This window comes from Scomber japonicus, chromosome 10, assembly GCF_027409825.1.
Source record: "Scomber japonicus isolate fScoJap1 chromosome 10, fScoJap1.pri, whole genome shotgun sequence".
NCBI lineage: Eukaryota > Metazoa > Chordata > Actinopteri > Scombriformes > Scombridae > Scomber > Scomber japonicus.
Window position 1 is genome coordinate 23,351,273 of NC_070587.1, and position 72,089 is coordinate 23,423,361.

The following is a 72,089-nucleotide window of genomic DNA, read 5'->3' on the forward strand; positions in this document are numbered from 1 at the left end:
AAGTAAATAAACATATGTCCTTGTTTTCTTCATCTCACTTAGAAGTAGTGACAAACTAAATACATGGTAAATGTTTGTAAAGGAAACACTTTGTTAGAGAAGCATTGAGAGTAGCTTTTGCTTGGCTGTACAGAGGACGATTGGACGTGTGTTATTGGAGTCACGTTAAAAGTTTAACCTTGTCCCCTCTCAGCTAACTACATGGACAACTGGAAGTGCACGGGCATCCTGAAAGGAGACGGCAGCCCACTCACCGGCACGTCCGGTCAGCCCACGGCCATGAGCATGGTGGTGGGCTCCTCCGTTCAGACCTCCCAGAACGCCCTGAACGGGATGTCCGCTGGAAGGTAGGTGGTGCGGTGCAAGTCTGACGCCACTCACCCACAGCCCGACCCGTGCCAGTCAGAACTGACAACTCATTTATTATGCCTCACACTGACTGGGACTGCAGCCGCTCTCACTGACAAGCTCCTGGGTCCAAACTGATCTCATCCCAATGTGCTGCACTCATGCAAAGAGCTTGGCTTCTGGCTTCCAGCAATTACATGTTGTTTGCCTCAAAGCCTGCGGAGTCGGATGTGTTACGTTGTTTTTTTTGTTTTTTTTGTTAAACAAATGATTTCCTCTTGATTTGTACTGATGCTTGTAATATGTCAGTGTTAAGGTTAACTATTTTCTTTGGTTCATCAAGCGAAATAAACTGTATACATTATTATGTGGCTATTATTGCAAATGCTACAACTATATTTTTGGGATAAGAAGCAGAATCATTTTAACATTATTTTGTTAATATTGATAAATTTAATAGCTGCTGTCTTCAAACATCTCAACAATCTTTGGGACTATTTTCCATTTCAAGATGAGCAGTCATTCTCTCCTCATTTAACTTGTCAATTTGAATGTATCTCTAAGCAGTTATCGCCAAACTCTTTGCTGAGCAGAAGGACCGCTTGAATAAACCTCATTAACCAACTATAGTAACATCGGAAAATAGTGTGAATGTACAGCATGGGTATGAATACAGCCATTGACGTGTGCTACTTTAAAGAGAGGCTATGTAACATAACTTTAGAAAGTTGAGATAACGCATTCCTTTTTTTCTTTTCTTTATTTAAAAAAAAATGAAATACACCCCTGCTCAATTCAGTACACTCAGGGCTTTTGTTGCTCCAGCCTCACTTAGTCTGGTATGACTAGAAGCATATGGAGGCTTATGTTTAGATAGGCAAACTTCTCTACTATTATACAATGTTTTAGCATTCATCATTATCCTGTAATTAGTGGCCACTTTTCAGCCAAAGCAACATACACTCACTTTAAAATTTGGATTATAAATGAACAGATTTGACCATTTGATGTTATATTAAGCAGGGATTAAAAGTGCCAGTAAGAAATGATGTTCAATCCAACACTTTTTTTTTTCTTTTTTCGGTATGTGGCTGTATTTATGTTCAACTCAATAACCTGTAAACCTCTTGCAGTAATATAATAACCAATGCCTGTCTTTACCCTCCTTGTGGTTTTTTGACTTAACTCTGGAGTCACTTCTAACCTGAGTAACATGAGAACTGTTGCACTGTGTGTTAATAAATAACAATAATTAATTTCACAACCAAATTAAATGTTTATCATGCAGTTTGTAAAAAAAAAAAGACTTTGCATTCAATTTTTCTTGCATTACCTGTTGACAGAACAGAGTGTGGTCATGGGGGTGTGTTGCAGTAATGTGGTATTGTACTGCTTGTTGCATGCAGGATTGGCAAGAGAGCTCCCTTTGTCCCTCCCCTGCGGCAGCTGACCACTCCAAAGATATACCAGCATCCTGCGTATTACTAATGTCTCCTGTGCATCAGCTACTGTTTGCCCTTGTCTTAATGCATCGTGCAGTATGTGAGATGAAAACTTGGGTATTATTGGTTGAGGGCTCCATTTTGTCTTGATTCTACAAAGTGTTTTTTTTTTTCTTTTAACAAAAATCACTACCCTGTCTGCCATTTTCATCTCCATCTTTTATTCCTAAAGCCTTCATGCATCCTTTCCCTTGCTCTGCTTTTAATTTCTCATTTTCTACTTCCTTTTATGTGTTTCCCTTCTGTATTCCAATGTTGTCTTTCCACCCCCACCCTCGCCCCCCCCCACCCTTCCATCCATGTGTATTTGTGCGTCTTCGTCTTCCTCCCATCTCTTGTTGCTTCAGGTATTTCTTTCCGCCTCTGGATCCTCCCAGAGAAGGGACCAGGTATGGTCACCTGCTGCCTCCCTCCTCCCTCATAGAGCACTGTGATGCTGAGCCCGTTCAGTCTCAGCAACTGGCTCTTCCCTACAGATACTCCTCTAGAGCACTTGTGCCCTTACCTGAGGCTGAAGGGCAGTAGTTGTTTGTTGGGTGTTTTAACTGAAATTATCAGGGGTAGGGGGGACGGGGTAGGGGGGACGGGGTAGGGGGGCGGGGATGGGTCACACAGCTGCCATTCATTTCTAATAAAGACCTGTATTTTTTTTCTCTGTTTTGTTCATTTTTTTTGTCTGTGCGTAAATTATAAAATGTTTTGGATGCTGTCATGAAGACAGAATTGTAAAATGTGTATTATATAGATCTTTTTAGATGCTCAATTTATTAAAAAAAAAAAAAAAAGGATTTTGATAACCATTTTCTAAGAACAAAATTTCCCATATTTAGATTTGTGTACAAGTGTTTTTTATTGTCAAGGAATGTACAATTTAAAAAAGCACATCCCATGTAGTGTTTGTTTTGGGGTTATATTATATAGTCAATGTTGGCTGGTAAACCAGAAAAAATGGAGATACAATGTTTTATGAATCATCAGCATCTGGGAAGGGAAATGTTTGTACTTACTCAGCTTTTATTGAGGAACAAAACTGCACATGATGGAAGTCAGAATAAACACCACAGGGTATTAAAAGAATGTTATCTTTGACTTTTTTTTCTGTACATGCACAACCCTAGGATGGCATTCATTCATGAGTGACTGACAACCATGGAAATGATTCATCATCATGCAGTTCTTTGGCTACAAATGGATCCACTGTATTTCTCTATTTGGTTGGAAAAGTACTTTATTTTTTACACTTCATGAATGATATTATAAGCTTGCATCATTCTCTAGAAACTCACCTGGAGGGAGCCTGTTTTATGAATCTGAAAAACCTGGTACAGCTCTGTTCATGAGTCCATGTTGGAAACATTCCCCCTGCTGAAGTGTCATCTACCAATTCTGCAGCTCTTGGTATCTCTCTCATCTCTGGAGGCAGATACAGTATAAGATATTTCCCTGTGGATTATGAGTGAATATGAGGCAGTTTTGCTTACAACATATGAGGAATAAATGGTGTGTTTTGATAGTGAGGATAAAATTTCATTTCATGGCTCATTCAAATAGATGACTGTCAAAAACTGGAATGCATGGGATGGCAGCTTTCAGCAGGCAGCTGTCTGCTAACCCAGGCTTTCTTGCAGCTGCTTGGCAGAACACATGATACAATAAACCCCCCACTTGGTTTGAAGTATCATCCTGCACCCCTCAGTTTTATGTGAGATGTATATCCAATTTACTTAAACCTGGAAGCTTGTTTAAAATAACTGTATTCTGAATGCTTCATTCTATAAGCACCCATACTTCATATTTAATGCTCAAGTAAACAAATTATGTTGTTGTCTTTCTTTTCTTTTTTTCCCATCGGATTCATTACAGCTGACTCTATAAAACACACCCTTCTCTCTTTCATCCAGGACAGACACTCCATTGATACATCAATGGACTATTTTTTCAAGCTGTCCCAACCGTGTCTAAGCTCAACAAGTGACACGAATTTCACCCTATCACGTTTAAAAATGTCCTCCCTCTCAGTTTAATTGTCCAATCAAAGTGCTCTCAACTTTGTGAAGTCCCGCCCTGGTGAAATGACGCTGTGGCGGGCTTCCTGTAGCGTCTGGGCGCTGTTTGGTGCTCCGAGGTGTTGCAGTGTTTGTTTGGTATGTTTGGTTTAAAGCAATAATGTGATTTTCAGATGCAGGAAAAGTTCATTTTGTAGCTTGTGTAGAACTTGAAACGTCTCTGCACCAGTATATAAAGCCGAAACTCGAGTCGAGGAGGAGCCGTTGTGTGTCGGCCCGCTTCTGTTGAATGTGAGTGAGTTGGGCTCCAACTAACGTTTGCGTTATGATTTGATTCTCCACTTGGAAGAAATGTCTTGAAAGAAGTGGGTTAAACTGAGGAAGCTTGTTTAAAAATTAGTTAGCCACTTCTCTGTGCGGTCTGTAACTCATTCCTCCAACTTGAAGTTTGAAAATTGTGGAGGAACTGAAATTTAGAGCTTGCTGACAATCCCACTTTTCTGTCTTGTTTTTAGCGTCTAAGTTAGCTTGAGTTAAAAGTGAGCTAACCCGGCGTGTTTAGGCAGTTAGCCGCTAATTGCTTTTAATTAGTTTGGTAGACAAGCCAAATGTTACACCTGCGGAACAACATGCACGGATATGTTTACTCATACTTTAAAATAGTTACCTTTTTAAAAAAAAAAAATTGGTGTTCGTTTCTCTGTTGAAGAGTAACACACACAAGTCATGCTCTAAGTTACCACTGTTGCACTGTATTCTTCCAAGTGATCTGATGCGTAGTTCCCATATTTCTATTTCTACTCCCCAGGCATTACAGATGGTCTTCACCTGAGCTGACTGTAAGCCACATTTGGCTGTCAACCCTGCACAATTCAAGGAAATGGCAGACAGTTTCTACAAGTTGGAAGATGAAGCCTTCCCCAGTTTCCTCTGCAAGTCTCTGGACAGCACCAGTGGCCGTGCCACACTTGGGAATGTGACATTGGGTTCAGGCCCAGGACTGCCAGTGGCTGCCTCTACAGTGGCTAAAATTAGACCTGAGTCTGACAACAGGTGGGGAGCTGGTTGGGACAGATGTGACTTGTTGTAGAAACACTCTCATGCGCCATCCTCTGAATCATCACAAAGGCTATTTAACTAGTGTGAGAGCTAATGTGGAAACTATTCCAATTCCTCTTTCGCAGTGTTTGTGTTATTAAGACATGCCTGCCAAATTTAGAACTGTATATGGATACACGTCTTAAAGAGAAGTCGTGGTCTTTTAAATTTCTTTTTAAAAATAAAAAGAGTAACAGGAACAAGCCTGGGGGATGCTCATGATGAGTCAATATTCAGCTGCTAAATTTGATTCTGGAGAATGATGCAGAGTTGCCTAGTCTGTTAACAACCAGTTGTTTTGTGAAAGCCATATCATGTGCTCATGTGTTACAGAGGGGATCCAGTTGAGGCTTCGTATCTGGAAGGCAGAGAGCTGCATCAGAGAAACTCACAGTCATCTTTTGGAGAACAACCCAAGTTTTCACTCGGCTTCAAAGATGACTTGTGAGTACATTCATACACACAGTCTACTGTACTAGTGGTTTAATGTTGGTCAGTGTTGTCTCTAAAATCTGAAACATGTTCTAGTTCCTGGAATTGGAATGAAATGGCTGATTGTTCTTTGTAACGGCTGTACTTAAATGTATCTGTATGACTTAAAGAGGACGCACAAGATATACAGACTCTTGTCACCTAAAGCTCCAAGCTAAAAAAATACCATCTGATTGTATCTATAATTAGCCAACACATTTGAATATTCATTATTTTGCTTCCAGGTTGTTGTTTTTTTAACTGACATATTCATTTCATAGACAGGCATATCTAACATTAGTTATTTACTGTTACCTTTTCCCATGTTTTTTATTATGTGGCCTTTTTCTTATTTACATCAGGGACAATGCGGATGACTTCATTGCAGCCCATCGTCTATCAGACATGCTGGTGAAAATTAATCTGGATGACTGTGCATCCAGAAACCAAGGCCCCCTGGATGGTTTTCCTCCCACACACGCAGGCTCAGTCCTTGGTCGACCCACAGAATTTGGAACAGGTAAAACAAAACAAAAAAAGCTCCTTGTTCCACACTATTAGGTGAATATCGCTGTCCACAGAAAACCCTGTATGTCCAAACTAGCTGATTTAGCCAGATAAATTAAGGATGGTTCCTTTGTGGGTTGAAAAAAAAGACCCTACTTATCAAGCTAAACCAACCATTAACAAACTCTCTTGAGTCACAAAGCTGAAAACAGGGCTGTTTTTCTTACGTCATGAATGGCTGGCATTTTGGGGACACATGGTTTTCTTTGAACAGCGATGTTCACCTAATAGTGTGGAACACTTGATGATTATGCTTTCTGAAGTGGATACAAATACAGTTCCTATCTTGATATTACTGTAAAACCTTTTGGATAATGCTAATGTTTCTTTCCCTTTTTCCTCCTACAGATCTGTCAACAGGGCTCCTCACATTTGGACATAGAGAAAGTGTAGATGCCAAAGTAGGTACCAGTTTTGGAAGCTTTTTCAGTTGGCAGTTGTATTTTAATTATTGTACATATGTATTTGTTTACATTAGTCTTTACCATTTACATTGTTGTTTCATCAGTGCATTACAGGAGTTCTAATATTTACCTAAAATGTATACTGTATAGTTCTATTGATGGTCTTTGTACAGTACCTGCATGATTATTTTTCTTTCTAAAAGTTTTTATGGGCAACAAAATTGTTATTGGATCCCCTCCTTTACATTCTCCTCTCATGTGTAATCCACACAGGCCCAGCTGCTGCCGACTACAGCTGAGGAAGACTATGTACAGAGCGAGGGAGTGGACAGTGACCATTTCACTGGCAGTAACTCCAGCTTTTTGGCAAATGAGAAGCTCATGTCTGTAGACAGCATGAACAGTGACATTACAGGTATGAGCTTCATCCCCCATCTCCTGAATTATATCCCTGCATCCCTCAGTCCTCACTGTTACACGTTGGATACATGATTGATATTTGGATCAAACAGAATCTGAGGGCTGAGGTGCTGGTAATGATGCTTGGTTTAAACATGAATGTGTCTGATCACCAGATGATGACATTGATTTGAACAACCTTCCTGATGATGAGCTGGAGATTTACTTCAATAAACTGGTTCCTCCTGCCATGCAGAGGGGCAGAGTGGAGGGCCAGGAGATCCCTGCAACAGTAAGACTTTTCTTCCTTTTGCCATAAAATGAGTAGATGAGTGCTTTTAATGGCTTGTCCTCTTCCTCTTTTGCTGCAAAAGCAAACAATTTGAATTTAAGAAACACTATCATTATATCTTCACTCAGTCTTGTTGTCTCAGTGTCCTTGTTAACTATATTGCATCTTTTATAGGGACTGGCTGGTGCATCTGCATCTGATGACCTATCAAACCCCAGTTCTACAGAGCCTGAACAGTACAGACACCAGTTCCTTGATAACTATGACCAGGTGTGTAAATACGCCCGCTACCTGTTTTGTGCCCATGTGATGGTTGGAAGTGTAAAAATGAACTCTTACAGTTGAGTTTCATAAATATGAGAGAGGAGGGAGTTTGTAATGTCTAACACTGTCTTGTGTGCTGTTACGTCAGGAGGACTTCCGGATGCCTGATGTACGTCTGGCTGCTACAGGTATGGACTCCTGTCCCGCCAGTGATGAGGACACTGAGGATGAGCTGGAGTCTGCCAGAAGGAACAGCAATACCACCAGAACACGGATGCTGCCGAGCACCTCCAGACAGCTGGTCAGGAATAGTACACAGCATATTAGTAATAGATTTTATAAAGCCTCAAAAGTCCTGCGTTGGTTGGGCTCCATGTCTAACTTCTAGATGCTATAAATACATCCTTTACATACATGTCTTTCTTTTATGAATTCAACATATTCATTAAAATGTCCTGTAAAACATATTTTTGTTTTTGTGTCTATGTGTGTATTACATGTTGTTCTAGGTTGGAGAGAGTAATCGTCCCAGTTTCAGGCCGGGATTAGAGGGAGGCAGTTCTGATGATGAGTCATTCAGCGGCCGGGGAGGTCCATCTCTGTCCGGGATCGAACACAGACGATCTGCTGAGGGACAAGTCATCAACCCTCCTGTCACAGGTTTAATATGCAGCTTAAAATCCTCCTGATTCATTCATTTGATTTGAGTAAAACATGGATTTTTATATTTAAAAATAAAATCCTTTGTTTGGATTTATCTAAAATGTTTGGTTTTATAAATCTGTCGACAATTATACATTTTTACATAGTTTATCAGTTCCAGTAATGTTTGGTGTCAATAATGTAAAGTCAGTTGCTTTTCTAGTCTTTTTTTAAAACTTTATTGTTTTGTTTTGTGAATATATGCTCCCAAAATTGCAGTTATTGCAGTGACATGTATTTATACACAAGACATTCTCCCTTTTTATTGTTGCTGCTGGTCACTGAGTTACTTTCCCCAGACAAATGTGTGTGCCAACCAATTCAAAATCCAGTGATCCAGTTGCACAACTCCTCAAGCCTTGAGGGGACTGAAAGTGTGTGTGTGTGTGTGTGTGTGTGTGTGTGTGTGTGTGTGTGTGTGTGTGTGTGTGTGTGTGTGTGTGTGTGTGTGTGTGTGTGTGTGTGTGTGTGTGTGTGTGTGTGTGTGTGTGATTTCATAACACCAGGGGATGGAGGAGGAGGGGATGGGAGCAGTGGGAGTGAGGAAAGCGGAAACGATGGGGGAGTTTCAACCATCCCTCTGCCAACGGCTAACATCCAGACCACCTACGATGCCCTGCGTGGGCTGGGGATTGTGGGTAGCAGTGCTGTTGGTGGGGATGAGGACGGCGATCAGAACAATCTGACAGGACATGGAAGGATCAGCCTTTCCAGACATACTGAGGTAAGAATGAGTTCTGAGTCTTTAGTCAGCAATTTAGCACCAAATCTTTATTTCTAAATTGTGGTTAATTCTTTGAACAAGAAATATTTGCCTTACTACTTACATTAGTGTTTCCCTTTTTAAAAAAACAAAAACCTCTTTTATTTATATACAGTCTGTGTTTCACCAGTCCTTTAAAGGCCCTGGGCATTCATGGTAAACTCATCCATCCATATTATGCTGCTTATATGCTCACTCAGATCATTGTGTTTATTGTGCGTGAAATCCTCTTGTGATGACTATGTTGGCAACTGACTCTCCTGTTAGCTTTGTTGCACATGTGGAGGTAGGTTAGTTCTGCTTTATTGAATTATGCTATAGCCATTCTGGGGGGCTACAGAGGCGCCACACAGACTGTAAGAACTGTGATCAGTCAGTTTTGTCACATGTCTGCTTGTGTTTTCCTCTTCAAGCTTCTGATTGTAGATAGAGAAGACAATCTGCTCCTCCTCAGAAACGCACATTGAGCCAAGTACAACTGCAACGATTAGTTGATTAATTGATTAGTTGCCAACTCTTAAAATAATAGCCAACTGTTTTGATAATTGATTGTTTTGAGTTTGTTTCAAGAAAAAAAAAAAAATCTGATTCCATAATGAAAGTAATTGTTAGTTGCAGCCTCTCTTCTCTGCAAACCTTCTGCTCACCACGGTCAGCACTCAGCTAGACAGCTGCACAAAATAGTCTCATATTCAGTATACAACAAGTGGGGCAGTTTTAGAGAGTTCTGTGAACACCACTGAACTGCATACAATACATGCTGGAGCCATCAAAAGGTAAAATCCAACAATTTACTATAAATTAAAAGCTACACTGTAGATACCTAATTCACGTCTGTCATTAAAACCTCAAGCATAAATCCAGCTTATGGGTGGGACAAATGACACTTTTATCATTATTGTATTGCTGTACAGATTGTAATGCCCCCTGAAGCACATTTATGATGTTGGACTGTTTATGAAAAGAAAGACTAACTAAACTGATGATACCCTGAACCCAGTGACCTCATGTAAATCCAGCATAGAGACTTCAAACTTCAGCCTGAACAGATGTCTAATTAGCCATAACTGAAATCATCAGTGTGGGTGCTTGGGGCTGTTAAACTCATTAAGATCATTAGATACACCTGTGCTTCAAAATATCAAATCCCTAATGTTTATTTTTGCTATTGTTTACATTTTACACAAACTTGTTCTCTTCTTTTCACAAAGTGTTTTATGTTACTGGCAACATTTCACTGTAATATACATCACTGTGCAAAAGTTAGCATGCTTTCAAAAATAATGCTATAAATAGTTTTTATTTGTCAGATAAGTTAATTTGAAGTGAACAGCAGAAATCTAAATGAGAGCAGTATTAGTTGTGAGCAGCTTTGTCTTTCTGCACTTCATTGTTCCTGTATCTTGGAGAAGCTTCCACAGTTGTTCTTGTGTGGATTTAGACTCAATCAGCTGTTTCTGTCTCTTCATGTAATCCCACACTGACGGCATGATGTTGAGATCAGGGCTCTGTGGGGGCCAAACCATCTGCTGCAGGACTCTCTGTTGTTCTTGTTGATGAAAATAGTTCTTTATTACTTTGGCTTGATGTTTAGGCTCATTGTCATGTTGCAGAATACATTTGGGATAAGCAGACGCACCCCTGATGGTATTACATCATAGATAAACATCTAAAGTGCCTAAAACTTTATACACATACACTCTTTCTTAGCATCTCAGAGTGTGAATCTTGCCAGAACTCTGTATGAATGTAGTGTCATCTTTTTTTTTTTAACACTTTTGTTTTTGCGATCATCGTTAATTCGTATTCATTTAAGGGGCTTGATTTACATTATTCTTTACTATCATGCACCGCTTTAAAATTTACAATCTCCCTTTCTCTCAGTACAAGATAATGATCTCTGTGTGCTAATCATTGATAGTATAGAGCAGCTTCATGAGTGTCTGTGTTGTTTTGCAGATGGGTGACCGTGTGGGTCCTGTTGGAACAGGGGAGGCCAGCTTCTCTATGGGGGCCTCTGGGGGAACTCAGAGGCTTTCTCCAGTCAACTGGAGCATGGTCCTGGACCGGCAGGAGGCATTGGTGAGCACAGATGCAGATACTGACAAGTGTTGTACTCACCCACTGATAGGCATTTTAACCAGGCTGTACATGGGGTACATGTGCTGCATGTAACACTGTTAAGGGCATTGCTTTGTCTTTCACAGTAGAATTTAATTTGCAGAGGAGCAGTTAAGTTTAGTATGAAACACTCATTCTTGCAAAATCTGAATACTCAACAATGTAGATTTGGGTAGAAAATCACACTCATGAAACACATAAACATAAAATATAAATCTTAGCTGAAAAGCTTTACCACTCCTTTTCCTATGTCCATGTTATTGTGTCCATACTTCAACATATCTATTTTAAACCTTGTTGTGGGTCAGCATGTCACATGTCAGTTGAGTAGCCTGAGTAACTGCAGCTGACCTAGAAACAGTGAGATGTGTGCCACTCCACACTGGAAATGTATTGTGATAAATTAAAAGCAGCAAATGCTAAAATATGCTATTTGAATGGCAGGATGCCATGGAGAGCACAGAGTCTGGGCCCGCTGTTGACAGACTGCTGGACTCTGTCTACCTGAGAGGTGGAGCTGGACCCAGGAGACCACAAGACCTAACTGTCTCCCACCTTCAAGGCACCCAATCGAGCTTCCACCTCTCTCAGGTACAATGTGCTACAGCGGAATATGTGATTTGCAGTGACCCAAGTATCTGTTATAATCATCTACATTATGTTAGACATTTGTACTTAAATCTCAACTTTGTTTATGTGCCAGGTGCTGCTCCCAGAAAGCAGTGACCAGGATTATGATGATGATGATGATGGTGGTGTAGATGTGCCTGATGGTGCCAGGCCTTCCTTGGGCTTAAGAGGAGGACCCTGTGGTGATACTACTCCTCCTGAAGCCTCTGACAGCACCAGTGAGGATGACCACAATCTCCTCTCCACCTCCCTGGAACCCAAATATTTCTCCCAGAGCTTCCACGAGCAAGAGGATTCAGATGATGGGTGGAACCACTGTCCAGACAACGTGGAGCTGGAGTTTCAAAAAGGTTTGACATTTAGAGTTGATAATAAATACTCAGTCTTGATACATATTGGTGTCATGTCTAGCTGAACAGCACTGCTTTTCTCCAGCTAATGCCACTGACGGTGTGGTGTACCAGAATGAAGAAGGGCAGTGGGTGACAGACTTGGCATATTTTTCCTCTTTTGAGAAAGAGGTTGATGGGAAGACAACAGAGAATGTTGTCCAGTTTCAGACTGAGGACTTTGTTCCTGCCGGTATGTACTGACTACACAACTCTTCTTCTAATACTATGAAACTGTACTTGTGAAACTTGTTTTTACTAAATACTGTTAATGGACAGATACTTTTACCTCATTTTGCAGGTGATGCTTTGGTAAAGATAGTGAAGGATCAAGAGGAATTTGAAAAGGAGCATCAATTCATGCAGGTATATAGTTTTCAGTTATCCAGACTATATTGTTTGTCATAGTCCAGTGAACATGCGTGACTTAAAGAATGAACTAATGATTTAATTGTATTGTGTTACTGCCATAAGCGAACTCACTAACACACTCAGCTATGAATTTCAGTTTAAAGCACAGGCTCTTGTTCTTGCAGGAGGAGCAGATTGAACCACCCAGCACCAACACCACCTTTCAGAGTGATTCCTCTTGGAAGGTCCCTGCCAACAGCCACATCCTAATGAGGGCTTCCCAGGTGTCCTCAGAGTTTAAGCAGGGGGACCAAAGCTACCTGCGACTCTCTTTAGGGCAGTTTTTTGAGCAGCGCTCTGAAGCCCTGGGCTGTCTGGGCAGCAGTGATGATATAGATGGGGTTAAACGGGTCAGTACAAGTGCTCTTTTGGCTTGGTATTGAAATTTAAAATTCTTTCTCTCTCTTGCTCTCTTTTGGAGACTTCATGTTGAGTCTGCTAAAGAGTTCACTCACACACATATAGCCATAGGTGGGACTTGTTATGGAATAAAGTTGAGATTGCATTCATCTGTGCCTCTTTACTTAGTTTTTAAAAACCTAAGAGGGAACTGTAACATCTATTAAAAGCATGTTCTTTGTTCCTTCAGCCATCCTTTGGCTACATCATTACCTCTCCAGGGAAGAGGGACCCGTTCCCGCTGATTCACCCCTCAGGACTCTCACCCAGAGACAATTCTCCTCACAATGACACCACAGAGCTCAGTGAAGCTGACAAAACACTCAACCAAGGTGTGTTCACAGTATTGTTGGGGCAAAGGGATCTCTCCTTTTTGTTTTGTTTATCTCCAGATGATTTTCTATGTAATTCTTGATTCTTATCATCTTCTTGCAGAGGACCTGGACAAAACCTTAGAGGCACCAGGTGAAAGGATGTCTCCTAAAGGTGATACAGATCCTGCACCATGTGCACAAGAGGTACAGGGGTCGTTTTCATATTTAATATTTGAATATAGCTCTATGAATCAGAAGCCTGGCTGTATGACAGACATATAATCACTACTCCTTTTTTTAGGATCACACTGTCCGTGTTGCACTGCCTGACCACAGTGAGGGCTCTGGCTCTGAGTCAAGCTTGGGTAACCAGAGCTGTGTGTCCCCCAACAACAACAGCAGCCATCTTATGCTGAGTATCAGCACAATAGCCTCAGCCATTGCAGATGCATCCATCAGCACTGATCCGTCTCAGCTGGCTGCCATGATCATGGAGCTGTCTAAGAGAAGTAGGGCGAGGAACCGGCCTGCTGGACCGACTGTCAGCTGCACAAAGGAACCACACCCAGCTGAACATGTAAGGCTATGAATGTTATTCAGACAACCTTAATATATAATGTGGGTATCGTCAAACAAATGCAAAATTATGACTCATTCATGTTTTGATGTTTGGAGGTTTCATATAAATGGATTAAAACAAAGTTAGGATCCAGGGCTAGTGCTCAAAACCCAGTATTGCATGTTATGCCATAGATTCATCCTTCTCCAGCTTTCATAAAAATATCTATCACAAAATTGAAAAAAAATTAAATGAAACGAAAATAGTTTGTTAATTAGTCAATAACTGATTCATTCACTTTTCAAAAAACTTTTTTTTTGCTGGTATCAGCTTATTAAAAGTGATTTACTTTCTGCTTTTTCATTTTTGAGTCATTTCAAAAGGAATTTCTTTGGGTTTGGACTTTTGGTTGAACAAAAAGAGCAATATGAATATATTGAAAGTAAAACCCAACAAAATAACAATTTTCATTATTAATTAATCTGCAGATTGTTTTCTTGATGAATCGTTTAGTTGTTGTTAGCTCAATAACTTGGACGACAACTGTGCGTTTTCATGACTTTACTCAAACTCTTGCATGACTACAACAAAGACTGACTCGGCCCTTCCTCACTCAGAACATACAAAAATCATTCGCACATGCGCAGTGGGGAAAGTAGCACATAACAGTTGTATGGTCTATAAAATGCCAGTTCCCCAGAGCTCAACATGATGCCTTACTTTTTTTTTCTTTTTTTTTTTTCCTTTGTCAAACCAACAGCAAAACCCCAAAATACTCATTGTCAATCCTCAAACTGGAGAAAATAGATCCAGTGAATGTTTGGCAATTCAATAAGACAATTGATTATCAAAATGCAGACTACTTTTCTTTCAGTTGATTAATTGATTGTTTCAGTCCTTCAATGTTAGGACTTTAGAAAAAACTTTGTGGTGAATTATATAAAATACTTAAATTAAGATCAGGATCTGGAATTCATTCATTGATCTGTACTGGAATCAGGCAGGGCTCAAAACGTCATTAAAATAATAGCTTGTTTATTTGGAAGCATGACCTTTGAACTTCCTGTTGAAGTGTTCATCTTTACAAATTAAAGGCCAGTGATCTCCCCTCTACTTAGATCCTTCCTGAGGCAGACCAGAGCGCTATGCTGGACACTCTGCAGAGGAGCACCTGTGTTGGAGAGCTGAGCGCCTTTAACATTGAGAAGTATTTGAATCAGGCTGACGTGTCTGGCAGCAGTGACGCTTCGGTGGCACACACTACCTTCGACCTGACCGGATGGGCTGATAACCTCAGGAGATCTCAGAGGAACCTTCAGGCAGGATATCTGGAGGAACAGAGCAGCTCAGTACAGCAAGGGGAAAGCAATACTCAACAAAACCCTGCAAGTACCAAAACAGAGGAGACAGTCACAAAAGGAGACACTACATTAAACACAAACTCATCTGCAGCATCCCTTTCAAATGCACTACCACCCCATAATAATAGTGATTCAAAAAGAAGCTCTATTCCTCGCCCTCGTACATCATCCAGTTCCGCCAGAAGGTCTGTGGGCTCAGGGCAATCTTCCACACTCAAGCCCCCCGCAGACAAAATGGCAGCATATGATAAAGCTGCGTCCTCTGCTACCAAGTTTTGTGTTTCCTCAGGCAGGACCCCCACAGAAAATGGAATCAAGCCAGGAGAACTGAACCCACAAGCATCCAACAACATTAGATTTTCCTTAGAAGCTTCACAAAAGAGTGATAAAAGCCCTGCTGCTTCACCTGGCGTGCCAAGAACCTCCCCGGAGCGGAGGAAAGGGCAGTCAGGCCTGCCTTGTTTTAAAGGTTCCTCTCAGCCGACACAGAGGGCGAGGAGCACAGGCCAGCAGCAGTATGACAGACAAAGTAACTCTCCAGAGAGGAAAGCCCCTCCCAGGAGTGTCACGGCTGCTCCTCTGTCACATAGACCTGTGGAGAAACATGTGGGCTTTTCTTGCCAAAACAGCCAGCCTCCAGTAGACATTGCATCAGGTGAGTAAAAGCCAGAAAATGTGATCAGTGTACACTTTCACTTTCCTGTACATAATCAGTAGAGGAAGCCCCTGAGAGAATAGTGACTTCATGAACCTGAATGTTTTAACGTTATTTTTGTTTCTCAGAAGTGCCCAAAGGTTTTCCTGAGCCCTGTGCTGAGGAGACACAAACACAGTGTAACTTCAGACCGTCCACCTCTCCTCTTACTCACTCGTCTCCATGTCAGGCCTCCCTTCCCAGTACTGATAGGTATTGTATCACATATTGCTCTGTTGTCTGGAAGAACTAGCCATTATTTATCTGATGTAGAGATCAGACATTTGCATTCATGACGTTGTTCCACTGTTGTCTTGTCTTCACAGCATGGTGTCGCCTTCATCGTCCAGTAGTGGTCTGCCAGACAAACGTCCAAGTCTTGACCTCTCTCCTCAGTCTATTTGCGAAAGCCCGAGTCTCAGCAGGCTCACATACATCTCAATGAATGACAACACTGTTGTACCTACACCAGAAAGGCCAAAGGTACCACACAAAATCAGTAGGCTGCAGTATAAACACAGTTGTTATAATTCTTCATATAAAAAGTTATCATTTTGTTAAATACTGCACATTAATAAACACTCAGAATGTCCGTATCTGCTTACAGGTACTTTATAGTTTTATAATCAGGTTATTAGATGTTATACTTATTATATACTGCTTAAAAATGCTAAAAAAGGGGATTTCAAATGAAATGTTGCAGACAATAGTTTTGTTTTTCTTATTTTTCTTTTGTGTCACTATTATAGTGAATTCGGTATTGACCACTTGTTATTTTTCCTCTACAGAATAATTGCACCATGGCACTGAGCACCACTATCATCAGATTCAGTCCAACCCCACCTGCAGAACCAGATGCAGAGTCTAACCTGGACATTCTCGGCTTGCCCAAAAGCCTCAACCAAGTGCAACCGCAGCACTCTAAAAGTCTGGACCCGCTACCTCCACAGCAGTGTAAAAGCCCTGAGCACTCCCGCAGTGGTTCTGCTCTGAGCTGCACCCGCAGCCAGAGTGAATGTAACTACCACTGTCCTGGGAACAGAACAGCTGATCTCTCAGCAGGCTGCAGGAACTACATTCACCCCTCTGAGTCCAATGTAAGGCAGCTCACTAAAGTGGACTCAGGTTATTGCAGCAATCTGAACATCCAGCAAAGTAGCACCGCCACAGCTCCTCACAGCTCCCAGCAGTGGGGGCCTGCTAGCTCTGTGTCATCGTCTGTGTATGCTGGTGGAGTTGGCATGCCTCCATCTTACTCATCAGAGGGACTTCACTACGTGCCCATCCCCAGCTTTAAACCTCAGTGTCCTGGCTTGATTGACCTTCCCCACCAAGGAGATATGCAGTCCCTCCTTGTTGGACGCTCTCTCTTCAACTCTCAGCTGGCTCAGCAGTACTTAGGACCTGAATCTCAATTACACCCTGGTGCCTATCATGTGGGATCAACTGCAAATGGTCTCTATGGTGTGTCCTCTTCAGGCATGTTGGTTTTTGCTGAGCTAAAACGGTAGTAATGACTCTGCACTACCATTTGGCTGTGTGATGTTTAAACCTACTATTTCTTTCCGCAGGCATGCCCAACAGTGATCTAACAGTGAGACACGTCCAACCCACATCAGCCCCACTGGGGATTCCTGGTGCTGCAGGGTCCCATCACCATCCTAGAGCCAATCAGAACCAGCAGGACATGGGAATGATGGGGAAATCCTACAATCAGTACGGTGCAGAGCCACTGATGACTGGTGGGCTTGAGGAACTGAGAGGTAGCAATGCTCATGGTGTTCAACATGCAGTTTATATATTTTTATTTATTATTTATAATACTAAAGTCATTGAGTCTTTACCTACGTTATCTCTTCTTCTGCATTTTCTTGTATTAGTTTACCTCATTTCATTCATGTCCTCCTCAGGTCAAGTGGTGGTGCCAGAGGAGCTGCGCTTCCCTCACGCTTGCTGCGTAGGCATCGCTTCACAGACGTCCCTCAGCCTCTTCAACCCCTCCGAAAGATGGCAGCAAGTGTCGATCACAGTCACAAGCTTGGCCATTAACGGAGAGAAGGTGAGAAGTTTACCACCGACTGCTCATAGCTGCCCATAAAAATGTCACACAACCAATTCAACAAACATGAGAATTCATTTCATATCAGGCTAAACTGGCCAACTAATTACTCATTTATTTTTTACCTTCACTTTTGCTTCCATCTTCCATACCCTACAGGTTGATACCTTGCCGTACCAGTGGCTGATAGTGAAGAACAAGACGATCATTGGGCCTAAGAGTACAGAGGACCAGAAGGTGTTGTTCATTCCTCCTCAGGCTGGTGTGTACCAGTGTGTTCTCAGTGTTTGCTCCTGGCCTGCATCCGCTGAGACAGAGGTGGCTGCCAGGGCCACTATCTTTTCCAAAAGGGTGGTGCTGTTTGCTATAGCAGAGAATCCTGCATTAGAGGTGAGCGCCTGAGAAATCTAAAAAAAATAATCTGAAATAACAAATTCAGGCAGTGTTTGTGAAGAAAGAGAATTTTTAGATGTATCTCAAGAGTTGCTTTACTAGTCCTCACCTTTACTAAAGGTAATATGTAAACAGTAAGCTGTGAATACAAATGAAAGATGTTGCATTATAGTACCTGAGACACTCATTTTGATTCTCAGGTGGAAGTCAGCAAATCTGGCTGTCTGGATTTTGGGGATCTGTCCATGGGCAGTGCCAGATCCCTCCCTCTCAAAATACTCAACAGGACTCATGCTACAGTACCCATTCGACTGGTCATCAGTGCAGTAAGTCAAAACACACACACACACACACACACACACACCACAGGGATACAGTGACATCCAGTGGCAGGGATTAAGTGTTCGTATGATATAAAGAGGTAAAGACTTCTCGAACTGGGTGAAATCTTTTTTTATTTGGGGAAATTGAACTTGTTTGATCTTTAGTGGTTCACATTCTACATGTTATCATCTCTCCTCCAGAATGCTACAGCATGGCGATGCTTCACCTTTTCCAAGCACCCTGTTACCATGACATCTGAGGCGACACAGCAGGCTGGTCACATTACCCCAGTGTCCTCTCCCTCTGTGATGAATCACGTGATGCATGCCAGCTACGGAGAGGTAAGAGTTGCCAATATCTTACCACCTCAGTCAGCATCTCACTCACCTAACTCCATTGTTTCATGCTGTGTGTTTTCATCTCCTGTTTTCTGTAAAGCCTAAGTAATAATTAAAATAATTTCCTAAAATGAATCAGTGTTTTTTTATTAAAACCTGAAAGAAGGGATTTAAAAAAAAAAGAAAAAGATTTTGTTGGCATAGACGCCTTTATTTATCAGTAGACCGACAGGAAAGATGGGAGAGAGAGGGGGGTGTGACATGCAGCACAGGACCTCCGATCGGGATTCAAACCGGGATCAACTTGGTATATGGCATGCGCTCTAACCACTAAACCACCTGCGCGCCTGAAAGAAGGGATATTAAGGTGTTATGGATAAAGCAGTTTGTCGGATCCAATTCACTCCTTTCACAAAATGTTCCCTTTTTTTTGTCCAGAATCCAGAGAGCTTCATGGTCTGGGTTCACTTCAAGGCTCCTCAGAAGTACACAACCTCTTCAGGTAATCAGCCTTAGTTGAATATACTGTATTTAAACTGAACTTAATGGATTTTAACTGTTTACTACATTTATATTAATAACAATGGTTAATTTTTAAATGTCACTTAATTTAAAATTATTTCAAAAGCATTAGATTTTTACAGGTGGAGTCAAACCCAGTCATGTTCTGCTAACCCTGCTAACTCCTTGTGTTTGTGCTTGTCAGGAGAGCTCGGTCCAGCTGATGAGTACTGCGCTCGGGTGGACATTGAAGTGGACTCTCCTGGTGCGAGTCATGTGATCAGGAGTATTCCTGTCAGAGCCAGGTCTGGAACCGCAAGAGTCCACGCTCCAAAAGACCTGCAGGTAGTCAAGCTGCCATATGGCTGTTTTCAGACTGATACAGTGAAGCTTCACCTGTAAAACCTACAACAATAGTACAGAAAAATGATGGATGTAATTGTTCAGAGGTTGGCTGAAACTATAATATTCTCATTAACTTATTATTAATGTTGACTTAATCATTGCACTGATGAAAGGCAGTGAATGTTTACACTATTTAGGACGTTGAGTTAAGTTCTTGTCAGGTACCTGCTTCAAACCAGGCCAGTCAAACATATGCAGAGTTAGCCAATTGAAGATAAGATGCTCTAATCCATAAAAGGGGCATGTTTTGATTAAAGTAATGAGTCTAATGTAGAAATGGCTAACGAACCAACTAACAGTACACCTGGCCAGTCACTGGGTGCTTTCAGTTCTGGGACTGAACTAATCACTGGGGAGCTCCCCTGAGAACTACATACCTTCAGGGGCTTTTAATGTTTGCTTCACACCACCAATAGATACACTGAAGTGATGCAAGCCAGTGGTTGGTACACCAATGTTATTTCTGCATGAGATATAACTTCAAAAACAACAAGATGGTGGATGCTGTGATCAGAGCTGTGTGTTTGTTGTGTGTCATGGATTTCATGTTCATAATAGAGTTGGAAAGGAGATGTGTTTTGTTCCATTTTATTTAAAGCAAAAGGATTTTAGTAACTACCCTGAAGTTGGAGCTAAAAAGTCTCTCAACCCATGTCTCTAAGAACTTCAAACATTCCCACTTCCTGCAGTGTGGACACAATTTTTTTTTTGAATAGAAAGAAAGAAAAGAAGGAATAGTTCCTGCATCAGTTCTTAGAACTATGTCACAGTTCCTCTGTTCTGAAAGCACCTAATGTGAAACATGGGTGTTTTTGTGGAGTTGTGCATCCCAACATTTTAACTTTACAAAACAATCATTTTCTAATTCAACTCTATCTGATGTTCCAAACAGTAATATTAACTCAAGGTTCACTCACTCAGCTAATCATGGAGGTTTGATCATGTGACCTGGGTACAAGACTTCTGTCATGTGATAGCAGGTGGTCGTATACGGAAGGAATTCCAGTTTTCCCTCACGAGGAGGCCCTGAAGAGATCTTAATGAGTTCACTAGTTTGTGGCAGTTGTCAACTCATTATGTCTGAAAGATTTTGTACTAGCCAACCAGCATGAGAGAATCATACAGAGATGCTTTTAATGATCCCCAGAGAGTAGTGAGCAGTGTCAGGTCTGGTGTTAAATCCTGCCACATATGACTTGAATGAATTTCTATGCACAAGCTCTTAAAATATTTCAAATCATATAGAGTACATCTATGCAGAAATTCAAATAATCATATGGTTTTAACCTTTTTTTTTTTTTTTTTTTTTTATCATCATTTTTTTTTTTTACTACTTTCTTGGCCTTGGTAAAGTTGGCAGTGAACTGTTTTGTGTGCTTCTTTTGTCTAGACTCTCAGCCTGTGTGCTCCGCTGGGTAAATCTAGTCAACAGACGCTGCCATTAAAGAATGCAGGAAACATTGATGTGCAGCTGAAACTCAAGGTAATTCTGACCTTTACTTTTCTTATTAGATCTGGGGTTTGGGTAAGCCTCTGTGACATTTTGAGCTCAGACTGTCGCACATACAGTGGGGATTCATTGATATTTTGCTCCTGTTTTTCTCTCCCTTCTCTCTTCTTTTATTTTTTTTACTTTCTCCCTGTCTGCTTCTCTTTTCTCTTCATCCCCTTTTCTCTTTTCTTACTCGTACCTTTTTTTTTCTTTTCGTTCCTTCACCAGTTCTCCTCCTCCTCCTTTTCTGTCCTGGTCCCACTCTTGCCTCACTGTACTCCTTTTTTTTTTTTTGTCTTCATTTCTTTCTCATTGCAGTCTCACCAACATTCAACATATTTTCTCTTTGCTCTTTTGACCTTATCACATCTGTTCCTTCTTGTTTTCCTCCTGTGTTTATAGAGCAGTGATGCAGAGGACTGTTTCTTTGTGACCCCTGATGAGCTAACTCTCAGAGTGGGAGAGGAGCAAGGCATCGTCGTGTCTTTCAAAGCACACGGCAGCAGGAAATACAGAGAGAGGTATGAAGACAGTTGGTGTTATTGCATGTGCTTAAGTTACCCAGCTGGGCAACAACCACATTTCTTCTTTACAGTCCTGTAAATGAGAAACCACAAGTTCATCCATTCTATAATGGGGTTTGGGTATTAGAGAAATCTGGTCACGTGTTTAATGGACATCTAAATTCATTCTTGGGGATTAAATTGGTTCTGCTTGTGTTGCAGCCTTCTCACCATCTTAGTGCTGCCGTCAGGTCCTCAGTATGAGGTTACCCTGAAAGGAGAGGTCGCCTCAGAGGACTCTGGGAAAGCTGCCTTTCCCCCTGCTGCTGTCTTTGGTTCTGGTCTGGCCAATGACGTTCCACCAATTCTCTCTAACAAACAGTTCGTAGCCTGGGGAGGAGTCACTCTGGGACGAGCTGTGTAAGCAACTTTGCACTTTTTCCATTACTGTGTGTCTTATGTGGAAACAAAAAAACACTTTCAAGGTATCAATTATTAATTTGAAAGTAATCAATAAAAAAAGTCAAGGCCCAGTGCTTCCTCTTATTCTATTAAAGCTGGCATAATGTTATTTATGAAAAGGGACAGACAATGTCTATAGGGAGTGTTGTTCCTCAGAAGCTATTTCAACATAATGCACAATTTATTTATAGTGATTGAAAGGACAGACAGCCGTATTACAGTGTTTCCCCGAGGATTTTAACCAGCAGCGGTGCTGTTCTGTGCCCACAGAGCCCACAAGGCCAGGACCTGTATTTGCTCACAGTGGCAGTAGAATAACTTAAAACTAGCTTAGATTTGTTCCAGATAGATTTATCTGTGTGTGTGTGTGTGTGTGTGTGTGTGTGTGTGTGTGTGTGTGTGTGTGAGATCATTTACAGGAGCTTGTAACATCAGAAGTGCTCTGATGGTTCAGATAAGTGTCATTTTAAAAAATGTCAAATGTGAAATACCTCAGCACAGTCAGGGGGGGTTAAAGACTTGGACCATTATCATGACATTATTTATAAAAAAGCAACACAGTTTGTAGTTTTTCATAATACAGTCAAACATTAATTTGCACTATGTCCTGAAGTAATGCTAATTGAGACAGGATTAGAATTAAGTTATGTTTTTAATATAACTAAACATTGTTCCTAGAGCAGCAACAGCAACGTCACTTATAAACTCAATGATATGCCACTGGAAACAAAATGAACATGTCAGTAAAATAAACTGTATTCCTGACATGAAAATACTGACTGAAGTTTAGAAAGGAGAAAGTGTGTGTGTGGTTTGCGATTGTTTATCATGTACAATGTGAAATTTCAGCAGCGTTGTTCATCATTTAGCATTGGTGCTACATTGCTAGTGAAAGCACTTAGGGGGAACAGTGGTATTAAAGGCAGAGCAAGTCAAATGTATTAGTATAGCACATTTCAACAAAACGGCAATTCAAAGTGCTTTGCATAAAACATAAAATGCATCAAGGCAGCATATAAAAGCAACACATGGCGAAATAAAAGACATTTAAATACAATTAAAAGTTTTGTGGTAGAAATGATCAAAAGGAAAAAAACAGTTTCACCAGATCAGACAGTTTGAGTAGGCCATCCTACACAAATTAAGACATTTTGATAATGACTCATTCTCAGAAACATCATTTAAGCAAAGTTTGTCAGAGATAATAAGTTTGACACAGAACACCTGCACACTATTATCACATAACCAACAGCTGTCATTGTTTTTCAGCCAACAGAAGCTGGTTCTAAGGAACAACTCGACCAACGCCACACAGCAGCTGCGCTTGCTTATTCGTGGTCAAGACCAGGACTGTTTTCAGGTACATTATAATGTTTTCTTCAAAACTTCTCAAACTTTTTTATATTAATTTCAAGTGTATTGTGCTTTTTAAACTTATTTTATATGCACAGCCAGTTTGATAATCACAAGATAGAGAAGAGACCTATATTGAACACCTTAATATGGCAATATCTGCATTTTCTCATCTAATAAAATAGAAATATTTACACTCATTCACCCTGGGCACGGTGAAATGTTAGTCATTATAGATTGCTTTGTGACTAATTACCAAAGGAGTTGCTATACAGTTCAAATGTGAAGAATATATACTTGTGTGTCTCAGCTCCAGAGTATGTTCAGTCCTGAGGAGCGTCTGACCCGACACGGGGAGCTGTCCATTCGTCCCAGAGAGGACGTGACCATCCACCTGCTCTTCGCTCCCACCAGAGTGGCCTGCATGTTGGCCAAGCTGGAGATCAAACAGTCTGGAGTCCGTCCTTCACAGCCAGGAGTCAAATTCACAGTGAGGATGCTTTTTTTCTCTCCATTGAATTCTCCCTTCTGCATCTTTTGTCTATTATCTTTCCGTCCTCCTATAGAAAGGCTTGGGCTGTAAGTAAAATTTGGCTGTTGTCTTGGTCAGATTCCACTTTCAGGCTACGGCGGCACCAGTAACATCATCCTGGAGGACCAGAGGAAACAGGCGGACGGCTATGTGGCCACACTGCCAGACATCGCTGTGGGGCGTGTTAGCAAGGTGTGCCTGTGTGTGAGGAACACCGGCTCCAGAGCAGCTTTCATCAAAGCCATTGCCTTCTCAGATGTGCATACCAGAAAAGTTATGGAGCCCACTGTCATCAGCCTCGCCCCGTCACAGTTTGTACTGAAGGAGAGAACGCAAGAGGTAGGAGAGAGGATACAAGACACTAGAACTCATGTTTAGCAGTAAAACCTGACCTTGCTTTTCTCTTAGCCGTAATTATAGTTTATTTTCTTGCACTGCCTGTCTTATGTATGCTAGAATATGGTCACTAATTGTGTGTGTTTTTCAGGTGATTACTGTGCTCATAAAGTCCACCCAGAGAGAGCAGAGCCTGTGTCAGTCAGATAGCGCCCTGCTGGCTACTGTCTTGCTGTTCTGTGGAGATGAGGTGTCCAGGCAGCAGTACAGAGGGTGAGACCTTCCAACACTTTTTTTTTTTTTCAACAGTTTTTGTTTTCATGCTGTTTAAGTAGCCGTGTCAGCAGTTTGATTCAAAGCTGTGATACAGTGAAACATTTCCTGATGAAAGAATCCTGTGAGTCTCTCTGGATTAGAATGATTGTATCAATCTCCAGCATGACAGCACCGCTCTGTGTTGCTGTAACTGTCAATATAAATTAGTTTTATCACTGTGTAAAATGAGTTTGTTGTCCTCATGAGAATCGGTGCAGATCTGGATAATGATTTTACAAATGCAGACAGTGAGACCAATGCAGAGCTGAAAATGTTGACTTCTTTAAGACCACTCATTCTTTGTAGTTTCCTCATTTACACAACCAGTCCCCAGTTATGGAAACTCACTGATGGTGGGTTTATCCACTGTCACTTTTGAGGAAAAACACCAAAGTCTGATATGTGGAGCCTGATTCAAAGACAGTGATGACAGTCTAAAGCACTTCAGCAGAAAATCTTCATCACTCAACCACTCAAACATCCAGCAGAGCATTGGGAAGACCTTGCATTAAAGAGATACTGCACACTTAAACATGTTTTTGTAAACTAAATTATACTGCGTTTAAAACATCAGTGTTGGTGTTATATTGATACCAAAATGATAAAAATCAGCATTTCATGGGTTGAAAATGGCTCAATGTGTCATCTGCTGTTTAAAATCAGTCCTGAAAAGGCGAGGCCAGTGCTGATGTAGAGTCGACTGTTTGGGAGTTCTCTTACATCATGAAATATATATATAAATGATAGAACATCCACGTACCCCAGACTCGCGCTGCTTTTCAAATATATGCTGACAGTTTTAGTTTCAGCAGCTGACAGCACCACTGACCTGCTGGAGAACAACTCTGTCTGGGAGTAAACGCTGCTGGCAGCCACGAAAACAGCAGATATACCCTTCACATTTCATCCTGTAGCTCTCCACCTGTCTGTTCCTGCATTTATCAGCTGATAACATCTTAGTTTATAATGGTTACTGAACCACAGCTCAGCTCTGTACTGGACAGTCCCAGACAGAGCGAGTTCTGTTAGCTGCTGAAGCCACAACTGTCCTCATGTGAAAATAAACCAAATTACACACAGACAGGTTAATTTAAAAATGTCTTCTGGCTTGTTTAAATGTCATTGTAGTCTTTGTCTTCCTCTCATCGTTATTATTATTATTTTTTATTATCATCATCATTCTCCTCTAGCCTGGGGATGTCACAGAGCAACTCCCCCCTCTCAGTACCTTGCCCACTTTTTTTTTTCTAGCACTTTTCATAATTCTGCAGTGGGTGGAGTTAGGCTCAGACCTGGGGATGAGGTTACTCAAATAAACCAATGCTACTATATGCAGTCAAGGCAGAAATGTGAATAGTGCACCGTTTTAAAAAAGAAAAAAAAAGAAAAGCTATTTAAATAAATAAATTCTATTTCTAAGTTTTGTTTACTTGATGACAATATTCAGAATAAATCATTTTTCCACTAAAAATGGCATCCCAAAGATCCATAGAGAGAAAGTTGTCATCTCAATTTTGAGTGCAGCGTGATTCTCATTTGGACCAGAATCATGAAGCTCCAGTGCTGCTGCCCACAGGTTATTTATATTCTGCTGCTGTAGTTTCAAATATACCAAAATTGTTTTTAAAGTCATTAAAAGTGCTAATAGTTTGTAGATCCAGCTCCAGAGGCTTCTGTTTTTGTGAGAAAGCTGTTTTTAATTCCCACTACAGTGAGTTTGTGTTTTTTGTTCTTTCAGATTGCTTCAGAACAAACCAGAGGCTGCGCAGAAAGCTCTGTCTGACAACAGTCTGCTGAAAAACATCGACTTTAATGAGAAGTTCCTGGGAGAAGAAAATGTGACAGAAAGTAAGATGTCCCAGTCATGAATGACAAAAAACCACCAAGGATGTCTGTGCTGGAGATAATAAAGAAAGTTTTTAGACTTTGTTTTGCTACTTGATGAATGAATCTCGAGTGATTCATATAGTCAGTTCACAACAGTTTCTATATGTAATGTTGTAACCATTGGGCTTGTTTGTAGGAGTTTATATTTATGTAGAAGTTTTATTTGGGAGGGCATTTGTTTGAAGTATACATCTTTCACTTACAGAATGTTACTGGAAAAAACAAATGATCCTAACATGTACATGTTGCTTGTTGGAATAGAGTTGACTCTGTTTTGTTTGGTTTGACTCTGATTTTATGTTTCTTGTAGTGTACAACCTGCCCCAGCGGCCAAATGAAGCCCACATCTTCTATGGAAACATGAGTAAGGTGGCTGTGATGTTGCTGGGAAGCACAAAGAGCACAGAATGTGAGGAGAGCAACCACAACGAGCTGCTGCTGCCCTCACAGACAGACAGGTAACATCATACACATCAAATATCACTTACATACTGTGATATACTAGGCCCTGCTTACTGTAAATAGCAGCTTTATGAATTGGCTGTACATTTTTATGTGCGTTGTTTTGTGAGGTAAGCGTCTGTGTGTTGTTTGCATTTTGCAGCTCTTTGATAACCATGTGTTTGTATTAATTCCCAGTGCGTCCCTGGCAAATGGAAATGTGTCTCTGGACGTTCTGCCAGTGAAGGGTCCCCAGGGTCCAGCAATGAGAGTGGCAGAGCCCACGTTAAAGGTACCACAAGCCCTCTTTAATAGACTTTGATGCTTTCTGGCTATGATTTTTGGTTCCGTGTCAACTGGATGTGATCAAGAAAAGTTTCAGTGCATTTGACAGAAAATAGTTTTTGAATGTAGACTGGCTTTTTTTTCCCTCCCTCCCCGCAGGCTTCTGAGCCATTACACAGGCAGTCTGAGTCCTGGACCATCCATCCAGAACAACTTGTGCTCGCGGCTCCTACTATCAGTGAGTGGAATATTGATTCAGAAAGTGTTTTATGAGGTGAACTTTTATCACCTAAGCTTTGAATTCTACTTTAACATTTAGGAGTGTGGTCGGTGAAGCAATCAACTCCCAGCTGTGACTGCAATTGTATTTCACATTGTTAATACCCAGCAGCTTACACTTTGTTGTTGTTGTTGTCGACGTCGTCTTTTAGATGGTTCTGCCACCACCAGTCAGGTTCAGATCCGGAACAACACGTCCAGAGAGCTGAGCTTTGATTTGTCCTGGCCCGCCCACTGCCTCACAATCACCCCTCAGCACGGGGTTATCGAATCACAGTAAGAACACACTCAAACTCTTAAGGTGTTTTAGTTGCTATGTCAGCTAAGCTAAATGCTTTGCTCTTTATCCTTCTTACACTGTGTAGACAATATTACCATAAAAATGACAAATCTTCTCACTCCTTTACCTCTGTAAAACATTTAGGCCCTATTTTAACGATATATAACACATGGTGTGAAGCATGTGGTGCAAGTGCCTTTTGGGCATATCCAAATCCACTTTTGCTATTTTAACGGCGGAAAAATGGTCACTGCGCCAGACGCATGGTCTAAAAGGGCTTCAGGGACTTAAGTCCCCTCATTAATCGTAGGTGTGTTTTGGGCATAACACGCGTTAACCAATCAGTGTCATCTCGCGCTGTCACCGTGGCCGGATTGTAAATTTGATGACGGATTTACCAGGATTTGTCACGTGACTACATTGACAGTTTCATTGATCATTACTGCCATTGACTGATTCTGATACATAGTGGCACGTCATTGTGACTTTTTTTTAATATGTTGATGTACATCATAATACGAATTCACATTGTGGTCCTTTTTATTAGTGATGTTTTGCATGTTTGTGTGGTGCTGCGCGCCCGTGTGCGTAACAGGCACAGTGTCTGCGCGCTGCGCTCCCGCCTATCTAGGAGCATATTGGACTCTTGATGATTCGCCCCTTTAATAACAGTGACATATGCGTCAGTGACTTTAGACCTGGTTTTTTTTTGGTCAGTAGCGCAATCGCTTTCCTCTGTCTCAAAATAGCAACGTGCCACCTTTGAGCCTGACCCACACCTCATTTAGAGACCCACACGCCCATAGGCGCATAGACTGGTGCAAGTGCATTTGCTATTTAGGCAACATGGGCGCAGGGCGACAACTGCGCCGGGGGAAACTAACAAAGACACATGTGCCACGCCCGGCATCCACTGTGTGCCCACCACAAGATGGGGCCCTAAGTGTTTTGGGTACTGTTAGTGCTATATGTGTACAGTATGTAACTGCTGCAGCCCAGTCATTATAATTATTATCGTAGGTACATAGGATGAACGATCTCTGACTGTGTCTAAATTGAATGCTTAAATTGATCCACATGTGTCTAATTTCTCTGTTATCGTCAACTAAGGTGCCACCTGCAGATTTTAATCAGCCCCAACCCCTCACTCGCATCCAAATCTTCCCTGCTGCCATGGAGTGGACAGATTTATGTCCAGTGTGATGGTCAACAGAAGGTACTCAACATACAACGTGAAAAATCATTCATGAATGTTGACTTAACATGTACTAAACGTGAGAATTTAACACACTCTAAACATGTGTTACGCTTCAGTTTATCAAGGTCCAGATCCGTCGGGACCTGGCTCTGGATGTGTCCGCGGCCCCAGCAGATACCACTTTATCAGCCCTGGCTCCTCAGGCTGCCACCCCCATTCTCCCCACAGCTAGACTGACCACTAAACCTACACTCGCCTCGCAGACCCCACTGCAGCTACCTCACGCCCTGGTGGAGATCAGCAACAAGACCATCATCTTCCCCACCACTCCTTCAGGGGAGACATCAGGTAAAGCTGACCGGCCTAAATCTGAGCTCAGCATGAATACATTGTGGTCAATCTGAACACCTTTACAACAAACACTCTGCAGGAAGTCAGTGTGAACAACCCTCCAGACTGTGTGGTTTAATATCGTAGTGTGTAGATAACACACTGTGTGTATATTTGTGAGGGAGACTCACACTCTCTGTGTTGCTCCTGCACTTCAGAGGCCCAGCTGGAGGTGGAGAACGGAGAAGTGGAAGTGAGGTGGTACCTGTCATCATTTGCTCCTCCATATGTCAAGGTGCTTTTTTTCTTCTTCTCCCCATTATCCCTTTCTTCTCTCAATTCTTTCATTCTGTTTACGTTTTTTTTTTTTTTGGCTGTTTGTTCTTGTTAACACCCCTCCTCTGGGAACAGATGCTTATGCCTCTTTTGTAGGTTGTTTCCAATTTCTTTTGAATTTCATTTTCTTTTTATTGTGGTTCGCTTGAAGTGGAGCTAAATTTATTCTCTTTTGTCTCGTGGCTCACTTTGGTAATGAGTTTGTTTTGCTGTTGATGTTCTCGGTTTAATCTTGTAGTTGTCTTGTTTTGGCCACTGTGTGATCGCAGTGACTCGGGGGGTCAAGCTGTGGTCTCTTCTCTCTCCTCAGGGGGTTGACAACAGTGGAGATGTTTACCGGGCCACCTACACCGCTTTCAGGTGCTCCAGGGTCTCGGGCACTCTGGGAGCCCACGAAAAGATGCAGGTAGTCACTCACACACAAGTACACCTGTCAGTATAGTTTAGTGAAAGGAGCAGGACACAAGTTTCTGCAGATCTCACAGAATGCGAGGTTAAATTCAGGTCTACCAGTCAAAACCATCTGCCTACCTACCAGCTGGCTCACAGAAACAGTATTTTTTACTCCATAATAATACTGCATCTTTAGAAAGAGATATACCGGTAAGTGGTTTAACTTTTCTCTGGCCATATTTGGTTCAGACTATATTTGGCTATACAACTTATAATCCTTATCTTCACTGTATCACTTACTTGTATTGTTCATATTAATTCATTTTAGAGACTAATAGTAGAGTAACACAATTTGGCATTTGGCATTTTGCTTTAGTTGTTGAAAATTTCATCAATATAAAAATCCCTAATTATTATAATAATAGGTACTTTCTTTTGTTAAATCATTGACTCACATTTTAGATCACATTACTTTTTCAATTAGGTTGCCATAGAGATGAACAGTAACCTCTCTAACAACATTTTGACTCGATCACATCAGGATAAGCACGTGTGTAACTAATAACATCAATGATGGCTGTGAGTCATTGAGGTGTGCCAGTAAGCAGAGCTACTGAGACATAATACACACTCGGCCCTGGACCTGCTACATCAAAATGGAAGGCAGCCATGATTACCAGTGACAGGCCTAAAGGTGTACAGACCTTGAGTCCCTAAGTGATGTTCTTTTGGGAAGAAGCATCAAACAGCCTTTGCAAACAGAGAAAAATCACTCATGTTTGTGGGCACACTGCAGGCCTGAAGAAGCTTTAAAGCATTTTGTCAAAATATTGAATTATTTTGTGAATCATTTACTGCTTTTGGACCTTGGTTCTGGGTTTGAATAGTGGGGTGTCACAGATTTAGGCGGATGATTGCAATTTAAAACATGTTTTCTTTTCTTATACATTTTAAACAATTTGGTTGGTTGATTGCTTCATGTGCTTGACTTGATTTATTAATGTGGCAGCAGTAAAATTATACTGAGCTATAAGGCAGTTAATAAAAGAAGCATGTTCTTACAGCCAGAATTTGTAAAAACATGTATTAGTAAAACAAGTATTTATGTGTTTTTAATAAGTAGTGATTTCCTCTAATGTTTCTCTTACCCTCTCAGGTGCCTGTTACCTTCCTGCCGAGGGACCGAGGGGACTACGCCCAGTTTTGGGACTTGGAGTGCCACCCTCTGTCTGAGCCCCAGCAGAAAACCAGAATTCGCTTTCAAACCTGTGGCACTGTGAGGACTTGTTTATTATTGTTTATTGTTTATTGTTTATTAGTGACACTGATATTGTTCACTTTAATTATGTTAGGCAATTTATTTTGCTGAACCTTAGTTACTGTTGCTAGCCTTTTATTAATGGTACCTGGTACTATTTTTTTTTTTAGCTACTGTATAAATCACCTCTATTGAACATATCTTTGACTCTTTAAACAGCATTAAGATTAGCACAGTGCTCTCATTAGCTCTCCTCAGCTGTGCTTCCTCTCTCTCTCAGTAATGGACTTATTGAAGCTGTGTTTCAAAACGACAACAGAGCAGAAAAACGCCCTGATCTCCACTTCTTTAACGTTTCATTAGGCATGCATGTGTGGAGCAACGATATTCATTGTCAAGTTAACACTCCCAAACCATGTGCACATGACTGTTCCCTGGGGAATACACGTTTGAATACATTTACTTCCTTTAAAGTATTAGACTGTGTCATTAGCTCTTTTTTTACTATCAGCTTAAAAAAATCAGCATGTATAGTACCACCTTAACCATGGCTTTGTAGTGTTAGTGACAGAATTAACAAATGAAAAAAGTGGGTTGTGGGATGGTAAGAAGAGCCACCCTGCTGAGATTGGCCCGCGGCTTCTCGTCTGCGCCGCTTTAATGTGAAGTGTTATGACAGACCCAGTTAACTTAAGAGCACACACACACAGCAAGTGGGAAGTGAAATAGATGGCTCTACATAAGTAGGTTAAGCTGCTGCAATGGTGGTACTTTTTGTTGTTGTTGCCATATACAGTATTTCCTACACGCAGGGTTAAAGTACAGTGGAGATGCTAATCGGATGCTAATGTGGGATTCATTTGTTAAAATGCCTGCACGCGATGTTAACTTAAATATGTCTCAGCTCTCTTAACATGAAGTCAAATGTGATGTTCTGGATATGATTAAAACATGAAAGCGAGGGCTGAGCACTTACTTGAAATTTTATAGAAATTACTGCAATTTTCAAATAGCAGGAGGTGCATTATTACTTTAAAGGTGAAATGTGTAAAATGCCATTTTGAATAAAAATATCCTCACTGACACATTATATTCTACAGACTTAAAACATCTTTAGTACAGATCCCTGCAAAGATGAGAATAATGATGTAAACATAATCATTCCCTTTTAAATCAGTCAAAATAAAAGCAAATATATTTTATCATAATCATTCAGCTCTAATAAAGAAAATGCTTCTTTTCTAGTGCATTTTACCAGTCAGCAGACTTGAAGTGGTTAAAAAAAAGATGAGCTTAAGGGGCCAACTGGTCTAAGATCTTAATATTGTGTCTGTCTGTGTCTATAGGGGATAAAGTCTGGACCAGTGGAGGGACCCCAGGAAGGAGACTGCTCTCTGGTAAAAACAGACGCTACTGTTAAGACCAAGAAGAAAGCTGATGCCTCAGCAGGAAAAGCCAGGTAACAACTCCTTTGACCAGGATCTCTCTGTGCTAAAACCAGAAGCCAGTATAGATGATGTCACAGTATCAATGAAGTGACCACTGCACATCATCTTGGAGGGAAAACTGTCTGTCTTTAAGAGATCTAATAATTCAGTGTAGTGTCTATTGCAGGTTAAGTGTACAGCAGGTTCTGTGTTAAGATAAATTGTCTTGTTTGTGATTTGTTATGGTTTTGTGATGGTCATGGTTCCTCTTCTTGTTATGGTTTTGTGATGGTCATGGTTCCTCTTCCTCTAACCCTAACCCTAAACCTTCAAACTGGCACCATTTGTAACCCTCAGCCAGGAGGATGCCGTACGGAGGGGTGTGTACTCTCCACAGGATCTGTACACCTTCCCGGCCACACGGATGGGCGAGTCCAGCACTCTGAAGGTCAACATCCGCAACAACTCGTCCGACGCGCATGAGGTGAGGCAGGCCCTGTTCCCATGAAGACATACAGTGGGATTTTTTTTCTTTTGTGTGTGTGTGTGTATGTGTGTTTCTTGCTTACTGCAGCAGAAACTTCTACGCAGGAAAAGTTAAGCTGTCAAAGTAAAACAAGGAACTCTAGAGACTTTGAGGTTGAATGTATTAAAAGATGGCAGAAGGTTCAACTTTGAAAACCTTAGATTTTAACTGTATATATTGTGACTCTGTATTGCTCATAGTAGCTGCATGATGACTTGTACTGAATGATAAATGTCATAACCTCTAACAATTGTAATTGTGTCTGTGCATGGATTTGAAATTTGATGTGTGGCTTCTCTAATTGACTTGCAGCTGAAATTTGTAAACCCTAGGGAGCCCTTCCATATCAAGCATTCCAAATATTCCCTGAGGTGAGTCAAATGGTCATTATACTCAACAGAAACATCTTCATCTTCTCAACATTTTATACTTGTTAACATCCAGCAGCAGCATCTTTTTATAATGTTTAGTTATAGTTTTTGTATCCTGTTAAAGATAATTCTACTTTGATAAGCATAATCAGTAAACACACACTGTGGTGTAACTGAGTTTGTGTAACATCACTTTTCCACATGCCCACTATGAAAGGTCTGGAGGATGATACTGTTTTCAGTACACACTTGGAGACCTGTTGGGTACTGATCCTCTGCCTTATTAAGGCCTATGGGAGGGGTTGCCTAGCCACAGGTACCAGCTGTGCCGTGCTGTGCTGTGCTCTGCTGATGTGGGGCTGTGTTCAGAATGGGAACAACATGTGTGTGTTTTGAAATAAGACAAAAACAATACGACTGTTTTGGAATACAAGAAGACATACAGGCATTTTGTTATTAAAGCATTGTCACACATAATATTGCGTGTTATGACATTTCTATCTCCAGACTTGCCATGTGTTAATCTGATGAGCCAGTAACCTCTTTGTTACACAAGTCCTTGGAAACGAATGGACTGTGTATGTTTAGAAAAGGGCAGGCACTTTACAAAAATATTTGGCAGGTGATTGGATGAACCATCTATCCATCACCGTCTTACCTTGCGAGGCAGCTGGATTCATGAGATGTGAGAATCCTCATAGGACGCTGATGCTGATTCTTGCGTGATCTTGTGAATCCAGCTCCTTTGCAGGGTACACCATGTGTTGCCACAGCCTGAACCTGAACCTGAACCCAGCACTAGGTGTGTTGTGAACACTGCTGTGTGGATTCACACTAGCCATGTGGTGACCCTAGCATCACTCTCTGTGTGTACATACTGTTATTTTTAGTACATTCCACACACCATATCCATGCTGCTCCATTTAATGTCTGTACATTTTGTCGTAATGTTTTTGTGTACATGGATGCATAACATCTTTTTGAGTTTAGTGCTGTAATGTCATTAGTTATATCATGGTTCATATACTACAACCCTAAGGGAGTTGAGGAAATGCATGTGCATGAGTGCTGCTGCACATGTCAATTATTCATGCTTTTAGCATTATGAACTGATATGATTGTCTCTTCATTAAGTTTGGTTCTTCTCCCCCACACCATTAGGTCACAGCACTATCTGAAGCTACCCGTCCAGTTCAAGCCCAGCACTGCAGGCAGACACGCTGGCTTGCTGCTCATCCAGTCAGAAACAAGTGGAAGTCTTGTTATTCAGCTGACCGGTGAGGCATTGCCTTGAATTCACCATCTACCATCCTCCACCACCTCCTCCTCATGCGGGCTGGCTGGCTGGCTTGCTGGCTTTGGGTGGATGCTCTTCTCTGTACTATTCATCACGGGATGGACGAGAGCAACAGAGAAAACTGCTAAGGGTCAAATAAAAGCAACACTGGACTTAAATCCTTCCTCATCATCATATTTAGAGACGGTCTAACAATGTAGATGGATTAACTAATGAGACTGCCCCATCTGCCTGTCTCTGTATCTCTCTCTCTCTCTCTCCCTTTCTCTCCCTCCCTCCATGCCGGCTAAGGCACAGGTGTCCTCAGCTGGCCCACGGAAAAACTGATTGTGCCCGTTTTTGTTCCTGAAGCTGAATGATTCGGTCTGACTGGCTCAACAATTAGTCTGCACCGCTCTGGCATTTTCAGAGAGCTAAATGATTTTTGTCACTTGACTCTGGATCTGGTATTTGCCTTTATCCTTGAGTCATGTCACAAGGCAGCATTGTTGTTGCCATGGCCCCTGTCAGACAGGAGCAGTACCAGTTGGGATACGTCGGGGATTACTTTGAGTTGGTCACACAGGAATGCCTTTGTTTCTTGTTTGGTAACATGCCTGCAGGGATTTGTATTTATTTATTTTTTTTTCTATTTTGGAAAAGCCACAGAGTGTTGCATTTTTTAGCCACAGCTGAAATATAGAAATCTGATAAAGAGGCCTGGACACATTTCTGATATTAACTCATGATTCTAACAAGACCACAGATTTAAGGATTCAGTTTTTCAGGAGTCGCTTAAATGAAATGCACATTTAGGTCTGTGTTCATTTCAGAATATTTTCCCTAATCTTCCCTGCTGGTGTGGTTTCTATGGAAATGGCTTCTCATCATGCACAGTGGCCTTTGTCAGCACCATGCGTCGACTTCCCAGTAACCTCCAAGACTCTTTCCAAACAGTCCAGATGTACTTAATTCAGCCATGATCAGGGCAGCTCACAGCAACATTAGGATGGTTAATGATTGTTATTACATGCTAAAAGAGTTTCCTCTGGTGGGGCTTTTGTTCGGCACCTTGCCAGGCCTGCTTAGTATGGTTACCATGGCAAAACTGTGTTAATCACTGTTCCAGTCACAGAAAATTAGCTCCCCATTTCCTCTTTTGGCTCTGGGGCACATGGCCAAAATTGCTCAGGGGCATTGGATTCACATCCATAATCAGTTTTGGAACTGGAATGGCACAGGGAAATGTACGTAAACTTGACTGAGGACGTATTGTTAACCTGTTAGATGCTGCACATGAAGATATCACTTTGGAAATTTAGAACACTAGTGTCGAGCGTTATTTCCCTGCTTTTATAGCAAGTATTTTAATATGAAGGCAGCATATTGTCACAGGTTGTTCATAACATGCAGTGACACGTTTTGATTTACAATTTGCACACACTTTAAATAGTTTATTATGTAATATATTGTTGTATGTACACATTTTAAATAAAGTCTTGTGGTAAATATCTTTTGTTTATTATATTCAAATGATATTGTTGTCAGAGGGGTATTGGTCGGGAAGGGTGATTTATGAAAAATATGGTTGATGGGTATCTAGCAGTTTATTCCTTTAATAATGTATCATTTAGTTCTGAAGTAAAATACATGTGTTAATGTGAAGTATCTTAATACATTGTTCTGTTCATTTCTGACTATCACCACCAAACACTGACCTCATTAGGACCACTATAGAAAATGTATTCAGATGAACTGAATATCTTTGAAGGTAATTTTGAAGCAACATTTTAGAAGTGAAGTGAATGATGAAACACTTATTGATTGACTTCTTATATGAAGTCAATCTACCATCAATTATAACAGTTTGGAGGCACATATAGCAGAGTGGTGTGAGTAACAAGCATTTGAACAAGCAAAATCTGTCTTATAACAGACACTAACAAAAATAGGTTCTCTTGCTGTAATTACTCTTCCTGTTTATACTGCCCATTAGAAGATCCCTTTATAATGCACTTACAATGTAAGTGACGGAGGACAAAATCCACAGTCCTTCCATGTGAAAATGTATTTAAATGTGTATCTGAAGCTAATATGAAGCTTCATCTGCCCAAATGAGTCAAAGCAAATTATTATTTCAATGTTGGTCTTTTTAGTGCCAAAGTCCCTCTTTTTGTTACTATACTTCCACCACAGCTCAATAAGCAAATGCTGTTTGAGAACACACAGAGGTTATGTGATGCTAAAAAGACTGTAAATGTGTCAGATATCCACTTGATATGACTAACTCAGACTGCCAAAGCCTCATATAACCTATACATCTACTTTTAACTGACTGAGTGGACACACTGGATTTTGTCCTCCATCACTTCCATTGAAAGCACATTTGAAGGAGATGATTACAGCCAGGAAAACCTCCTTCTTCACTGTTCATATGAACACCTCACTGATAAATGAATAATTGTAACCTTACCCTTTAACCAGGCACTCATCTGCTACTAACACCTGGGCTGCGGCTGCTTCAGATGCTGACCTGTGACCTGGGGAAACAGAGACCATCACACTTCATGCTCCCTTCAGACAGACGGCTGCAGTACCGCCTGAGCCCTGCGGGTGTCGCCAAAGCTTCAGCGGCAGCGTGTGTCAGCAGCATGTACCGTACAGTGGGGCAGCTGGGCTTTATTTTGCTTCCCAGACTGGAAACCACTGTAGTGCAGTTGGACTTGACGTCTAGCAACACAACATCACAGACTTTACAACACGCAGACTCGGCGACCTAGCGCGTTACCCGCTGCATTAACAGGTAGGACGGCTGTCACAATTGCTATTATTGATGTACACTGATTTATTTATTTTAACGCATAAATACTGTATGGTAAGCGGCTGCGGGAATGTTCTTGGATATGCTAACTGGTGCGGCTAAACGCTCGTCAGGCTGTCCGGTGTGGGCTCTGACTTTTGGGCCAGACAGTGGAAGTTGCTGTGCAGAGTTGGGAGCTGCTTTCCAAGCTGCGCCAGACAGCGCGGCTAAGCTAACGCGGCTAAGTTAGCAGCATGCAGGCTAACCCCGGCTTCCCCCCTCCTCCTCCTCCTCCACCTCCACCCGCCGGGGCCACAGCACCAGCACCGCTGCGTGTGTGTCCCTGCGGGGCAGCGCTGCCTGTCACCTCACCGTTACTCTGAGCAGATACACATAACTATGTTTTTTTCTGTCTGTCTGGCGTGTCGTTAGCTGTCTGTATGATTTAATGAACGGGCTAGCAGGGGCAGCTATTTTAGAGATGTGATACCTTGATTTTTGGGCTAGGGGCCACCCAACTTTTTTTCTAATGCAGATGAGACAGGCGGTGCAGATGATGAGGCGGTGTCACCAACATGCCCGGTCTGAGATGAGTCGCTACAGAGCAGGTTAGAATGTTAAAAGCTATGCAGGGCGGGGTGAGAGGTGAAACATCAGAGGCATTCATCCATACATCCTCTCATCATGCTCACTTAAAGAGTGATGATCCCATAAAGCCCCCACATCTTCCACACAACATACCATACCATGATGAACAGAAGGATGAATGAAGATTAAACTACATTGAAGTACTCATTTGTATAGATGCAGTGTCCTAAAAACTGACCCTGACATTGTTTTACGTGAGTTATGTTAAAATGTGCTGCAGTGTCTAAATCAAACTGGCACTAATTACCTTTCATAGGAACAAACCTATCATTTTCTTTAACACAGTCTCATCATCTTTAAACATGCTTAAAAAACATAATAAATATACATTATGAGCAAATGTCTGGACAAACCTACTCATTCAAGTGTTTTCTCTATTTTCTACATTATAAAATAATATTAAAGGTGTCAAAAGTATGAAATAACTCATATGAATGATGGAGTCATTGAACAAGTGCAGATATTGGAAATCGTGCAAAGGAATCAAGGAATCTAAAATATGAAACATTTTGGATTGTTTCAACTGTTTTTGCTTGCCACATCACTCCATATGTTATTTAATACTTGTGATGTCTTCAGTATTGTTCTACAATATAGAATAGATAGTAAAAAATAAAGAAAAACTCATGAATGAGCAGGAGTGTCCAAACTTTTGACTGGTACTGCATACTATGACCACTATAAATTTTAATCTATATGACTGTATGTGACACAGCACAGTCCTCTGGTTAAGTTTTACGTGCATTTGAGTACTCAGCTCTCTAGTTCTCTGTTAAATCTCTATGTATTGTATGTATTTTCCTGTGGGAGTTCTGGTAGAGAGTATTCACTTGTTGTCTTCTGTACATGAGCCCCCTCCCTATCTATCCTGCCTCTGTTTGTGCTGAATGTTGAAGTGGGAGACCTAGAGATGAGGGCGAGTTCACGGATCAATAGAATACCTGTTTGTATTGCTGATGCGGTAGTGTTTAGGTAAAGTTGTGTGAGTTGGGTTCAGTAGAAGCCTTTTCTTGTACCAGTGGATAATGCTTGTACATGTTCAATATGCAGGCTACATATTACCAACACATCAGAGTGTCACACTATTTAGGATTAAGAGGAATTAAAGTATTAAAGGATAATACGGCAAGTGCCAATCATCTATATGTTGACCTTTTCTATACATTATTTCTGCAAGCTGATGTATGATAATACATCATGAAAGACATTAGACTTTAAAGTTCCCGTCAAGCTGTAATTCATTACAATAAAGTCAAACCTTTAATTCATTGTAATGGAACAGAGAATGGTTCCTAATGAGGTCATTATGCTGGAGTCGAGTGCATTCATATACTGTAAATGTGCACTTTGATTTCAGCCCTTTCATTGTAGCAGATAACACTTCTTTTGAATGGATGAGTGAAGTCAGGGAGCCTGACACAGTGTAAACAGGATGATGACACTTATTGTGATTACATCATGCTCCGCTCACTGCCAGTTATCTAACAACGCGTGCTGCTGCTCTTTTTAAAGCACCCCGACAACTTGGTCTCAAATCTAACATGACATTTTCAACACTTAAAAAACAACTATCAAAGTAAAATATTATGAATTTGCGATTGGTTTGAGTAGTATATGACATCATACATCTCCAACAAAACCCCGCCCACTTCAGCACAGACAAAAAACATTATTATTTATTTCTGATATAAGAAACAATCAAAACTAACTAATTTTGACATTTGTGAGAATGTAGAACCCTTTTACTTTTAATTAGAAGCTGTTTGAGAAAATATATTTAAGGCCTCAAAAAAAAATTAAATGTTATATTATATTTTAAAGCCACCATATAAGAATATATGAGAAGAGACTGAAAGTCTTCTGAATAGATCTTCTAAACTTAAAGGTGTAGATTTAGTTCATTAGCAGCGATATGGAGCAGCGTTGATAGAGATGTATACGTCCATACACTGCCATTTTCTTGCTGATTCATTGGCTGCCAGTTGGTGGCGGTAATGCACCAGGAAAAGAAGAACAAACAGTGATATACACAATGCAGGTTTTTTTTTAAATATTAAAATAAAACCACTTAAATGTTTAATGAGTGAAGAAATGTAGCCAACATGTTGGTGAGGTGTCAGGGATACACATAATTAACTATGGTGAGTAACAGTAGATGTAAACAAAAGTTTGTTTACAAGAAAAAAAACTGCAGTGCGCCTTTAATGTTAGCGAGAAGTTGAGTTGTGGTTAAGCTAAATATGGTAGAAATCAATACAATTACATTAGTGAAAGTGTTTTATATAGCAGTATGGTAAAGATATAGACAAATCACATATAAAAATATTATATATTTAGTGTAATGTAGTTTTTTAAATGATTTTTTATCATGTTATTTAAGTCAAAAATGTGTTTTTAAGTTTTAATCCATGACTCTGATATTTGATCTGAACTGTGTAGCATCATGTACATGTGCAGCGTTAAACACATGCACATAGCAGCACGTTTTATGACATCACAACTAGTTTGCAGCCAATCAGGTTCCAGTATGCAACCTGCACAAGGTAATTAAACTCAGACACAAATGATTATTAAAAGCAGAACATTTTCTATGTGTCTTAAAACATGTTTAGGGTTTTTTTTAAATTGGCACCCAGCCTTAATATCTAGTTATTTGTGGTGATTTTAATCAAGCAGGAAAACTCTTACTGTTGATGAAATAATATCTGCACATGGTCCTCTTGTTCTGGAACTTTCCACAACTCTAGAACCCTATCACATGGCCTTTTTGTTCAGACTTCATTATTGTGAACACCTCTGAGACTTCTCATGCATGATGACATAGTCTTAAAGCCGTGCAGCACGTGTGCTCTCAAATAACACAAAACAACTTGATAAGTGAATAGAAATGTAAGCTGGACGGAGACAGACGGGCCACTCAGACGCTGCTGTCTCCAGTTTGGTTCGACCTTTACTTAAACCAGGGGCTGAACTTTCCCTTTTATTAAAGTCATCGCCTCAAGTCTATTAATATACAAGGGAATAAAAAAACATAAAGTCATGAAATAATAAGTGTGAAAGTTGAGGAGAAAGTCAGCGAGCGGGCGAGTGAGCAGACTGTGTGTATTATTAGCTGTGGCGATGTCTACGTGTCTGCTTCACACACCGCTCACTGCACAACTGCTAGACAGAGCCAGACGTCTGTGTCCATCTGTCTGTTTGTATTTCTGTCCGTCTCTTTGTTCTTAACAGTATGTGTGTGTGTGTATGTATATATATGTGTGTGTGTGTGTGTGTGTGTTCGCCCTTTGCCAATTAGCGGCTTCTCACCTCCTGAGGCGAGAGGCTGAGTGTGTGTTAGACAGAGGAGGGAGGACTTGACGGGGCTTGTCTGCCGCTGACGGCTCAGCCTCAACCTGAACTCTCACACTCTCCCTCTCTTTCCCTCATACACACACACACACACACACACACACACACACACACACACACACACCAGTCTGAGCGCTGAACTCCAGCTTTCACACACACACACACACACACATATATATACAAGACCTGAGCTCCAGCCAGTTGTTGATAATACAGCCTTGTCTGTCTGTGAGCCCATGTGACACGCCAAAATGTGACAGTATTGTGTTGGTGGAGAGAAGGCGCGAGACGGGCAAAGACGAGTGCCAGCCTGCACCAGAGTGTGTCTTTGTCTTACTCTCGGGAAGTGTGTGTGTGTGTGTGTGTGTGTGTGTGTGTGTGTGTGTTTTTGTATGTACAGATGCACTGTACGTCTTGTGTGTAGCAAAAAGAAATAACGTCACAAATGTGGAAACAGGAGCAGACCGAGGAGCTGCAGCAGTCTTGTTGGAAATGTTTTCTTTGTGCAATCATTCAAAAATCGATTCCTTCATGCTGCTTGTATAATTAATCAAGGAAAAGTTCATTAAATTTATGCTACAGGCTCAGTTTTGTGAGTCTAATCTGCTCTATAACAACTTGAGAAAGTTTTGGGGGGAAAAACAGCTTGATGCCATGATTTCTTTTAAGTCATTTGGCAACCCATTAAAAAAAAAAAAGAAAATCTATGTTCGAGAGAGGCAGCGTATCCTTTCAAAAGCACTACAAGCAAGATTTTCCCATTCTGGCTGAAAGAAAAGAAAACATTTTAGCATCCCTCCCTTTAAAAAAAAAAAAAAAAAAAAAAAATCAGTATTTTTAACACATCTTTCTTGGCCAGAACCAATCACGTTGCAGAGTTCTGACTGAATAAAGCCAACAAAAATTGTAAAAAAAAAAAAAATGTTGTGCTACTTCAAAAATGTATGATCAAAGTGCTGCGTGAAACCCTGTGAGAAAAGCTGTGGTTTTATTTTTAACCTCGGCTGGCACACCATGACAAGTTGATCAAAGAACTTATTTGCCAAAACACGGTATTCTTTCTGTGCCACCCTGCAGATATCACAGCGTTGAAGGTGCGTTATGTGTATGAAAGTTAAATCTCAGTCATTCAGAGAGCACAGTGCAGCCTTTTCACACATATTTTGATTTTTTGGGACTGCAGCAATCCTGTTTCTCTCTGTTGGAGATTTGGTGGGTAAATTGTTTGGTAGATTTAAGCGTGTTTATGTAGCTTTAGAAGCCCTTTTTTTTTTCCTTTTTACTGAAGAGTGGCTCCATCATCCGTCATGCTGCCTACATTCTAAACCCTTCTAATGTAGAAATAGTACAAGAAGACTAGAATTTTTGATGCTATACTTTAAGAAAAGTCATAGCTGTGAAGTGAAGGCAGTGGTTTCAGAAGGGTCTGTATTCATATTTCAAATATATTCTCAAGACTCTCCCTCATACTGCCAACCTTGTAGTTTTATGTTATAGATGCCACTTTTATTATTTTAACTTTTAATTTTGAGAATTCAGGTTTTGTCTATCATTTGGCATTAGCTCTAAAAACTGCAATACCCATGAGTCTTAGCTGCTGCTGCTATGGAGAAGAAACCAAAGTCGCAAAGCAGAACAGTCACGAAGTTAAACAACGAAAGCAAAATGGGGAAAATGCCTTTTGGTCCACGGGGGGATTTTTTGGTAGCTGCTATACCACGAATGACCACTGGGGAAAATCGGCTGATAGGCTGAGATGTGGCGTTCTTTCCAGCTCATATAATACATCCATGATTGGAACATTTTTGCCATCTTTATCACTACACTGACTGTCCTTTAGGGGGTGCTACAGTGTTCTGACATGAATCATGTGCATCGTCTCAGAGACTAATTACTGGATTTCACCCAAAGCTGATAAATGATACATCAGATTTTGTTCTGGCTCTTTCCACATTACACTGACTCAGACAGATGCTGCAGTTGGAGGCTGAAAAGGAAGTGGCACATTTGATTATATTTGGTCAGGGGAGTGGGGGTGTATCATTCACTGAGGTGGACATGTATGCAGTTGTGTTTTTTCACCCAGACTTGCTCCCCTCTCCTCATTTATCTCGCCTTTTGCTTCTTTGGGAACCCACATGTCACAACTCACAGCCCTGAAGCTTTAGAGGAGAGAAAGTGGCCAGCATTTGGCTAATGGCTCCACAGTTCACACACTGATTAAGAACAGTCCAAAAAACGGCAGTATGAAGTCGTTGATGAAGTTATTATGAAGCCCCTAGAAACAAACAGCCATTTGATTTAGTTTGGCTCTTTAAGTGAGTTTCACAGAAGACACTCAAACAGTTTTGTTGAACAGTGCATTCACTTACTGCTAGAGTGCTTTTAATACAGTTACTTCTTGTTTGCATAGCTTCATTTAACCACAAAGACTAAGTAGCAATTTAATAATTCAGTAAGTCCTTGCATAGGAGAAAAGACTGGAGGACGACACACACACACACACACACACACACACACACACACACACACACACACACACACACACACACGGATGCTGTTACTTAAAAAATAAAAAAAAACTCCACTTCTGAGGTTTTTCCATCTTTTTTCAAATGAAATATTTACACACTCTTTCATGTGTAGCATTTCACTGAACTGCACACTATGAATTTCATTGCAAACTTAAAAAAAAAAAAAAAATTCAACAATAACATGTTGGTCAGTGGGGAAAAACGAGCAAGCGTTGTCCTCAATTCCTGAATAGATATTTTCATCTGACAACAGAGATGTTCCCCAGTAGCTTGATGAGAGGAGATACAGTAGTGTGTGTGTGTGTGTGTGTGTGTGTGTGTGTGTGTGTGTGTGTGTGTGTAATTGTGAGGTGGACGTACACTTTCCTGAGAAACGCTGTACTCAGTGCTGCTCTGCTCTTGTGTGATAATTCAATAGACTGGCTACAGAGGCTGTTAACATGAGCCACAAAGATTTAACACACACACACACACATTCTTGATTGTCTGTGCATGTATGTGTGTGTGTGTGTGTGTGTGGGTGTACATACAGCACACTTATCCATTCATCTTTGAGAGTCTGCTTATCTGAGAGTGTGTACAACTGGGTATTATACAGCTGCAAAGTGTGTGTGTATGTCCATGCCTTCATCTGTATTTCCTCCAGTGTCAGTAGTGTGTTTTAAGTGTGTGTGTGTGTGTGTGTGTGTGTGTGTGTGTGTGTGTGTGTGTGTGTGTGTGTGTGTGGACTTAAAATAGCCGGGGTGTTAGCGCTCTTGTTCTCATGGTGCTAGTCTGAGACGTCCTCAGCCCGCCCTTTGTTTAAGCAGTGTGTCGAGCAGACCTCTTGCTAAAGGCGGAGATGTTAGCTGGCTGTGGTCTCTGCATTATTGATGCAGACTGTGACTGGGCTGTGCAAGGCCATAGGCTACAACTTCAAAAAAAAAAAAAAAAAAAATCAGAAGGTGGAGTGAACTTCGGCTGAACTCGCAGGGAATTTAGCAGGAGACAGCAGAGACGGGGTGGTGGGGGTGGGGGGCTCTCCGGGCTCTGGGCTTACACGGCGGTCTCACCAACCTGGAGCTGAGAGACGACCTGATTCTGGTGACATGACAAGTTTACCAGTGCATTTTAATGAGCCTGGGTCCCAGGGCGAGACTTAGATGATTCAATTTGGCTCATGAGCCGGAAAAGTTTAAGACAGTCTGCCTCAGATAGGCGCTGAGCGGCACTTGGGTTTTCAGTGGATACAAGGACTGTATTAAAAGATTTATCACTAATGAATGCTGGAAAGGGAAATGAGTCACACATGAAATGAGTTAACTTAGACCTGCGGGAACAGTTTTTCTCAATGAAAGTGACACACCAGAACTGTAATGAATGCAAATCAATCATGTTATCTGTACAGCGGCGTCACGCAGTCAATGTTTTTTGAGGGGGCCACGGTTTCACAACGCCGTGCAAATGTTAATATTCTGACAAGTTTTCACCCGCTAATCATTTGCTTCGGCTGCTGTGTTTTTAGGGCTGTCACTGTTTTATGTCAAAACTTGACATATCTACATGGTGTGTTTATCTGTCTGTAAACAAAGCTACGTTATGTTTTTTGACACGAAAAGCCACAAATCGAGGACAGTAGCCACGCTGATCAGATAATTGTGACACCGAAGCATCTGTGAATGAGTGTATGGAAGTATTTTGGCTTCTGCGCTGTACGTGGCAAAATTCCATGATCAATATTGGTAAAGAAAATTGCTGACTTTGCAGATAGTAGCTGCGTTACTCCACCCAAGAGTGGAAGCATCACACAAGTAGGTTTCATCAACCTCAGGACCGTCATGACTGAATTAAACATTTTGAATTTGATGAAACTTTTTATTTGATCATTTTCACCCTTACACTGCTGTTTTTCCCCCTACTATACTGCTGTGTCAATTTTGAATTTCTCCCAAGGGGGATCAATAAAACTACATCTTATCTTATTTTATCTTTTCTTACCATCAAACCACCCCCTAGCAGTAACTAATTAGAAGAGAGATGGGCAACTTTGATGATTATAAAAGGCCACAAACATTTTATCCTCACTAACAGAGGGGTCAGTGACTGTGCACTACCACCAGTGGGATACTGTAACCATAACATTCAATTAGCCAAATATAGCTACTAATTTAATGACAAATAATCAAATAAGCATGCATTGATCTCAGAAGCCACTGACCCACACTCACAGGTGGATCAGTATCAGTAAGTTATCTTAATGAGACACTTGTAGCTCCTCCTGCTGGCTTACAATAGACTGAATGGCACTGTCAATGTTTGTCCATCCAGTCTGCCTGAGCTGGAACACAGTTTCATCTGTCAGCCTAATCCTCTCTTTTGACTTGACACACTTTATCGTTGAGAAGCTTCTCTTGCAGACGTAAGTGCTCCCAAACGTCCCAAAATCTCTGAGGAGTGGAAAGCAGGACTTGGGTCGTAGTCTCCAAAATGAAATCGTCCTCTCATCGCTCTTTGCTTCAGAGAAAGTGTGTGACTGTAGTTTGCACAGTTCAAGTTGTGACTCTGGGGGTTGCTCACTGACAGCAGCAGAGGGTAGGTTAGTGAATTACGCAGTTTGTGGCTGCACAGCGTAGAAATCTTGAAAGCGGTGCTTGAACCACTGCTGCAGTGTTTCTATGTCAGCACAGTACTTGAGAAATATTTTCCAGCGTTCAGGGACATACATTCACTTCCCGCACATCATCCATCTGATCTCTGTGCTTCTGTGAATCCAGGTAAGCGGCGCTCACTTCATCCAAAAAGCCTACTAACTTCCTGTGGCTGAAAGACCTGTTCACCCCTTGAATGAGATTGGTAACCTTGGTAACCAAATCTGTAATATGGCTGAAGTTTATTGTCTCGATACAATAAAGGGGCCTCCTGTAAGATCAGAACAAAATTGAATTTAGACTATGATAAAAATAAAATAAAAACAAATTTCACAAAGAAAACCTACATTCATGACCATCATTTTCAATTTTCATAATTTCACTACTGCAAATTTACATTTAAAATACTCTAAATCACTGTTGACATTATTGTTAATGTGCTGTCCAATTGTAACAAAGCAATTTCCCTGCAGGGATTAATGAAGTTTTTCTGATTCTGATTTAATAGTAGTTAGCTAGCAATAATGTTACCCAACTGATGTATGATGCAATGCAGTATTGGACCATGGATGTATTTTAAAAGCCGCATATGGCTGCTCCACTCAGCCGATCAGCTGATTTTTCCCAGTGCTCACTGGTGGTATTGCAGCTAAAAAATCCTCCTGCAGCACGAAATGTTTTATCCCCATAGACCACCACTATAAAAGAGACGTCTGTAAAACTGTTCACAGGACACCTTGAACTGCAGACAAGCTCAATTGTTACTCTATTGCTAATTATGACTAATTGCTATTGATTCATGGAGGTTTTATATTTGTAAAACCTTCCTCAAGCCGAGAAAAGCAATTCAGCAAAAATCCATGACTGTCATCACAATGTAAAGTCTGTGGGTAGAGCAGGAACTCATGGACAGGGCCACCAGGGGAAACACTACTGACCATGTTTAGTGGGACGCATAATGTGGAAGTAAATCCAGAAGCTAGAAACTTTTTTTGGCGTATGCGCCAGCCAAGTCATTCTTATAGGACCGAATGGGCACCATTTTTGGTCCGGTATCCAGCTCTTATAATACATACATGTATTGGACAGTCAGTGCCATCTTGTTGTAGGAGACTAGCAAATCCAGTGGGGCTTCCTTACATTGATGATGTGCCAACGTTAACAACAGCTGAAAGCTTGTCAAAACTCTCATGCTCACTACACTTTTAACAGCATTGATACCGTCCTTGCCCTTTGTAGAGTCCCGCAAAGACACCAGTTTCAATAACTCCTCTTGCACTTCAAATGAACTGTCATTGGCTCTTGTGAAAATGAAGCTGGCTAACATCCATCACATCTGGACTCTCATCCAACGCTAAGGAGAAGTACTTGCAGTGATGCATGACTTGTTTTAACTTTCCCTTGACATGATTTTGAATGTCAAAAAATCTTGGCGTCAATGGTGGGATGGGACAGAGACTGTTTCAAAGTTTTTAACCATGTTATCATCTCTAAAAGCTTTAGCCATCTGTACTGCACATTGCTTCACTGTTTCACCATCTCACAAGGGCGTCTTTGCTTTAGCAAGCCCAAGAGAAACAACACAAGACTCCTTGAGAGAGGACTCCTGTGTAGATGCTTTGGTGAAAAGGCATTGCTGTTGGCATATTTTTTCTTTTGAGGTCAGCTACGATTGCGGCTCTGGCAGCTCCGGTGTACATGTCATATTTGTCTGGTTTGTGCGGTTTGCTGTAGTGGAGAAATCCTTCATGGTTGACTTAGTTTCCAAGCACACTAAGCACATAGGTTTGCCTTTGAATTCGAAAAAAACGGTTTCCCATCTTTCCCAGAAGACACAATTCCCTTGGTTTAGTTTTCTTTCTTGGCCACTCATGTTTCTCTTTGTTGTATTTCAAGACCGCAGTTGAATGTCAAAGGAGCGCCCTCTATCAGTGAGCATTGTAATTACAATTGGATCTAGTTTAAATGTGGTCAAATGGCCTACTTGCTTCCCAATTCTTTGAAGCCAACAGTTTGACTGTGGTTGGTTATTCATACACTCACATGTCTGTAGTCTTCCAATTTATCTGTACATGACAAAATGATACCTACTCTGCACATCTCCCCAAAAATTTCAGTTTGTTGTCATAGGAGACTAAGAAAACTTAGAGACAGAAACCTGTGAATTTGTGGCATTTTGCTCAATACATTACTTAAAACAATTAATTGAAATGGATTGATTTTCTTTCATTTTTATTGTTTCAGATTAATATTATTACAGTTTTCTGGTATTATTAGTTGCAGCACTAGCATCCGCTTAGTTGTCAAGGTCCAGAACTTCTACCATAAAATCATTAGAAATCTTGTTCATGAATGATTACCAGCCATTACCATACCTATTATAATGTGTTCCTCTTAATCCCATCCTGTTTCTAACTGCGCTGCAGGTTCACTGCACAACTCCAACCACAAAATACCCCAAAACCAGTTGGCATGCCTTGTGTGTTCACTGTGTGCTTCTGACTGTGCTTTATACAAGCCTTTGGATCATTTATGTATTCATTCATTTATTATTCATATGCAAGTTCTTGAATAGTGATTAACTCGGACTGAGTCTTTAACTTTGTCTTAAAAATGTTGTACTTTCTCAGTACACTATTTTTCTGGTCAGAATTCAGTCATTATACAAATCTCAGCTCTGAGAAGACATGTTTCTCTAATTTGACTTGAGCTCTAATATTTATTTAATTCTAGCTGGCATTAAGAAGTTCTTTGACTTCAAGAAACTTGCAGACACTCTGAAAGTGGTACTGCTGATTCCTCTTAAATGCAAATCGGCAGATGACGTCACCTTGCCCTCAGGACAGGAGCAACATTTTTAAATCAGGAGTAAAAAAACTGCTAGTTGGCGTGCTGTAATGAACCCCACACTCCTGTTTTAATATTGGATATAATATTAGAAAAAAGCCCCAAAGGTAAAGAGGATTAGACATTATTTTGCGCTTATTTGTAGCAATACGGAATAGGTGAGCATGATGTTAATGCTGTCTTGCTCATCCTAACCAATGTGTTAACTTTTCATAAGAGGCCAACTGGTTGGATACCAAAAAATCTGTCCTTGCATCTGCTGCCTTTTTCACAGCAAATCATTTGAATTTGTCTCCAGCCACTCACTGTGTGGTAAGTAAAGGCTGCTTCTGGTTGTTGTGTTGCCTTTGCATTTGTGTCTAACTGAAAAGCAGGAAAATAACACCTGGTAAATTTTGGCTCTTGTCCCCTATCTGCCACTTTCGTAGATAATTATCCACCTTTCACGAGATAGTTTCTGTTCTAAAAAAAATCATATTTGGTTGGTACAATTTTTAACGTGCCTAGAAATTCTTCCCACAGTAGGCACTGAACAAAATGGTTAGCTAATAACACAACTGCTATGGATTTTCTTTGTTATTGTTGTCCCTTTTTATGCCTCCATACTTTTTGTGCCACCATTGTTGCATTATTTAAATTCACCATTACTGTGTGTTACAAAAGCCTCCCTAACCAGGGCCACTTCCTTTCACCACAACACACCGTCCTTTAAACGCCGTACCTCTGGTGGCAACCTCCTGTCCCCACCATCCAGGACTGAGCACTGCACCCCGGGTGACAGAACATTCTCTATAATGGTCCAGCCTATGTTTAACACATCTCTTCAACTTACTTTTTAAAACTGCATATAATGTTTGATTTAATGACTTTCTCTATTTTGTATAGTTATTTCTACTTATATATCTAACTTTTGACGAGCAGTGTCCAAGAGCTTAGAAAAGTGTTGAAATGTATTATGTCGAAATGCAAGGAAATTACCTTTTGAAATGGCAACTCCCACGTATTCTTTATTATACTATTCAAGTTGCAATTTCCGAGCACTTATTCTTATATTGTACTCCCACGCGGGTGATTTCTCCTAGCCTGATTAGGCATCTTTTCAAGATGGAGCAGGTGTGTCCACACTGTAATTGACAGGCATCTCCCTCAGTTGCACTTCTGTTGCTGTTTGATTAGAGTAACTTATACCCTTATCAATCATATAAGTATATGGAGTTGTGTAACATCACATTATTCCCATTACAGTTCCACCTTACTTCAACCTGAGCCGAGGTCTAATCGGCCATAACTGAGAACACCTCTGTGGGCGTGTAGGGCTTTTAAGACTCGTTAAGTCACGAGAGATTAACTGTGTTAGCTGTTGTCTACATTTCCAGTACAAGAGATTGAAAAGATGTTTTCACAGAATGTTTCTATGGAAATGTAGGTTGTGTTTATGCAAGGAGAGACAAGAAATACAAGTACAGACTTCAAAATGTAAGCTGCTTTGTTATTTTATGGAAGGTCAAACATGCTCGGCTCAATATACAATTACAACTGATAGATTAGGTACTGATTTTTAAGCTTTAAATTTTCGCTTGAAGTTTGGTTTGGTAAGACTGGGAGTTTGTCCTTGACTTGTTATTAGTTACTAATTGCTCAGAATAGGTAATATCTTTTAAATCGCTTGTCAAAACCTAAAAACAGTATATATATTATGGTATATATATGTTATCTTTTAATTGTATTTGCATCACTGGATTAATCCTGTAAAGCACTTTATAACTTGCTATAATACTACATAAATGATAATAATAAATTAATAATAAATAATAACTGCTATAATAAAAATCATTAGGGGTTCAGGCATTAGTCTAATCATTTTTATATCATCATGTCATAACAGAATTTCAAAATAAAATATCTATATTTTTCAAAGTTTCAAATACTATCTAGACACAGTGGTGCCATGTCCTAACCCAACGTTGAACTGACTGGTTGTGGTATGTGTCCATTAGCTTATTTTAAAATTACAGGCTAATTCCACGAGTGAATAATTGAGTAAATTGAATTAATATATAATGACTTTATATAATGAGTAAATTAAGTATATTTTTGTCAAAAGACTTGGACCGTGAAATTAAATTGAGACTAAAAGAATGGCTTGAAAAATAGCAGTGCTACTGGTTGATTCCTTTTCTCACAGGATTTAGGTTGTTCTGGAGGCAAAAATATCCTACCTGTTACTAGTGTATGAAATGAAGTGTGAGTGTGTGTTTGTTTGTGTGTGTGTGTGTGTGTGTGTGTGTTCGTGTGCCAGTGGTGCGTAATGAGTCAGCTGCTGTGGGTTAGTGTAGGCCGATGTGTAGGATTATGTGTGTTAATGTAAGATAACATGGGTTGCTGTGGGCTGATGGAGGCAGGTGGAGGTTAGTTTGGGTTGCTGGTGAGTGTGCCTGTTGGTGTGGAGGAGGGATAGCCTCAGAGCCCCTGCCAAGACCTTCAGGGAAGTTTATCTGGCTCTGTATCCACCGCTTTAATTGCTAGGAGTCATTGTGAATACCAAGGGACAGAACTAACTCACTCCCTTTCTTCTAGTCTCTCTCCGTCTCTCTCCTTCTTTTCATGTCCCTTTTTTTTTTCTCGCTCCAACCATATCAAAGAGTTTGGGTGTGTTTACATCCTTAACGTGGAGGTGGCAGGTGGGTGGTGCAGTGAGCAGCACTCGGAAGTCATTATGACGGTGGATTGAGGGAGATTCACATTTCCAGACAGTCCTTTGTGTCCTTGGATCAATTGTTCTTTTCCTCATCAGCTGTTCAAATACAAAAAGTAGTATACTTCCTGTGTGGAGTTCTGTCTTTCATGCAAGACACAAGGTTGTGTGATTCAGTGCATTGAAACTGAAAACTAATATTTCTGGTATGTGGTTGTTGAGTTTTAACTAACTGCTGTATAGTTATTACAGTTTTATTGTATGTTCATGAAGTGTAACTCTTTAGTAATAGAAACAAAATAACCAAGTGAGTTAAAAATGTTTGTGCACTAGCTAGTGGCTTAAAGTAGCTACAATTAATGCGTTGATTTTAACCTGGCGGGGAGTTCCGGTCCTCTGACATGAGGCCAATGTGAAAGTAACTTAGAACTGCATTACATCAAAAGGCCACCAGGGGGAGACCGTTTTGGTGTCAAAAGGACTTCCGTCTCTATTCAAGTCAATGGAGAGTTCACCAACTTCTCACTTGATTTCTAACATCAGTAAACATTTTCAAAATGTGTTTATGGTCTCAATCGCTAGTTTGGCCTCCCTGGTTTTATATTTGACGATAAAACTGGGTATGAAATTAGGGCGTGGCTACGTCGTGATTGACAGGTTGATTGCACAGTGTTCTCGAGATCCAGCCCTTGCAACCTCCCCGCTCTGCCCATATCTCCGCCCATGCCCTGCATGCACCTGAAATTTTCAAGATGGCGCTGCCCAGATCTGAAACTACTGGCTTCCGAGCAACAGTCCACAAACCAATGGTTGACGTCACAGATGTTACGTCCATTTCTTTTATACAGTCAATGATTTTAACAGAGGATTGTATTACTGTAGTGTAAAAGGGGTCATCAGTAGTAGTGTGCTTTAGCATCTTTTAGCTCATAATTTTGTTTTTTCAGCATTATTCATTAGTCTCTCTTTTCCACATGTAAGCAACAGGTTTTAGCTACAAAGCTCTAAAAACACACGGTACCTGCCCAGCACTAAAAAGCAGCAAGTTAGCGGCTAGCTGGTGAACATAATGTAGCATTTAGCAACCAAAGAGCCAGATATTTCTCTCCAGAGTTGGTGAGAATATTAATGAAGCTGAAAGAGAGAGAATAAATAATGGACTGACATTCATTGTGGCAAGAAGCATGATTTGCAGTGAATGGTGGCGTTGCTCTGTATATGCAGAGCTAACAGCTAATATGTTAGCCATAGCAGCTTTATAAGGTGATAATGTGTCATGGTGGTGTTTGTTGCCAGTTGTTGTGGCCAAAAACAAATAATGTACTTTTACAGTATGTACACAACACAGCATTTTCATTGCTGGGTTACTTTATGAATGACAGAGTAAGACTGTTGGAGCTCTTAAGAAAGGAACGACTCACTTTTCCCTGACAGCTAACTGTTAGCATACTGACAGGTTCTGTCAGAAAGAGACACAAGCGTCACAGGTTAGCAACAACCTGACAACGACACATTGATTGACTGACGCACACACACACAGACAATGTGGTTCATTGTTTATGTTTCTATATTGGTTTAGTTAATAATGAGAGGGACAAGACATAACAAAGATATTATTATTATTATTGTTTTAATTGTGGTGAAATTCAGGACAGTTTGGTAGTGAGTGTTGAAAACTGGGACATTTTAGTGTTTAACAGATATTTGCCAGGACTTGGGACTCCCAGCTGGATCATAACCTACCAACACCCTAAACCTTCTCATTAACACAATGTGTTAGATCTCAACTTGTACATGAACAGAAATGTAAAAATGACAGTTGCTGGTTTTAGGAGGAGCATAGGAGGAGCATGTTAGGAGCAGAAAAAAATCCCACTTGTCATTTTTACTGCCTGTGTACAAATTCAACATACAATGTTACAATGTGCTAATAAGTGACTAAGTTTGAATGGAAGCTCTCCTCCTCCAGCTGTGACTCACTGTGTCGCAGCTTGGACCTGAAAATAATGGCACAGTACTGGGAAACATCTATTATTCAGCAAAAATCTTATCACCTCTGCATTGTGTGTGTGTGTGCGCATTGTGTGTGTGTTGCCACTGGTTTGTGCAGATGACTGCAGTCTTGTCTTGCCAACTGTTCTGGACTTGGCACTTGGTCAAGTGTGACAGTACTTTCTGGGGCGTCTAGTTGAACACCGTGCACACACACACACACATACACACACACACACACACACATTTAGACACATGAGGTGATGGAAATGCCATAAATCTGTCAGTGAGGCTGAAATGAGCTTAGTGCCACCAGGGGGGTGTGTGCTCTTCAGCGACGTGTGCACTATAAAATCCCGTGGACTATAAAAGCCGATCTGTCGTGTGGAACGCACTGTGTGTGTACGTCTCTGTCTGCACATACAACATGTCCGGAAAAAATCCCCAACACACACACCATCTGAGTCTTTGTTTTTCTTTTTTTCCCCCCTCCATCTTATCTTTCTATTTTGCTCTCAGTATGTTTCTTTGTGTCTGTGTTGCTGGTTTTCCAGCATTATTATGTAAATCATGATATATCAAATTGTAACAGCTGATAGGAAATGACAAAGTTCCTCAAAGTTTTTATGTCTGTTTAAGTCAGAAAGTTTTTGCTGATAAAGGAATGGTGATAAACAGCAGTGTAGTCAGACTTGTGAAATAAAGACGTAGCTTACAGTGATTGTCTTTTCAGAAGTTTTAATAACAGACTCGAGCAGTCTGCATATATTAAAATATTGATGCGCCACAGTACTTGTGTGTAGTGAACCTGCTGCGCAGCCCATTATTTGATGCATATTGTTAGGTATGTTTAGTCGCTTCATCCCAGCAGATGGAAGCTAATTCACATTTCCCCTCCGCAGTGTCAGGATTAGGATCCGTTTGTCCGTCCATCTGTCGCGCATCACACACATACATTTCATGGAAAAAGCTCATCCAAAGCGACATTTTCATCTACACAACAGCAATGTTAGGTAACATGCTGCTGTAGATTAGAAGATGACTGCACACAGGTTAAATTGTACAATTAACGTTTTGACCATTTCTTAAGGCAGGTTCTAGGTAACATTCTGCTGCCGTTGCCCTTGAGCAGGCACCAGACTGTAGACTGAGAAGATCAATTGCTAGTATGCTTTCTTTACGTCTGTTTCTCATTTCATCATCTCTTCCCCTCCCGTGACAGTCCCTCCATAGCGAATCATGGCCGCTCGCCTCATGATTAGGTCCGACTGTAAATCTCAAAGTGTAATATGTAAAGCGTTGTTTACCCCTACAGGCCTGCTGCAGTTTGTTTTACAAATGAAGGAGGAAGAAGCAGCAGCGGGGGGGGACATGTGCATGGTGCAAATTTGAACTTGTTGAAGTCCATCATAGCCTGGGATGAAATATTATGTACACTGAGATGATAGAGAGGAGTACTGTGAGAGAGGTTAAGCTAGAGAGTAGATCAAGGGTGAAAAATGAGGTTAATGCACACATATTTCAGATTGCTGAGATTTACATCGCTATTGAATGCATCTAAAATTCATACCTCTTTAAAAATGAAAGAAGCAGTTGAAACATGCACTGTATTGTAGAAATGAAAATAGCACTGACACATACAACAGGACAGATATGGACAGGGATGGTGGAGGTAGATGTGTTGGTGTGTGTACGTCAGCAGTGGCGGTGGTGCAGAGTGGGGAAGTGGCAGTCTTCCTGTCTCACACTGTGTGTGACGTGAGTAGATCATAAGACCTGCAGTCTGGTCACCTGGCAGTAACCTCCCTTTATCAGTCTGTTTGTCTACCTGCCTCCAAAGCTCCCCATCTAGTCTAGCTGTCTGCATGTCCATCTGTCCCTCTGACTCACCAGGTGCTTCTGTCTGCTTGTTTACCCAGCTTGTCTCTTCTTTTCTCTGTTAGCTGCCTGCCCTCCTGTCTGTATGTCGGACTCCCGCCCCTTCGCTCGTTTTTTTGGGGGGGGGGGGTTGATTTTTTTGTTCATGTGTCTGGCTGTCTTTCATTTGTACTGCCTGTCAGTCATTTCATCCTGAGCATCAGATTCACTCTCACAGTACGCCCAGAGGAGATCTGGGCTTTGGCTTTGCCTACTGCTGGACTTGGTTGCTGTTGTTGTGCTGAAAGCTAAATCTTGGCCATGTGCACTTCAGTACAAGGATCTCTGTGTATTTGGCTCCACTCTGGCCAGTCTGCCAGTGTCTAGCATGATGCTGCCATGCTTCATTATACAAATTGGAGTAACCAGGTGATGTGTCTATGTGTTTACATCGAGTGAAAGGCTACTTCTAAATCAACACTCACATAGAGCAGAAAAAGTGCTTCTACAATGCCCTCTTGGAGCTGAAACTCCTCAACATGTTGCAGTCTGGCCACACCCCAGTCACTGATGTTGACATGATTAACCTTCTAAGTGCTGTCAGGCAGACTCCTGCTGGGTTTCTGGCCGGTTCGCTCATCATTCAGCTTCCTGACAAAAACCCTTCTGGCCCAGTCAGTTTCAGTTTGTTTTTCCCAGTGTCCATTCACAATATCGCAGCAAAAAATTCCCTCTGTGGCCCACCATTGTAAACGAGACTTCTTAAAAACTGTCGACAGGACACCTTGAACAGCTGACAAAACAATTATGACTCTTTCTACTATGAATTTTTCATCCATGGAGGTTTTACATTTGTGAAACCTTCCTCGAGCTGAGAAAAGCGATTTAAAAATCTGCAACGTCATCACAATGTAAAGTCTGTGGGCTGTGCGGGGAACTTGTGGGTGGGGCTAGCAGGAGAGACACTACTGTGCATATTTAGTTGGCCGCATAACATGGGCATAAACCTGGAACCTAGAAAGGTTTTTTGGCGTATGCGTCATCTTAGCAATTCTTATTGGACTGCATGGGTGCCACTTTTGGCCCAGTATCCATGGCACAAACAGCCAGACCAGCTACCAAAGCAAAGAACATAGGGGCTATAACAGACTACAACAGACACAGAGGGTGTTTGACTTCATTCTCTACTCAGGACACCATTACTTCACTATATCTTTATATTGCAAGTAGTTGTTTGCTGACATCTAGTGATGCTGAATTTTTGTATATTGGACATTTTAAAGTACTTTGAAAGGTTGTATTGTCATAGAAACTGTGAGGAGGCTCTGAACTCCCATCCCAAATGCTCGACTGCTCCTGAGACAGAGCTGACTCTTATACTGCAATCTCTACCACCATCAGGTGTGTTCAACGCCAAGGCTGACATCAGTGCCAGGAAATGGATTTTTATCACATGGATGCACTCTTTATTTATATCTTTGAACAATAAATGCATTCCAGTCAAGGCCTGTCTGAGCATTTCCAGTGTAGATCATCAAGATCTCTTTCTGAAGCAAACCAGAACACACCAGATAAGGTCAACTCAGTTCGGTGCAGACCAGATCATACCATCTCATGCCATTCTCAGCCATGCCAGTTTGTGCCGCGTACATGCTCCAGCAGCATATGGCAGTAACATGCTGTCAGGGGAGCTTGTCTCCTGGCCTGGCCTCCCCAGCCCTGGGACAGATGGCGACTCACTGGGCCCTGAAGAGCAACTGCGCTGCTGAAGATACTCGGCCCGCTCTGTCCTCCTTACCTTGGCTCCTTCTTTGCTGCCTGGTGGCCTCTTTTCCTGCAGCGCCACCTCACATGCCAAGACCTCTCTTTTTTTGCAGGTGGACTGTGATTTAAGTGGGTTTCCGTCCAAGCTGACTGGAAAAGGCAACATTTGAATAAAAATGAGCTCTAAATCACAAAAGATATACATTAGCATAGGCTGAGCTGAAGGATTCTGTATTCAATGCAAATCTATAGTAACACAAACGTTACTAAGTAAAGAGACTATTTGGTTTAACAGCACTGAAACTTTGTCATATTATAATGTATGACATTATAATTACCAACTAAAAACTGAATATAATGTTATTTATAGATAACAGTGATTTCAGCCATATCTTTCAGACCTGCTGGCTGTTAAATGTGTATGCTATAACACCACAGTAAAACAGCCTGTGTGTTTTTGTTTACAATCCTTGGTTTTCCTGGTAACGGGCCAATGTCAACCTATTGCTGTGATCACACCCTCGGTATCTCCAGAGCTTAGACAGGCGCGTCTGTGTTGCGCATACCTGCCTTATCAGTCAGCTGTTTATCATAGCTGCGCCGTGTCTGAGAAACACCATCCAGCTACATAGTTGGTCGTCGTTCAACTATTTGAAAATGATCTATAATCTCCTGGCAGTGGTTTCCAGTTCAGCTGGAACTGTATAACACATACCTCTGTCAGTTCTGTTAACCTATCATTAACGTGTCCAATGTACTGGGGTAGGATGTAGTAGAAGGTGTTTAACTGAAGCACACATTTGACTTTTTGCTAAATTTTGCCATTATGCCCACTTGATGAATATGTATTTCCGCAGCTGTATCATCCATTACCATATCATTATTATTGCTACTATATTAATTGAAGGGTTTGTGGTGGCGTCGGCATACATTATGATTCTGGTGAGCCTTCTGCACAGGCAGCAATAAAAAAAAGGCACAAGAGCATTTCTGTCACATGGTTTTTTGATTAATTTCATGCAGACTTTGGTTTGGACCTGTAACAACAATCTCTATCATGTAGCCTTATCTTTGACTTGCTTCAGTTAAGTGTCAATCAATCAATCAGACTTTATTTATATAGCAGCTTTCATACAGGTTGTTTTGTTTAAATTGCTACACAGTTGAGTGACAAGCTGATAATAAAGAGAAGGAACAAAAACGATGAAGAAACAGAAACAAGGAACAAATGACAAAGACCAGTTTGAGAACAATGCACATGAGAGGAAATTAAATGATAAAAATGTTTTAAAAAAATAAACACAAATCTAAACTTCAAGAAAGTAAAAAACAAATAAGAGGAAATGAAAAAATAAGAGATAATAAAGTTTATTACAATAAAAAAAACTAGGTTAAAATAGATTAAAAAGACAAAATAAAAGAAATGAAATAAAAGTTTGTAGACATCTTTGACTCTTGTATCAGTTTGTAGACATATCTTTGACTCTTGTATCAGTTTGTAGACATATCTTTGACTCTTGTATCAGTTTGTAGACATATCTTTGACTCTTGTATCAGTTTGTAGACGTATCTTTGACTCTTGTATCAGTTTGTAGACGTATCGTTGACTCTTGTATCAGTTTGTAGACATATCTTTGACTCTTGTATCAGTTTGTAGACATATCTTTGACTCTTGTATCAGTTTGTAGACGTGTCTTTGACTCTTGTATCAGTTAATAGACATATCTCTGACTCTTGTATCAGTTTGTAGACATATCTTTGACTCTTGTATCAGTTTGTAGACGTATCTTTGACTCTTGTATCAGTTTGTAGACGTATCTTTGACTCTTGTATCAGTTTGTAGACGTGTCTTTGACTCTTGTATCCGTTTGTAGACATATCTTTGACTCTTGTATCAGTTTGTAGACATATCTTTGACTCTTGTATCAGTTAATAGAGATATCTTTGACTCTTGTATCAGTTTGTAGACGTATCTTTGACTCTTGTATCAGTTTGTAGACGTATCTTTGACTCTTGTATCAGTTTGTAGACGTATCTTTGACTCTTGTATCAGTTTGTAGACATATCTTTGACTCTTGTATCAGTTTGTAGACATATCTTTGACTCTTGTATCAGTTGGTAGACGTAACTCTGACTCTTGTATCAGTTTGTAGACATATCTTTGACTCTTGTATCAGTTTGTAGACATATCTTTGACTCTTGTATCAGTTAATAGACGTATCTTTGACTCTTGTATCAGTTTGTAGACATATCTTTGACTCTTGTATCAGTTTGTAGACGTATCTTTGACTCTTGTATCAGTTTGTAGACATATCTTTGACTCTTGTATCAGTTAATAGAGATATCTTTGACTCTTGTATCAGTTTGTAGACGTATCTTTGACTCTTGTATCAGTTTGTAGACGTATCGTTGACTCTTGTATCAGTTTGTAGACGTATCTTTGACTCTTGTATCAGTTTGTAGACGTATCTTTGACTCTTGTATCAGTTTGTAGACATATCTTTGACTCTTGTATCAGTTTGTAGACGTAACTCTGACTCTTGTATCAGTTTGTAGACATATCTTTGACTCTTGTATCAGTTTGTAGACGTAACTCTGACTCTTGTATCAGTTAATAGACATATCTTTGACTCTTGTATCAGTTTGTAGACATATCTTTGACTCTTGTATCAGTTAATAGACGTATCTTTGACTCTTGTATCAGTTTGTAGACATATCTTTGACTCTTGTATCAGTTTGTAGACGTAACTCTGACTCTTGTATCAGTTTGTAGACATATCTTTGACTCTTGTATCAGTTTGTAGACATATCTTTGACTCTTGTATCAGTTTGTAGACGTAACTCTGACTCTTGTATCAGTTTGTAGACATATCTTTGACTCTTGTATCAGTTTGTAGACATATCTTTGACTCTTGTATCAGTTAATAGACGTATCTTTGACTCTTGTATCAGTTTGTAGACATATCTTTGACTCTTGTATCAGTTTGTAGACGTAACTCTGACTCTTGTATCAGTTTGTAGACATATCTTTGACTCTTGTATCAGTTTGTAGACATATCTTTGACTCTTGTATCAGTTAATAGACGTATCTTTGACTCTTGTATCAGTTTGTAGACATATCTTTGACTCTTGTATCAGTTAATAGACGTATCTTTGACTCTTGTATCAGTTTGTAGACATATCTTTGACTCTTGTATCAGTTTGTAGACGTATCTTTGACTCTTGTATCAGTTAATAGACATATCTCTGACTCTTGTATCAGTTTGTAGACATATATTTGACTCTTGTATCAGTTAATAGACGTATCTTTGACTCTTGTATCAGTTTGTAGAGGTATCTTTGACTCTTGTATCAGTTTGTAGACGTATCTTTGACTCTTGTATCAGTTTGTAGACGTATCTCTGACTCTTGTATCAGTTTGTAGACATATCTTTGACTCTTGTATCAGTTTGTAGACATATCTTTGACTCTTGTATCAGTTAATAGACGTATCTTTGACTCTTGTATCAGTTAATAGACGTATCTTTGACTCTTGTATCAGTTTGTAGACGTAACTCTGACTCTTGTATTACTTTTTAGCTCTAATTCTGGCATTTGTATTGGTTTTGCTGCTGTGTCTCTAACTCTTGTATCCATGTTGTAGTTGTCTCTGACTTTTGTATCTGTTTATATGTGTCTCTGACTTTTGTATCTGTTTATATGTGTCTCTGACTCTTCTGTGTCGCAATGTGTATATAACCTTTACAACATCAAATACAGTATTGCGAGCTGCTTGTAAGCAACTTGTAACCCGAGGTCCTAACACACTGTTGGTCTCCAGGATTCAGGCTCATTGAAGCATAATTTAAGTGTTCTTGTGTCTTGCAGAGACTCATGGAAAGCACGTCCAAGGCCAGTTTTTCGGTCTTGACACATAGTTCAGGACAGCAGCCACAAGAAATTCAGTCTTTTCAGCCAGTTAGATACATGGTGCCGCATACAGATGAGCTCGAGTTCAAGGACTCCTCCACTGTAAAAAAAGACCCGAGTGTATTCTCGACACTGTCAAATCACCGCTCGGCTCTCTCGCCGTGTTGTTAGGCAGCAACACCGAGACTTTGTCTTTGCACTCAACAGAAGGAACAGGATCAATCCAAAGGTTCAACACTGACTGAGTTCACTCACAAACACTGTACAGATTTACTGTATGCGGCCACACACACACACACACACATATACACTTTCTTCACTGAATGTTCTCTCATACACAGATATACAAAGGTTTTTTGGCGGGGGGGCGGGTTTGCCCTGTAGCAGAACTGATCCACTTGATTCATGTGTGATTGAGTGGTGTAACCCGTCTCTCCCACTCTGTCTTAACCTCCTGCCCTCAAGAAATGGAATGTTTTCTCTCCTTCTCCTCTTCCTTAATCTTCGTCTTCTCTGCTTACTTTTCTGTCTTTAGGCTTTATGACTTCTTGCTCACTTTCCTCCCCTCCTCTCTCTGTCTCTCTCTCTCTCTCAATTCTCTTCCTCTTTCTCGTCCACATGGGGTAAATGAGCATATTGATATCTGCCTTAGAAGAGAGAGTAAAAATTCTGATTTTTTTTTTTCCTTGCTTAGAATATTGCTGAACACGTATGAGCAGAATCTCAATGCGTTTATTTGGCGTAGAGAATTAAAATTCAGATAGTCTCCAGTCAGCTCTGTTGGCCGTCGTCAGGACTCACACACACATGTTGCGTGTACACACACAGGGCTCCCTGCTCATTACCCTATCTCCATTGCTACCCATCAGCAGCGCCACCTCTAGCAGCATACATACATCACTGGCATACAGCACACTCTGTCATGTGTGAAATGGGCTGTGGTTGATCCCTGCCCTGAGAGAGTATTTCAGCAGACGAGATGAGAGTGGCTTTCTGAAGAGGAGAGGGGAGGAGAGCCCGAAAAAAAAAAAAAAAAGGAGGAGTTGCAGAAGGGACACTAAGGGTGGGAGGAAAAAAAAGGGGGGGGGGGGGGAATGGAAAGATGAGGCGAGCAAGAGGACAGAATAACAGGGTAGGAGAGAAGAGCAGGCAAATGAGGGAGTTTTTGAGCAGAATAAATGTGAAGAGGAATGAGAGGGAGCAGAGGAGGGGAGATGAAATGAAAAGAAAGTAATGTGGGAAGAAGAGAAGAGTTTTGGAGGAGGAGGATGATGGGATAGCAAGGGGTTGGATGAGGTGGCCAGAGGGTTCAAGCAAAGAGAAGCGGCAGGGAAAAAAAGACAATGACAAGGAGGAAGATGAGAGACAGAAAAAAGAAGCCCATACTTCTGAATCAGTGTCTACATCTCAGCTTTTTTTGTCAGCTATTCAAATAGAGCAGAAACGGTCAAATAATCCATTGGAAATTAACTTTCATAATTGATTATTCATTTAAGACATTTATCAAGCAAAAATGACAAATATGCTCTAGTTCCAGAGCTTTTCTCACTTTTATATCACTGTTAACTGAAAATCTTTGCAGTTTGACAAAATCTCATATTCCGATGTAGCTCATTTTATATTATGTATTTTGTGATATGAAGTACATATTACAATATAGCACCTTTTCTATACATTTATCAAATAAAAAGTTCCTGGTCCATGTCAGAATACATCTGTGTGACAGAAGTAGCCCTTTTTTAATGTACGGGCTCTTCATTTTTTCATTTTGTCTTTGTTAATCATTTGCATGGATTATATTAATACATTACTCTTCTTGGCTTTTATTGCACTTGCAACTTGAGTCCTTCACCTGGTTCACTTCTCTCCTCTGCTGTGCTATGTATGCAGCACTCATTATGTTACTGTAAGTGCAATAAAAGCTTTGCGAATAAAAAGCCAAATAGAGTAATCAATTCATATCATCCGTGCAAACTCAAATATTGCTGTAAAGAGTGATGTGATTTATGACAATGAAATATGACGTTTTTCTCACAATGTATGGATCAGTGACAAATAAAGTTTGGCAAGATGAGCAATTCAAAAATATGTTAAAACTAGTTTTAAAGCAGCATCGGGTTTTTTAAAATGTACATTTAGTATTTTTGTTGCTTTTATATCATTTGAAATGACATTTAAACCTTTTTTTTTTACCAAAAGTAACACTGAATGCTCCTGAATGTCAAATGGTGTAACCACAAAAGAATGATACATACTCAAAATATTATCCACCTACACTGTATTTAAGTTTACTTATACAAATAATTACTTTAAGATTGTATTCCATTAGCTTTATTTAATATAAAAGTTATAATGTAAGATCATGCACAACTAGTTGATATGGTGTTTTATTGACTACTTACTGTTTTTAGGCAAGATTAATTATTTAATACAAAATTTTTATGGTTACACCACTGACATTTCTAATATATTCTCTCAAAATGGATTAAAGGCAGAACTTTTATGCTGGATCTACAAAAAAAGAATGTGTGCAAGTTATTCCTACGTTTACTTTCACATTTTAACCCTTTAAATGTGACTAAACCACATGAACACAAAAAACCCCGTCATTGACCCAGATATCATCATATCACATGGCCATGGTAAAGGATAGTTTTCACTATTTTCTGCCATTTTGTTCACCGAATGATTTCACCATGAATGAAATGATAACTGACAGATTAACTGCTAATAACAGTAATTGTTAGTTGCAGCCTTAGATTCAAATAGGACTCATTTTGGTCTGTATCTCCATTGAAAATCAGCAGAGCCAATCAGAACTTTGTAGGCAACAATTGCTGATTTTACTGGTTAAAATTAGCAGTCCATAAATGTGCATATTTCTATTTGCCATATGATCCTCAGCTAGAGAGATCCTCATAAAAATGTTTGTGTGCTTTCATGTAAAACATGATTATCAGCTGAAATATCAATATCAGTGCCTCAAACATTTAATATCAGTAAATCCAGTGTGGTTTTCTGAGTGCAGACAGATGAAGACGAGGCAGAAAAAAAGGAGGAGCAAAAAGAGAGGAGGAGAGAGAGAGAGAGAGAGATGGGGAGTTTTTTCGACAGGAACCGGGAAGATGACAAGGACAGAATAGCAAAAATGAGGATAAAATTGTAGGCAGACGAGATGAAAGTAGATCTAAAGAGGAAAGGAAGAGTGGAGGACAGGATGTGGAGAGAAAGGGAGGCGGGGACGCTGGGAGACGAGAGGAGTCGAAGATGGGATGGGAAATAAAAGGATATGAATATTGAAGAGTGAAGGACAGGAATTTAGAGAAGAGAAGGGAGATACAGAGAGAAAGGTGGGATGGGTGTTGAAGAGCGGAAAGAGAGAGCGACCATAGAAAGAATGACACAGACAGAGAGAGAGAGAGAGAGAGAGAGAGAGGCACTGCACCACTCTGCAGCAGCAACACTGACTGACAGCCATAGCCTGACTACTGACTGACTGACTGACTGGCTGGCTGGCTGTCTGTGCTGACTGACTGGATGCAGCAGTGTCCCCAAAGCTTTGCCCTTCCCTCCACCTCCCTCCTTGTCTCTGTCTGCCTCCCTCCCTCCCTCCCTCCCTCCCTCCCTCTCTCCCTGTCTCTCAGCAATGCAGCATTAAGTTACTCTAGATTACAGAGAATACTTATAATTTGACTTTTTTTTTTTCAGTCCATACTGTAATAAACCTCTCCCTGCTGGATGTCTCAATGTCTCTGCAGTGCAGCATGTGAATCAAACAAATATATCATTTTTAAAAAGACATCAAATCTCTTTTGTTTCTTCTTCTCCACCGCCCAACCTTGTGCTTCTTTTCTCTTCCTCCTCCCTCACAGCGCTCTGTAAACTTCGCTCGTCGAAAAGAGGCGCCGTTCGAATAAAGTTACCATTATCACCTCCGACGCTCCCGACGCCCCCTGACGAGGTTAAAACACATTTCATCTCCGTCGCCTGCGCCCAGAGCGACAGATAGCCCATAAAGCACATAAACACGCTTCTCCTTGTCCTCCCTTGCATGTGCATTATTATCCTCCGGAGTGAAAGAGGGAAGATAAATGACATTGAGATACAGTACAACGGGAGACTTATAGGCTGATAAAGAGGCCATTATGTATCTGACCAAGTGTCCTTCTTCCTCCTCTGGGTCATACATGAATCATGATCATCTTCAGAGGGAAGGGACCTTTAGATAACTCTGAGATAACATCGTCATAGCAAACAGGGCCCGGCTCCTACAAAGTAGTAACATTTTGTTGGCTCTGCTGCTGCAATGCAGCACTGTGTCGTCCTCTCTGCTCCTCTGCTCTCTCTCACTGTGTGTGTGTGTGTGTGTGTGTGTGTGTGTGTGTGTGTGTGTGTGTGTGTGTGTGTGTGTGTGTGTGTGTGTGTGTGTGTGTGTGTGTGTGTGTGTGTGTGTCTGCCTCTCTCTCTCTCTCTGTCTCTCACCTTTATCTCCACACCATAACACACTGCTGCTTTACTTTCCTTGCTCGAGGGGAGTCAGATGTAGAATGACTCTTAACGTTAACCGCAACTAGAACCTGTTGTGGTGTTTCTTGTAAATAGGAGTGTAATGTTCCTTTTGTGTGTGTGTGTGTGTGTGTGTGTGTGTGTGTGTGTGTGTGTGTGTGTAAAAGGGGGGGTGTCGGAGAGATGCAAAGCCTGCAGAGATAAGCCGGGTTAAATTGTGCGTACAAGCTATAAGCTGGCTTTCGTCTGGGAGCAAATGCACTTTTTCTCCTCCTCTTCCTCTTTTCAGCGTATATGTTTCGGCGCAGCCTGTCACCTTAAATCAATGGACTTCTATCTCCTACACAACTTTTACGTGGGAGTTTATTAACTACAGTGTAGTTAATCACACACAGTCGCAGACAGTGGCTGCATTGAAACCAAATCAGAAGCGAAAGGTGCAGGTAGCAGCTCAGATAACTGCAAACAATGTCTGTGTTTAATCATTTTGATGCCATGGTTACACGGCTCTTCAGTCATTTCAACATCTACTAAATGTTCAGATGTCTGTGAGACTGTCTACATATCTCACTGTGACTGTAATTGTCTGTGTCTCTCTGACCATCTGTCTGCAGTAGTGGAGACAGAGGTCACTAGTAGCTGCTAAAAGTCTCACACTGGATTGAATTCTAATCCAAAAGTCACAACTTCTCTCTCTATATCTATTATTATCTCTCAGTGATACTTGATTATTTGTTAATATATGCATCTAGATGGCAAAAGGCAACATTACTGTATGCATGGGCTTGATTTGCTTGATTGACAGGTGTCCAAACAAGGATTTTCTGTCTCCAAGTAACTGACAAAGATGGCATTGAAACCCAAATGCAGGAATCTAAAAATATACCACAGCTTATAATACTCCCTTTGGCCTCGGCTTTACTTTGTATTTAGCGCTAATTAGCTCGCTAACAGGCTAAATTAAGATGGTAAACATGGTATGTGTTGGCAGCATTGATCATGCTGGCGTTAGCATTTAGTACAGTCTCCCAGAGAAGCATGGCTGTGTCCCAAATCCAGACCACATCCTGATTCTAAGCAGGGTTAGTGAGCTCAAAAGTATACTCAAAACATTTAGTGTGCATACTAAAACACAGATTTGTGAGTGTACTTTTGAAGCTGATTAACAATGCAAGATTGCAAAATTACCAGTAGGTTACATTGCAGTAGATATATTCTGCACAAAAACAAGAGACTAAAACTTTATAAAACTAGATTCAATGTTTTTTTTTGTTTTTTTTAACGTGAAGACTTGACAGGATACAACTAATTGGACCATCGTAGGACAAACAATGAACAATGAAGTAAAAAACTGTTAAAGAAACACATGCAATTAAAGGCTGAATTGTATAGACTTAACTCCAACTAACTTAAATCTAAAGAGAAATAAATAAATAACATGTTTACATGGTGGCTGTTTGGGGCGGTGAAGTATTTCCCGGCATCAGACGCCTGCTGCTCGTTATTTCAGAGACAGTGATGCCGGTTGATGTTCGGTGGAGCGGAGCAGGTGGACCCAAAATGCAGGAGACTGCAAGCTGAGCAGAGCTGAAGGATCACTTTTCAAGGCTCGCACAGGCACAACAGAACAACACAGACAACAGAGGATCCAACAAAACCGAAGTGAAAACCAAGACAAACCAAACTAATGAAGCAACAAGGAACAGGTGGCAAGACACAAAAGGACAAGCTGGGAGCTGATTGGTTGAGAGGGAAAGAGACACAGGGAGCAGGGCAGGTGTGGAGGGAAAAGCAGGCAGCAGGAAAAGAAGAAAAAACACATACAGAACTCCATCCATGAGTTAAATAATATGATCATGCAACATCATCTTAATATAGCAACCATCAAATCAGTCATAGTGCGCCTGTGCCATTAGCATGTATGTAAAATTAGATCATATTTATACATTTGGTGCAACATGGCTCCTTTTCTATGCAAATAATATCTGAGTCACAAAGACCAGTGCTAATTGCCACATGTAGTTAGCATGGTGCTATCAGTGCTAGCGTCTTCAGAGAGTTGTGCTGTGTCTCAAATCACATACTTACTGTTTTAAGTCCATCCAGGTACAGGTTACAGTGCACTGCATTTTTTCCATACTCAGTGTGAACACACTTATGCACTCAAAATATTAAGTGTAAGTACAGAAGAATGAGATTTGAGACACAGCATTGGTGTTAACTGTATGCACACTCGCTCCTCACTCTCCCTCACTCTCCCTCTCTCTGTCTCTCTCTCTCTCTGTGTCACTCTAAAAATAAAAATGTCCTGACAGCTCTGATGGAGCTCAGGATTCATCCGTCAGGGCTGCTTCATTACAAACAATCCCACTGTATAAACCTGAGTCTGAAACCTGAGGCTGACGTGTGTAGATGTGCTGCAGAACACAGAACATTAAGTTCATGTAACATGAAGTTACAGCTGCTGTTCCACGTGCGTAAATGCACACAGCCTCCTCCTCTGTTTGGAGACTCGCTCCTCAGCTGCTGTGTGATGCTGCAGCCAGCTGTGACACATTATTATTGTAACATTCAGACATTAATCTAACATGTTTCAGACCTGCCGGAGTCAAATTCATAGCTGTATTCTGACATTTCAGTAGATTATGCTATATGAATAGTAGCAAAATACATGAAGGTGTGTGTGTGTGTGTGTGTGTGTGTGTGTGTGTGTGTGTGTGTGTGTGTGTGTGTGTGTGTGTGTGTGTGTGTGTGTGTGTGTGTGTGTGTGTGTGTGTGTGTGTGTGCGTATCTCTGCTCATTAAAGATGCACAATTTGAGTTTTTTGTCCTGTCTGCAGTTTTCATTATGGACCAATTTGTGTGGTGAAATGTGGAGCGCAGCCTGAAACACTGGAAACTGCTCCACTCACAGATGTAAAACAAATTGCACTCAGCTGCAGAACTTTATGGGTGTGATCACGCCTGCAAATTTTGGGTGCAAAAATGATGCACAATTCCCCTTGCTGTTAGTGAATGCAATCCATTCTTTGTGGATTTGGTCCTTAGTTTGTATGAGAGTCAATGTAGCAAGCAACAGTATCTCAAGTGGTCCTTGAGTATAGTCTGGAACCTCTCATCTGTTTTTCTTCCTTTCTCAATCCATTCTTAAACAGGCAGAAAAGCTTGAGGGCATCTGGTGGAGGGATACAGGAGCAGCTGAAGCATTGTGGAGGACTTCAAGATATATGATTCCTGTTTTCCTGTATATTTTATGATGATACGGTTCAAATCCGGTCCAGCACACATGTATTTGTTTAGCCCTCCATCAGTATGGTGTTGTTACTGCTGGTCCTTCCTGTGCTGCTGACAGCCGGCTTCCCTGCAGTGACATTGCCCCGGCTCCGTCCCTCCAGCTGTACAGACAGGACAGTGTGTTCATGCTGTGTGCTTCTCAGTGTGGTCTACACACCCAGACGGGACACTGATGAGAAACCTGACCTTCACCACATTAGAGGTGGTGTGTGTTCAGGTGGGTGTGTGTGTGTGTGTGTGTGTGTGTGTGTGTTGTACAGTAGGTGTGGCTGTATGACAGCACAGTGTGTGTAATAGTACTTACTTGTCAGATATAGGTTGAGGGTGGGAATGGACTTATAATAAGTCTGCACAGAGGGAGGATGAGGTGTGTGTGTGTGTGTGTGTGTTTGCATGCCTTAGCAGCAGCTGACAGGCATGTGTTAGTCTCCTGTGGCTGGCTTCCTATTTGAAACACTGCTGTGTGTGTGTGTGTGTGTGTGTGTGTGTGTGTGTGTGTGTGTGTCTGCATGCTGACCTACACATCCGCTCTCTGGTCAGTGGTTGAGGTCTCTCTCTAACACCACACACTACCAGCCTGTCATACACACTGATAGTTGCCTCCTGTTTTTCAAACCAGGATGTTTGACTGTTACTACAGATCATTTTGTAAAAAGAATGTTAGATGTTTGGTTTAAGTTAGTGAGTGTGTGTGTGTGTGTGTGTGTGTGTGTGTGTGTGTGTGTGTGTGTGTGCGAACACTACGGATGCACATTTTAAATTATTTCCCAAGTCAGCTGTTAAATGACTCCATTCAATTATAGTTATGGCTTGTAAAATGATGTTTCACTGACAATATTATTGACTGAATACCTCTATTGATATTGTAAAATATTGTAAGCATGACTTTCACAAAATTTTTACACAATTAGATTTTTGATAAATAAACCTCAGTAATGTGGATAGAATGAGTAAGTGGGTAAAGGCAAATAACAGAGGAGCTAGAACAGTCTGGAAAGTTCAGAAACAGACATGACTTTACTGTGACGCAGCAGTAGGCCTGTCACAATAATTGTATATTATCATACAAAAACGTAATTATCAGCATCATCATGTCTACATATGGACTTATCGTTTGAAACATGGATATTGACCTCAGTAATTCCACACTTCACATTAGCAGCTAAGATGTCACATTGTCTTGACAATATATCGTCCAACAAAAGTAGTTAACGTGACAGGCTTGGCAATATCTCATATCATGATATGGATATAATATCGATGTATTGTCCAACCCTAAAATAGAATGACTTCAATTGTTCTGAGGCAAATAACTTGAACAGAATAAAAATGTGCTGCTGCTTCACTACAGCCACTGAAAAGACAAGAAAGCTCTCTATATATTCAGTGAGAACAAGAGCAGTGTAGTAAATTGCTGTAGATATGGGGGCAATGTGACAACAGTTCTGACTGATTCATTATGTACAGACTGACTCCTGCACTGTGTAATTAAAGTCAAAGTGATATTCAAAAGATGTGGAACAGTATCATGGTGTGTTATGAAATGTTAGTCCCGCAACCGCAAGTATTTTTTATATACTGTGTTACTCAGAGGTGCACACTTTGTGCCTCCTGGGACAAGGGGACACGTTCTGAGAATAATCTAGATGTTTCCCTCTTGTGCACAGGTAGATTACCCCCCCCCCCCCCACCACCTCCCTCACCCCCCACAGCCCAAAAAAAGTAGCAGACTTGCTGTGATTGCACAAAGCAATGCCCGTCCATTGAGAACCACACTGATGAGATTCTATAAAACTTGATAAGCTAGATGGACATGACCACCCAACACATTACACTCTAACATTGATTATTCATGAGCTGTGTGTGTGCGTGTGTGCGTGCGTGTGTGTGTTCTTCATTGATATGTCAGGCACATCCATCCTTTCGTATGTTGCTGACGCAAGACATTTATGAATAAATAGGAGAAAAGTGTTTGTAGAATCTGCTGATCAGACAGTATTTTGTTTGTTTATTTAATTTAATTTTTTTTTTTTTTTTTGGAGGTCAAACAAAATGCTACAGTTTTTTAATCAAAATTAAGTAAAAGACCTTCACTCAAAAATGTGTTTTTCTAATCTTCCCTCACTTCAAAGGAACATTAATTTAGCTGCAGTGATTTTGTAAACAGCACACAGCTTTAAAACTACAGCTGGACAGCTGAGCAGTTTAAAGATGAAGCCAGAAGTCACATTTGCCTTTTTCTCTTACTCTCCTTGCTCCTCCCAACCTCCAC

At 40.8% G+C, this 72,089-nt stretch overlaps 2 protein-coding genes across 2 annotated transcripts in view; both read left to right on the forward strand.

Moving 5' to 3' along the window:
* Window positions 1–2,396, forward strand: part of seh1l (SEH1-like (S. cerevisiae)) — an 8,202-nt gene extending 5,806 nt beyond the window's left edge. Inside the window, exons 8-9 of the mRNA XM_053326325.1 lie at window positions 194–347; window positions 2,198–2,396. Coding sequence (XP_053182300.1) covers window positions 194–347; window positions 2,198–2,375 — 332 coding nt within the window. The 3' untranslated portion in view covers window positions 2,376–2,396. The remainder of the gene's footprint in view (window positions 1–193; window positions 348–2,197) is intronic.
* Window positions 2,397–3,938: 1,542 nt separating this feature from the next.
* cep192 (centrosomal protein 192) lies at window positions 3,939–36,499 on the forward strand. The gene is made up of 52 exons (XM_053326323.1): window positions 3,939–3,994; window positions 4,665–4,909; window positions 5,288–5,398; window positions 5,788–5,945; window positions 6,341–6,393; window positions 6,676–6,811; window positions 6,972–7,087; window positions 7,262–7,357; window positions 7,500–7,652; window positions 7,861–8,011; window positions 8,560–8,777; window positions 10,776–10,898; window positions 11,382–11,528; window positions 11,641–11,917; window positions 12,003–12,149; window positions 12,258–12,322; window positions 12,493–12,717; window positions 12,957–13,098; window positions 13,202–13,284; window positions 13,382–13,657; window positions 14,758–15,655; window positions 15,784–15,907; window positions 16,021–16,177; window positions 16,483–17,158; window positions 17,266–17,457; window positions 17,605–17,753; window positions 17,913–18,143; window positions 18,347–18,472; window positions 18,671–18,811; window positions 19,247–19,310; window positions 19,515–19,654; window positions 21,105–21,197; window positions 21,609–21,727; window positions 21,932–22,129; window positions 23,441–23,531; window positions 23,835–24,014; window positions 24,135–24,395; window positions 24,544–24,665; window positions 26,446–26,555; window positions 26,905–27,052; window positions 27,234–27,327; window positions 27,480–27,558; window positions 27,752–27,875; window positions 28,990–29,095; window positions 29,194–29,425; window positions 29,626–29,702; window positions 30,054–30,149; window positions 31,293–31,412; window positions 32,741–32,853; window positions 33,179–33,305; window positions 33,660–33,718; window positions 34,880–36,499. Exons 2-52 carry the CDS (start codon window positions 4,737–4,739, stop codon window positions 35,010–35,012), a joined length of 8,430 nt encoding a protein of 2,809 aa, XP_053182298.1. The 5' UTR covers window positions 3,939–3,994; window positions 4,665–4,736; the 3' UTR covers window positions 35,013–36,499.
* The last annotated feature ends 35,590 nt before the right edge of the window (window positions 36,500–72,089 follow it).

Bases quoted from the DNA above. Each gene is read 5' to 3' on its own strand.
- cep192 (XM_053326323.1), top strand. From the start codon at position 4,737: ATGGCAGACAGTTTCTACAAGTTGGAAGATGAAGCCTTCCCCAGTTTC. The intron at 24,666-26,445 runs GTGAGACCTTCC...TTGTTCTTTCAG, and splicing joins TCCAGGCAGCAGTACAGAGG to ATTGCTTCAGAACAAACCAG. The intron at 27,876-28,989 runs GTAAGAACACAC...TCGTCAACTAAG, and splicing joins CACGGGGTTATCGAATCACA to GTGCCACCTGCAGATTTTAA.